Here is a 72,089-nt window from a genome sequence, read left to right as displayed (position 1 = left end):
TTCATCTCATTGGACATCACTTCACTATGATCATGGACAGCTCATCTTTTCCAAAGACTCTGGATTTCAAGAACAAATCCCTTCCTGAACCACAACTGTTAAGGTTAAAGGACTGGTTCGCCAAGTATAAATTCACAGTCCAGCACATAAAGGGAAAACACAATTTGATCCCAGACCTCCTGTCTAGACCCAAAGATCTTCATCTCATTAATTCTCATTTTACATTTTCTTTGATCTTAATGGCTTTTTCCTCCTCTCCAAATATCCCTGGTTTTCTTGTTCCCACACCAGACAGTTTTCCCCCAGGTTGCTCTCCCAATCAACCCATTCCAAAAATAGCCCAATTTGCAAAGGATTATTTATTTCACTACTTGAGTGCTAGAAATACTCTTGAGGGGATTACTCCCTTCTTCCTTCCTCTTCATCCCTGACAATCCCTTTTTAACCTGTTTCAGCATTCACCCTAACAGAGACCTCATTCTCGAGGAACTATGGCTCCTATGGTGTATGATCACTCTGTACTCTACGAGTATAGAGTTTCATCTTTTAACACTTTATCAATATACACTCAATAACACAAACAGGACTCTCCTGTTCAGGTTCCTTGAATGGTTCAAGCCCATCTCTGTATGGCAATACAGTCTCAAACGACTTATAGAGGTCAATGGAATTGAAGAAAGGCCCATCAGGACTCAGCCTACTATGAAAACCCTGTTTGTCATGCACATGCCCTTTTTCAGAAGGTCTGATGGACTCCTTTGGTCTCAAAATTCTGAATATGAATGGAGGACGTATGATGGCTCAATCCTAGTAAAAGATGCTATGGGACCTGTAAGAAGACAGCTGGCTGAACATCTTTATGAGATAAATAATTACCAGCCTCTGACTCTTCCTATGTGAACTGCATGTCCCTTGGACCCATCCAATCCCTTGAAAATGAACCAATAAATTGGTCTAATCCAATCTGGCAGGATTCCCAAGATCCAATGGATATTGAAGCCCGTGAAGCCATCGAGAATGTTGATCCACCTTCTCTCACAAAATATGGACAATGGCACAAGGACTTTTTTGGAATTGATAACTCAGATGATTCTGACTACCAGACTCTCAACCTGTCAACAACTCAATAATTAAAGTTAAAAGTTTGTTGGCCATGTTGTTATAAGTGTGTATGTTTTACTTTAAGAGTGTCGGCAGCAGGTTGCTAGCCGGTTGCCTGTAAGAGTTAGAGTCTCTTAATCTATATAAGGAGACTCACGGTTCAGTTGTAATTAAGCTTTTCTCTAAGAAATAAAAACCTTTCTGTTTTCATCTATGGCATTCTAATTCTTTTTTTCTTCTCCTGAAAATCCTAAAAGGTGTATTATATTTGTGCAGTCAGAGACACATATGCTTTACACTTGCCTCGTCAGAGGATCTTGTGTATCAGAAATGTCTTTATTATGATATTAGATGCGACAGTCCCGTTATCATGCGTATAAGGTTACAAAAGGGCATAGCTAGAGAGTACCTATGGAAAGGGAAAAGGCATAGCATGAGTAATTTATACGTATGATAAGGGCTCCTAGCCTCATCTTGGTATCAAAGTCAGGTAATACTCTAAGGGGATTACTCCCTTCTTCCTCCCTCTTCATCCTTGACAATCCCTTTTTAACCTGTTTCAGCATTCACCCTAACAGAGACCTCATTCTTGAGGAACTGTGGCTCTTATGGTGTATGATCACTCTGTACTCTACAGGTATAAAGTTTCCTCTTTTAGTACTTTATCAATATACACTCTACAACACAAACAGGACTCTCCTGTTCAGGTTCTTTGAATGGTTCAAGCCCATCTTTGCATGGCAATACAGTCTCAAATGGCTCATAGAAGTCCATGAAATTGAAGAAAGGCCCATCAGGACTCAGCCAACTATAAAGACCCTATTTATCATGCAAATGCCCTTTTTCAGAAGGCCTGATGGACTCCTTTGGTCCAAAATTCTAAATATGAACGGAGGACATATGATGGTCAATCCTAGAAAAAGATGCTATGGGACCTCTACGAAGACAACCAGCTGAACATTTTTGTGAGATAAATAATTACCAGCCTCTGACTCTTTCTCATGTGAACTGCACGTCCCTTGGACCCATCTAATCCCTTAAAAATGAACCAATAAATTGGTCTAATCCAATCTGGCAGGATTCCCAAGATCTAATGGATATTGAAGCCCGTGAAGCCATTGAGAATGCTAACCCACCTTCTCCCACATAATATGGACAATGGCCCAATGACTTTTTTGGAATTGATGACTCAGATGATTCTAACTATCAGACTCTCAACCTGTCAATAACTCTATAATTAAAGTTAAAAGTTTATCAGCCATGTTGTTATATCGGCCATGTTGTTATGAGTGTGTATGTTTTACTTTAAGAGTATCGGTAGCAGGTTGCTACCCGATTACTTGTAAAAGTTAGAGTCTCTCAGTCTATATAAGGAGACTCACGGTTCAGTTATAATTAAGCTTTTCTCTAAGAAATAAAAACCTCTCTGTTTTCATCTATGGCATTCTAATTCTTTCTTTCTTCTCCTGAAAATCCTAGAAGGTGTATTATACTTGTGTAGTCAGAGACACATATGCTCTACACTTGTCTCGTCAGAGGATCCTGTGTATCAGAAATGTCTTTGTTATGATATTAGATGTGATGGTCCCGTTATTATGCGTATAAGGTTACAAAAGGGCACAATCAGAGAGTACCTATGGAAAGGAAAAAGGCATAGCATGAGTAATTTATACGTATGATAAGGGCTCCCGGCCTCGTCTTGGCATCAAAGCCTGGTTGCACATGTATTATACATACTTCAAAGGTGAGTGAGGAGACCTTCACTCAAATATGTCTTGCCAAACACATACACCTGCTACTCAAACAGTTCTTCAGCAACCAATTGCTTCTGAAATTGTAAACCTTACCTCTTCTCTTTCTTTCTCTTCTCCCTTAAGAAGAACTCTTTCTTCTCGGATTGATAATTTTGTAGAAATAGCCACCTTACCTGAAGATGCTCAAGTTGGAGAATCTCTTCTCCCTCTTCTAAGTCCCTATAATATTTACAGACATTCTAGTTCTCTTACCAGGACTATTAGATCTCTCATCTCCTACAGGAGATCTCTTTCCAAAGAATGTCCAAGCATCCCAAATGGATCAATGTTCTCTTCAGAGCTCTTCAGCTGAACAATATGTTACTCTGGAAATCTCTCCTCCATTGATTCCCAAGTAGAGACAAGAAGGGAGTAATCTCCTTAGAGTATTTTTGGCACTCAAGTAGTGAAATAAATGATCCTTTGCAAATTGGGCTATTTTTGGAATGGGTTGATTAGGAGAGCAACCTGGGGAAAAACTGTCTAGTGTGGAAACAAGGAAACCATGGGTATTTGGAGAGGAGGAAGAAGCCATTAAAATCAAAGGAAATGTAAAACGGGAATTAATGAGATGAAGTTCTTTGGGTCTAGACAGGAGGTCTAAGATCAAATTGTGTTTTCCCTGTATGTGCTGGACTGTGAATTTATACTTGGCCAACCAGTCCTTTAACCTTAACAGTTGTGGTTGAGGAAGGGATTTGTTCTTGAAATCCAAAATCTTTGGAAAAAATGAGCTGTCTATGATCACAGTGAAGTGATGTCCAATGAGATGAAACTTGAACTTCTTGATACCATTTTTCACAGCTAAGATTTCTTTGTACACAAAGTGATAATGCTTTTGGGATTCTAGGAACTCACCGCTGACATGGCCACAGAAGTATTTTTCTCCTTGGATTTTTTCGATAAGGACAGCACCCTAGTGGGTGTCACTAGCATCAGTTTGGAGTGTGCGATGTCCTGTACTGGGAATCTTTAGAGGTGACGGATTTGAAGCCACTGCTTTAAGGGCCTTAACTATCTCTGTCTGTTCTTTTCCCCAAGGAGGTGGTTGCACATGTATTACACAAACTTCAAAGGTGAGTAAGGAGACCTTCACTCAAATGTGTCTTGCCAAACACCTACACCTGCTACACAAATAGTTCTTCAGCAACCAACTCCTTTTGAGATTGTAAACCTTACCTCTTCTCTTTCTTTCTCTTCTCCCTTAAGAAGAACTCTTTCTTCTCGAATTGATAATCTTGTAGAAATAGCCACCTTACCTAAACATGCTTAGGTTGGAGAATCTCTTCTCCCTCTTCTAAGTCCCTATAATATTTATAGACGTTCTAGTTCTCTTACCAGGAGTATTAGAATCTCTTATCTCTTCCAGGAGATGTCTTTCCAAAGAATGTCCAAGCATCCCGAATGGATCAATGTTCTTTTCAGAGCTCTTTTGCTGAACAATATGTTACTCTAGAAATCCCTCCTCGTTTGATTCCTAAGTAGAGATAAGAAGGGAGTAATCTCCTCAAAGTATTTCTGGCACTCAAGTAGTGAAATAAATGATCCTTTGCAAATTAGGCTATTTTTGGAATGGGTTGATTGGGAGAGCAACCTGGGGGAAAACTGTCTGGTGTGGGAACAAGGAAACCAGGGGCATTTAGAGAGGAGGAAGAAGCCATTAAGATCAAAGGAAATGTAAAACATGAATTAATGAGATGAAGTTCTTTTGGTCTAGACAGGAGGTCTAGGATCAAATTGTGTTTTCCCTTTATGTACTGAACTGTGAATTTATACTTAGCGAACCAGACCTTTAACCTTAATAGTTGTGGTTCAAGAAAGGATTTGTTCTTAAAATCCAGAATCTTTGGGAAAGATGAGCTGTCTATGATCACAATGAAATGATGTCCAATGAGATGAAACTCGAACTTCTTGATATCATTTTTGACAACTAAGATTTCTTTGTACACAGAGTGATAATGATTTTGGGATTCTAAGAACTCACCGCTGACATGGCCACAGATGTATTTTTCTCCTTGGATTTCTTTGATAAGGACAACACTTTAGTGGGTGTCACTGGCATCAATTTGGAGTGTGCGATGTCATGTACTGGGAATCTTTAGAGGTGGCGGATTTGAAGCTACTGCTTTAAGGGCCTTAACTGCCTTTATCTGTTCTTTTCCCTAAGGAGGTGTAGTTTTCTTGAGCATTTTTGAAAGTTTGCAGGTGTGTGTGGTGACATGAGGAATAAACTTTCTAATGTAATTGACAATGCCTAAGAATTGTTGTATTTGCTTTGTTGATAAGTCTCTGTCAGGAAACTTTAGCAATTCTTCTGCAATATGTGGCCCTGGCTAGTACCTTCCATCTTTAAATCGCATTTTAAGGAAATCAATATCAAATTGTACTAAAGAACTCTTCTTTTCAGACAGCATTATGTTATAAGACTCCACTATGGATTGAAAAGTAGTCAAAAGTGCTTTATGAGTCGTGACATCTTTTGAGAATAGTAGGATGTCATCAATGTAAATGAGGGCACTGTGGAGTATGGGCTCAAATATTTTTGTCATGGCTTCTGGAAAATAGAAGGTGATGTCTTTAGGCCAAAAGGGAGGACGGTCCATTGGTATTGGGCAGTGGGAATGCAGAATGCAGTTTTTGGCCTATCCGTGGGTTGGATATCCAATTGCCAAAATCCAGCTTTAAGGTCCAACTTGGAAAATATGTGGGCTTTTTGAAGCTAGGTAAATAGGGCTTTAGGCTTCGGCAGTGGAAATTTGTCATCTTGTAAAAAATTATTAAAAGGCTTATAGTCAATTACGAGCCTCTTTTTGCCCCTTAGCTTTTCAAAATGTTTTTCCACATAAAAAGCTTGACAAGCCTATGGAAAAGATATGGGTTCTATTTGGCCTTGTTAAAGTAACTACTCACATTCTTTTTGAGCTAAAATCAGATCTGCTGGATTCATTCCTGGGTGTGAGGACTTAGTGGGTTTATGTCTTCATTCAATTTGAATGGTAGATGGACAAAAAAACTCTAGATTTTTTCACAGAGGGTGATGGTGTTGAAACTATGCATGAGAGTCTGCATAAGACTTCAAGAGAAGTTCTTTGTGTTCTTGGAACTCCATTGAGGCATCTGCTAATGAATACAGTTTAGGAACAGAGGTGAAAGGTTGGAAGTGTCTTTTGTATTTCAAACCCTTTGTCAGAATCTTTAAATGTTTTTCCTATTGATATAAATCAAACCCAATCAACAAGTCTTTATCAAGAAGGTCAGATCCAATGATTCTGGTCTAGAGGATGCAAGTTGGAAAGAACTGAATATCAATGGGTCGTTTGGTAATCAGGTTGGTTTTAAAAATGTTTCCATCTGCTACTTTGAAATACTCTATGTGTGAGACCCAATATTCTAGAGGGGTAATGGCTAGGTTCATCATACTTTTATGGGCTCTAGTGTCAAGAAACCCAATAACATTTATGGGCCATTCATATTTACTGGGCAGGATATGTAACGGGACCAGAGGAACAGGGATAGTGTTTGGGCTGTAGGTAGGGCGAGAGGACTGGATATTTTGGGCCAGGTAAAATGTATTATGGGCTTCAGAGTTAGATTCTGAACTATCTGAGCATGGAGATTGGGCCTGGTCAAGGTCAGCATCATCTTCTCTAAGGGCGAAGATAGTTTCTGCATTAGGTTCATCTTGTTCTAAAAACAGGAACTCAATGTCATCATATTCCAGGGAGATATGAGAGACTTATTGAATGTGCTGTAGAAGCTTAATAGCTTTGTTTGGATTCTTGGGATAATTTTTTGTATAATGTCCACGATTTCTACAAATGTAATAGCGATCAGATTTCTTCATGCCCGTTCTCCTTTTTTTGAAGTACCGAACTAGTTTCTTGCCCTTTCGAGGCTTGAAAGGAGGCTTTGATCCTGAAGAACTAAAATACTTCTTGTAATGACTTTTCTTTTTGGGCTTACATTCAAAGTTCTTTTCTTTGCATTTGATGGCAAGGTGGAACTTCTGACAGACATTCTTTAATGTTTTACTGTTGTCAACAATGTTTTTGAATAATCTTTGTTGCTCACACATTTTCTCCAAACAAGCTAATGTCATTTGGTGTATTTCTCCAATGGTAATGGCATTCATGGCCCTGTGGGTGGCAGCAATGCTACGGTATAGCTCTGGTTGCAATGCTTCAGGAAGAGAAGTAATATAGGTATGCCGCAGGTTTATATCATTATAGCCATTCAACAAGTAGTTTTTTTTGGACCATACACTGGTAATGCTTTTCTATATCTGCCCTCTTCAAGGAACAACAACGCATGTTAAAGAATTCCTGGCGTAGTTGCTTGTTATACAAAGAGGCTTCTCCAAGGAATTCTGCGAAGATAGCATTAATAGCTTGCATGATGGTTAAGCGGCAGAATTGAGCTTGGTGATATTCTCTAAGTGAGGCGAACCAATCTTGAAGAGTACCAATGGCCCGAGAAATAAATTCCCTGAGGACAACATGGGAATCAGCGCCTTCTTGAAGCATCTGGACATCTAGCCAGGCTTTAAATTTTGCAAGACGGTCTCTCCACTTCGATGGAGGTATGTTATCTAAAGTGAACCATGGGCCCGAACTGGGCTTAGACTGGTGTTGGGTATTTGGAAGTCTAAAATCCAATATTAGGTCGTCTTCTGGTATCTCTACCTGTGATTCTTGTGCTTGAGAAGGCCCTGACACTGTAGGGCTTGTAGTGCCACTAATAGAATCTGTGGTCGGAGAAGGACCAGTTTGGAATGAGGCTGGTTGCTGTGGAGGATCAGCCATGAGTAGAGTTGTGACATCCATTTTTTCAAATTCACTATCATCACTGGAAAAATCATCATCATCATGAGAAGAATTATTTTCTGAGTCAGAGGGCACAAAGATCATGTGCTGAGGCGGCGGTTCAAGATGCATTTTTTCTTTGCCTTTATCAATTTTTCTTTTGGTGGCTTGGGATTCATCAGAAGAGGATAAACTGCTAGGTTCATATCTGGTGGGTATCGGAGGAGGTATTGGTCTATGGAATAGAGGAGATGGGTTGTATGGTGTAGCAGTGGGATCATAAGAATAGTTGAAAGGACCAAAAGGAGAGTAGGTAGGTTCAAGTGCTGCAAGGAAAGGATTCTGTGATCTTGAGGCAGAGAAAGGGCTGTAGGAAGCAGGTGCTTTGGTTGGTCTGTGAAGATCTGCGTCAACCTGAGCCAATTGTTACAATTGTTGTTACATATTTACATATGTAAAATTAGCATACTTATTATATAATAATAATTATTATTTAGATTAATAAGTATTTTACTTAATTGTTTTAATAATTGAAATATGATATATAAAAAATCTAGTGTATTACTAGTGTTGGCTAGTAAAATTAGCGTTAATATTATCTGTTGTAATTATTGCAAGTATTAAAGAGTATTTCCCATAATGAAAATTGCGAAGACTCAATTGCATAATTGAGTGGAATATCAGTTGCTGATATTTGATTGCACATATTGAAAGATGTATTTTATAACATTAATAATGAATTAATCAAGCAATGCTTTCATAAAATGAAAACTCATGGAAAATAATTGTAAATTTAAGATTATAGGGAGAATTTATTATTTTATGAATTTTTTTTACTCAATTGTTGTTACATATTTACATATATTGTTAACAATATTTTTTTTTATCATTAGATAGTTTATTATTATATATAATAGTTTCTTTTCCTCTAAATTAATCAAAATAAAATTCTTTTGACCCCACTGATTTAATTCGCTGGCTCCACCCCTGATTGGTATAATAATGGAATGAAAAATACTAGAATAATTAATGAGGCTAAATTGTATGGAACGAGAAATGAAACTTGCATGTGGAATCTGCTCACGATCTGACAAGGTCTGATCGAAATTCCTTTTGTTTTTCTGAGGACTAATCAAGGCAGTATGTTTCATACTTCAAACCTATGTTAGCTTCTCTACTTTGGTTTCCCTTCTCTCATTTTTGCAGATGGGTATAAATTCTGTATATATAAGAATCTTGTTTGAGTCTCTAACTTACATTTTATTTTGGCATGATAAACTTGTACAGCCTGATGTTCTTAAAGAAGTGAAGCAGAAGCTTGAACTTGGATCTGTGAAGTTTGATCATTTGAGTTATATTTATTTTGATATTTTTGTTTATTTTTTTTTAAAGGGAAGTGGAAGTTATATGAACAGATACATAAACAGGCACGTTAGGGTATTTGAACTATTATTTCATTTTTGTTAAAGGACTATGATTGGCCTAATTATCTAGTATTTTTTTTTTTTCTCCCAATTCTTGTGTGTGTGTCTTTATTTTGCTTCCTAGTGCTAAGTTATAGGAATGAAATTGTTAAAACGGCATGCAAATTTAAAATATACATGCAAGCGCACAATCATAGAGTATATAGGAGAGAAGAAAAACATAAAATTTACGTGGGTGACTGTAAGGTCTATGTTACAGGAGAAAAGGGTCTACTATTTATAATCACTCAAAATTCATATAACCTAACTGTTTCTTGAATATCTCATAAATCTAATGCAAAGGGCAGAAAATATAATATTGTTCATACCGTTATGGACCTCACTTTTTATTCCAATATTCGAAACTTTCAGATTGGATCACAATTTGAGTTCGTAAAAACATATCTAGAATTCCTGTCACATAAAAATAATAGAAATAGTGGCCTTTGTTTTTCAATCAATCATGTGTAATAGATTTTACACAAAAAATGAAAAAGGGAGCGTAAGGGGGGAAATCTAGAGTTAGGATGTTACGATGATCACTCCAGTAGAAGACGTTAGTTGCTAGAACGCTATTGTATTTTTAACCTCTCAAATAAGCCATTTTCTCCTAAACAATTTCCTTTATTCTACAATCTTCTTCTCTTCCTCTCAAACAATAATGTCCCCAGTACCAGGATGGAGTCCTCTGCTCTTTCTTCTTCATTGACAGAAACTAGTTCTTCCTTAAATTTGGTAGCCTCTATTCCTTCCTCATACAGTCTTTGGCATCAATAACATTAAAAACCACATACCCGGAATTCTGTGAAGATGTAGCAGCAGTGACACTAATGCTGTCATATTAAAAATATTTTGTTTAGATATTTGTTGCTATGAATCTGTTGTACCTTTTGATAGAAAAGTATGTTCAAATTTTGAACTAGTGAACCAGCTTGTTTTAGGCATGGTCTTAAGTAACATGTTTGCTTAATTTAAGGGAATTTGGTGTTGACTGTTTGTAAAAGCAAATTTTTTGTATTGTTTATATAAAGCAATGAAAATATAGAGACTTTGATGTCTTCTTCCAAAAATTTTTTTGCTCTGTATTTTTTCTACAGTCCAACAAGTGGGATCAGAGCCTTCTCTGATCTTTGAGAGGCCTGAATAGTGAGTGACAAAAGAGAGAAAACTAGTCAGGTTCCCTCACACAAACCAAAAACCATTTCAACCCCATTTGTTATGGCTGCCAGCAGCTTTGGAACTAGTTCACCACCAGTGTTTGATGGTCAAAATTATCAGCTTTGGGCTGTAAAAATGAAGACCTATCTGAGAGATTTTGATCTCTGGGAAGTAGTGGAGACTGGAAATGGTCCTCCACCATTGAGAGCCAACCCCACTGTGACTCAACTGAAGCACTATGCAGAAGAGAGTGCTAAGAAATACAAGTCCTTGTCCATCATTCATGCTGCAGTGACAGAGACAATTTTCACAAGAATTATGGCTTGTGATACGGGCAAGGAAGCTTGGGATAGATCAAAAGAAGAGTTTCAAGGGAGTGAAAAGACTAAGCAAATGCAAGTTTTAAACCTGAGAAGAGAATATGAGCTATTGAAAATGAAGGAGAGTGAACCAGTAAAGGAGTATGCTGATAGGCTCATGAAAATAGTAAATCAAATTAGGTTGCTTGGGGAAGATTTACCAAAGAAGAGGGTGATTAAAAAGGTGTTAGTGAGCTTGCCAGAAAAATTTGAGTCTAAAATTTCTTCCTTGGAAGACTCAAAAGATTTATCTGAGATATCTTTAGCTGAGTTGGTGAATTCCTTACAAGTTGTAGAGCAGAGGAAGGCTTACAGACTTGAAGATATAAATGAAAGTGCTCTACTTGCTAGTCAAAAGGGCAAAGCTTAGTTAAGTGGAGGAGGAAAGAAGCCTGTTGGTTATAAAAAGGAAAATGAGAAGAAAGATTATCAAGGCAACAAAGGGAAGGGTAGAAAAGGAAAGTACTAGCCTTATACACATTGCAACAAAAAGGGTCATTCTGAAAATTACTATTGGTATAGGCCTGGAGTGCAATGCAGATCATGCAAGCAGTTTGGGCATGTTGAAAAAGTGTGCAAGACCAAATCTGACCAACAAACTCAGCAAGCTCAAGTTGCTGAAACATCTGACATGGAGGAAAGTGGTTTTATGGCCATTAAATGTGAAAGAAAATGTGCAGCAAAAAGTCCAGAATCATGGCTAATTGATAGTGGATGTACACACCACATGACCTCCAACACAAATTCATTCACAACTCTTGACAAAAGCTATTCATCTTTGGTTAAAATTGGAGATGGAAGCTATGTAGAAGTAAAAGGGAAAGGAGATGTTGCTGTTGAGACTTCTTCAGGTACGAAAATTATTTCAGATGTGTTGTTTGTTCCTGAAATAAGTCAAAATCTCCTTAGTGTTGGTCAGTTGCTTGAAAAGCAGTATAATTTGCACTTTTATGATAATAAGTGTGATGATGTATTTGATAAATATGGTGCAAAGTTGCTGTCAGTTGCAATGATTGATAGGAGTTTTCTTATGAATTAGAAAAAAACTGGAAAGCATGCTCTTACCTCTGCCCTAGATGAGACTAATCTCTGGCATAGAAGATTTGGCCACTTTAGTTATGCATCATTAAAGCATATGCACAATAAGAGTTTGGTGAATGGTATGCCTGCTGTGTATGACTCTATTGCTGTGTGTGGGATCTGTCAAAAAGGGAAGCAAAGTAGTCAAGCATTCCAAACAAATCAAGCTTGGAGAGCATTTGATAAACTCCAGCTTGTTCATACTGATGTGTGTGGCCCCATGAGGACACCTTCTCTTAATGGAAGCAAGTATTTCTTGCTATTTATTGATGATTACAGTAGAATGTGCTGGGTGTTCTTTTTAAAATTGAAGTCTGAGGTGTTCTTTAACTTTCAAAGATTTAAGTCTTTGCTGGAGAATTAATGCAATAAGAAAATCAAGGTGGTGAGATCAGATAATGGTGCTGAGTTTACTTCATATGAATTTGAGAAGTTTCTTCAAATGGCTGGTATTCTTCATCAATTAACAGTTCCATATACTCCACAGCAAAATGAAGTATGTGAAAGAAAAAATAGGTTAGTCATGAATATGGCCAGATGTTTGTTATTTGAGAAGCAGCTTCCAAGAAGATTTTGGGCAGAATCAGTCAACACTTCAGTGTACTTGCTTAATAGGCTACCAACTAAAGCTTTAAAAGATAAAACTCCATATGAGATGTGGTTTGGAGTTAAGCCTTCTATTAAGCATCTTAGGATCTCTAGTTGTTTATGCTATATCCAAGTTCCTGAGGTGAAAAGAGATAAATTAGATGAAAGAGCTGAAGTTGGTGTCTTTGTTGGCTATAGCAATCAATCAAAAGGCTATAGAGTATGGAATTTGAAGTCTGAAAAAATAGTTGTGAGAAGAAATATCAAGTTTGCAGAGGAAGCTTCTTGGGATTGGGAGAAGTCTGTTGTTGTCCCTTCCAAACAAATTTCAATTGACAATGTTACTCAAGAACCACAAGCAACTGATGAAGGCGGAGGCTATGATTCAGAAGATGTTGATGATGAAGCTATTAAAGGAACAAGAAGCTTCACTAATATATACAACAGATGCAATCTAGCTATAAGTGAACCAGTCAATTATGAGGAAGCGAAAAAATCTCAAGAATGGAGAGCAGCAATGCAGGAGGAGTTTGATGTGATTTGCAAAAATAATACATGGTGTCACACCTTACCCCTCTGTAAGGCATAACATGATCCCGTAGAATACTTAATGAACTACCGAACTTCACCTACCGATAACTCATTAAGTACCCTACAAGGGATTTTAAAACAATTTTCTTACATTTTGGAAGTGGTGAGCATTTTAGTGAGAATTAAAAACCATTTATTCAAAGTTTAAATACTAGTAAAAATTTTGTCCATTTTAATTTTTTCGCAAATTTTATAAAAATTTTGACAGAGTTCCGTTTGAAATTGGAGAAAACAGTTCTTCAAATACCTAAAAAAAACACTTCCAAAAATATTTCACAACTCCCAACCTTCAATAACTCAATCAACTCAGTTCAACACACTTCAAAATAATTTCATAATGCAATTCAAGACTTATCATCTCAAAATATTTAATATCTCCAATCACAAAGCATAAAGTAAGAAATTCATAAGTACAAATATTAATTTACAGAAGGAAATCCAAAAAATATTATTACAATTTATTTACAACTGCTCAACTTTCATTGATACATACAGCATTTCTATATTTACATCAAAATTATCTACAAGGGTATAAAATAATACCCATACAAAAGATTGGTGTGATCTTCAACTCAGTAGCAGCTCACTCTGCTGCTTTTTCCTTGCTCTTATCTGCGACAGCAAAATAAGCTATCGCTGAGTATAAAAATACTCAGTGGTGCACAATAAAAATTTAAAATGCAATAAATAAATCATTCATTGCCAAACACAATTTAAATGTTTCTCAATCACATTTCACAAATATTAAAGTTCATAATAATATCATTTTGTCAAATAATCTATTAAACACAGTTTAGTCAAACAATTTCATAAACACAGTGTTGCCAAAGTCATACACAACTTAAGCCATGACACAAAATTTCCGATCAATGTCGTGTTGTACACCACGACAAAGCAATCTCAACCCCATTAATCGAAACCAATGAGGGAGGTGGCTAGCTAGCTAATGAGTACTCATCCGATCTACAACCTCAATCGGCAAGCGGAGAGGAGGAAAATAAACGATCTCAACCCCATAAATGGAGGAGGAATAATAATGCTTGTCATGCTAAGTGTGAATCAAAAATCCATTTCAAACATTTCATTCAAATATTGCATACAAAAATCAAATCAATTTCCAAAGTTACAATTTGATCACAAGGTGGCAACACAAAAGTTCATAAATTCATAATGCGTGCTAAATCAATTTTTCAAGGGTAAAATGCTTAAATAGGGTTTATTGTGCACAAACCTCAAGCGAGTCGTCCCTTATCCTCGACTCGGTTCCTCGGGTTCCTTTCCGATATTCTTTTCAACTGAAACACACAATTTTACAATGTTTCAGTACTAGAACTTAACATAAATCCAAAATAAATTTAGCTTCATAATTACCTAGCTCTAACGTGCTAAATTTGACGTTCTTTAAATTTTGTGTTTCGGGTTACTATTCACTGCACTATTCAAGTCAAATAGTTGACTTTCTAAGGCTTAATAGGTATGGGAATTCCAACTTCACCCACATACCACATTTTGGTCATTAAACTTGTTGGTTTTGGTCATTTTCTCAAAGCTTAGGTCATTTTGGCAAAATTGCCAATTTTCGGTTTTGGTGCTCCAAAGTTGCACTATTCCATTGGTCAATCTACTGTTGGAATTTGGCAAAACTTCCTTCATAGAAAATGTTCTTTATTGTCTTAAGTGTATTCTCATTTTTGGATCACCTCAATTGGAGTTTTGTAGCTCAAGTTATGGCCCTTTGAATCAGGGCTGCCGGATGGAAAATAACCCAGATTTTCTGGGCAGTTTTGGTGCTGGCAGATTTGGGTCACCAACTTGGGGTGGCCAAATGGCTTGGTTGCTGGCAGAATTTGGACTTGTTTTCTTCATGAAAGTTTTAGGTCTATATGTGATCTAACCACTGGTAAAATTTCAGGTCAATTTGACCTGCCTAGCTCGCGTTATGACCAAATGAACAAACACTGTTCATTTAGTCAGTTTGTACAGTGGCAGACAGCTCTCAACCAACTTTGGTCAATTGGTTCACTAGGTTGTGGTCAGTTTTTGGGCATGGTTCCTTAATGAAAATTGTGCCATTTTATGTCTATTTTCATCCCCAATTAGTGGCATATCAATTGGACTTGTAAAATTTCTGTTTTGGTCCTTCAAAGTTGGTTTGGTCATGCTGCATTCAACCTCCGAATTTGGCTTCACTTCCAACAATTCAAACACATCTCCTTTGGTCATTATTGACCATTTTTCACCTCACAACAGGTCAAATATGCCATTTACTCATTTCCCCAAAATTTGGTTCACAAACCCTAACATTCAAACCCTAACTCATTTAATTATTTCAATTAACTAAATTCAAAGCTCTCAACATAATCAATAAACTAATGGAGGTCTGTCGACACCATATTTTGACCGATCCCCAGAATTAATAAACTTTGAAACCGATCCCCAGTACTAAGTCTCCCTTTGACAGCTAACCACATTTCCGATCTCTCTTTGCTAGATAACCACATTTCCGATCTCTCCTCACAAGGAATTAAATCAATACTAAGTCCTCACATCAGTCAAAGCCTTACCGGTCTATTAAATCACTCACCGATCTCTCAAACCCATTGTTGAATCTCCTGACCAGTCAAGTATATTCCTGATCTCTGTTGACAAACGAAATTGAACTGACACTAGATCATTGTTACCATTTTTGTTGCCGATCTCCCTTTCAAAAGTTTAAGAATAATCAAAGGTTCCATTCCGGTTTAATGATGATCCCGATCTTAAATGTTCAAGCTAAATTTCTAATTTTAATCAAGTCACGTTTAGCGTTGGTTTCCTACCGATCTCATGCTCATTGTGTTTTCCGATCTCTCACACTTAGGTTAATAATCACTTTCAGTTATTTCAACATACTCAGACAATCAAGTGTTTAAATAATTTAGAAATTTTCCGATCACAACCATTCATCGAATAAAAGAGGTATTCCATTTCATTTCATTTCAAAAATTTGTACAAGTTATTCAGCTGGAGGATCACCCCCAGCCTAATCTACATTTTGTCCGTCTCCCCCCTCACCCTCAGCCTCCTCACTCTCCTCGCCTTCATCCTCGGGAGCCAGGTTGGCCATCCAGGAGAAGTCCTCCTCAGGGTAACGCTTCTTGAGCTCAGCGAGGAGATCTATGTGGGCATTTACATAAGCGCCGGCCACTCCAGTCACCATCTCTTCCTCTTTCGCCTTGAGCTCCTCAGTAAGGTGAGCAAGTTGAGCAGCTTCATAGGCCCGGAGCGCTTGCACTTCTTCAAGAGCATGATCCCGCTCAGCCAGAACATGAGCTTGCTCGGCCAGCTTGTCCTCGTAATACTTTGATCGCCCCTCAAGTTGAGATATGTAGTCCTGAGCGGATGATAGTTGGGATTGGAGGGAAGCTGCTTCACGACCTATCCTCTCGACCTCTTTACCCAACCGATGCGCCTTCTCCCGGATCATGTGCTGATTCACCAAACACTCAACATTCAAGCTCATAGATCTGGTCAAGATATCATCAAGGCTATCTGGAGACAGCCTATCCCGATCTTCTCGAAGGCAGATAGAGGACGCCAGCACCTTGGCGAAACCACGATTCTCCCGAACCGTGCGATTTTTCTCCAGTGAATGGACCAAGACCTGGGCACCGCGAGAAAGGGGCCTCACCTGTTGTTGGGAAGGACCCCCTTCCGCGCCCGGAACAACTGGAGGAGGCGGAGGCGGCTCTTCCCTCCGAGGAGGAGATCGGATCACTTCCACCTCGGAGATCGGCGGTTCTGAAGGTTGAGACTAGCCTTCTCGTATTTCCCCGGGCTCGTGACGAGGTGTATGCATCTCCTCGGCCTGCTTCATCTCCCGTACCTTCTTGGAGATCTCCCTCTTTCGCTTCCGGCTCTCCTTGGAGGCTTCGCCGCTTGCCATACCAACACAAAGAAGAGGTCAGTGAGATCGCTAAGGTCCTGAGATCTAAGATGTAGAAAATACCGATGCCGAGGTCAGAGAGCTGAAGCCCGCGATCTTTGCCGTTGATCAATTCCATAGTCCAATGGTGCAGCTCGGCAGTCACCGCATCTAGGCAAGAGAACTTCTCTCTGCTCGCCTGCGCTTTCAAATCCATCACCATTGCGCTCTCTTCCCTATTCAGGGCAAGGTGCCTCGGAATTAATGGACCCTGGTGCAGCCAATTGCGTGGGAAACCCCTAAAACCGTTTGGGATTTTGCTTCTCAGGATAAAAAAGCGGTTCTTCCAATTCTTAATGGAGGACGGTAGATCGGTAAAAAGCCCGCAGTGGGGTTTCGCCTGGAAAAACCAATACTCGTCGTCCTTTCGATGAGTTAACCTATGAAGGTCGGCGAACACCTTGGCAGTAGGACTAATTCCCTTAGCTCGGCACAGGCCACGAAAGGCCACAAGGATCCGCCACGAGTTCGGGTGAACTTGGGCGATGCATACTTGGTGAAATTTCAGAACTTCTTTGAAGAAGTCGTCTAAAGGAACATGACCCGGCTTTTAACTGCTCTTCGTACACCATGATCATGTCATTCCCCTCAAAGAAGTGATCGGCTCGAAGATCGCCGTGACACTTAATGAGTTCGAATAAGTCAGGGTGAATGTTGTATTCTTGGCTGAACGACTGTAGGTCAGTTTCTTTAAGAATGGACGGTTGCTCGTCCATGGGGAGGTTTTCTCTCCCTGAAGAATGTGTTCGTTTCGAAGATGTCGCTTGCCCCTGAATTGGGGCGGAGGCCCTAATAGGTTCAGTCCGAACGCTCGGTCCGACCACCTCTACCTCATCAGATGACCACGAGACCTGAACGGAAGGGGGGCTTACTGCTCTCTGACCCTCGGCACCGCTCATTTTCAAAGGAAACAGAAAATTTAAACTAAAAGAAAGATCAAAACCCTTACCGGAGCTTAATCGATGTCGGAGGAACTTGAGAAAACGAGAGAATTTGGAGGTTGTTTGCGAGAGACTGAAAATGACATGAAGGAGCAACTGGCTAACCCCACCCCTATTTATACTCGTCCGAGCATTTAATGCTCACGATGTTCCAGGTAATGCATTGGATAGCGGGACACGCCAGCTGTTCTGACACGTCTCACGAATATTCCGGAGATTCCATAAAGAAATCGATTAACTGTAGAGCGGTAGATTAAGGTGTTTTGAATTACAGATCGGATAAGTGTCATTCAAATTAAGAGTCGGATCGGATAAATACTTCGGAGATCGGAAAATAATCAAACAACAGTTGTCAAAATAAATTTTATTTCCGAAAAGATCAAATTACATCATTTGGGCGATCTCGAAAGATCGGATTACATTAAAGGTCTAATCACATCATTTGGGCGATCTCTAGAGATCGAAAAGGGATCACGTTGAAAAGACCGGAAGGGATAGGAGATCGGAATGCAAAGAGAATAAGACAACGTCTGATAACCGTTGTCAGAATCAGAGCCGAGGTAGTTAAAGCGTTGCAGGTAAAATCTCAACCGCACGACCCAGATCACCCGCATTACTGACAGGTGCCAGAATATGTCATGACAGCGCTGTACCTCCCAATCTCCACCGTTGATCCAACTTGTAAAGACAAGCCCAAGGCCATTGGATCAAAGAAGAAGACGACAAAACCAGCGCCTTTCACTCCTAGCCCTTGGATCGCCCCGGACAAGAGAATTTAGGACCGTTAAATTAGAGGAGGAAAAAGACAAATATTCTGAAGTGGATCTCGGCCGTCTATTCTGATTCTCTTTAATTCTTGAGCTTAGGATTATGTCCTTTGAAATCTTGACCCTCCATCTCCCTCAAGATAGATCCTGACCCTTCAAGGGGAACACCCGATCCCTATAAATACCTGCATGAAAAACTGTTTAAAGGACGGACAAAAAAGGATGAAGTTACTATAGCGGAAGAACTCTGAAATTTAATTCAGATCGTTACTCTGCTTTCATAAGAACTTTTGGAACCAGTTTTGAAGTGTTTCCTTAAAAGATTTTGAACACTGAAACTCTCCATTTTTAGCTCGTTCATTATCCCGTAGCATTCACATTTTTCAGTTCCTTGTTATCTTTATTTTTACTTCCATCGCCCATGCTCAATCTCATTTAAACTCGGGTATAATTATGACTCGATTACATTTAGTGAAGCACTCTTTATTCCAAGGCAAACCTTAGTCTCCCGGCTATCAACTTGCAATCTTATTGCGTTTTGTGATTCTCGGTTAGTTCACTAGAATCGACTCCTTACAGGTCAGTATTCATGTTGCCATTTTATTAAGTTTAGTTCTTGTTTTACGCATTTCCATTCTTCTTCCTTTACGTATGTTATTTTGTTTAAGTTCATATCACGCTAGAAAGATATAGAGAAAGGTTGTGCTCTAGTTTATTTTCGTGTCGATACCTTTGTTAATCTTTATTATTTCTGAGCGTAAGTCATCTAGTTCCAAGCGATACATAAGTGGTTGGATGAGATGTGAGTAACGGCAACTTAAGAGTCCTTTTGAAATAATGAAAGGTCTGAATAATAAGCCTGGAAAATGGTAAAGCTGAGTCACTAGAATGACTCAGTAGGTCATAGGGCAAGACGTCATAAGACAGAGTAAAACCAAACCCTGGATAACTAAATGGAATAGATCGGCTAGCAAAAAATGCTGGTGAGGCGACCATATAGGAAGGTCGGAGGATTCGGTTTGGCATCCCCTGCACAGTCCTAAGGTACCAATAAGTTAAAGAAGTCTTGCGCAGACCCCCTGACACCTTTGAACGTCAGAACCCTTAGCCTTAGGCCCTCTCGATAGGTAAAATTTAGAGAGATCGAAAAAATCCTTATCCGACTACCATTTAATTAAAAGAGGTCGGAGGAGCGTTCTTATCCGATTCTCAATCTAAAATTTTAACAAATATTTTAAAGGAGATCGGAGGAGAGTTCTTATCCGGTTCTCAAGTTTAAAATTTTTAATAAATATTAAAAGAGATCGGAGGAGAGTTCTTATCCGATTCTCAATTTAAAATTTTAACAAATATTTTAAAGGAGATCGGAGGAGAGTTCTTATCCGGTTCTCAAGCTTAAAAATTTTAATAAATATTAAAAGAGATCGGAGGAGGGTTCTTATCCGGTTCTCAAGCTTAAAAATTTTTTTAATAAATATTAAAAGAGATCGGAGGAGAGTTCTTATCCGGTTCTCAAGCTTAAAAATTTTAATAAATATTAAAAGAGATCGGAGGAGAGTTCTTATCCGATTCTCAATCTAAAATTTTAACAAATATTTTAAAGGAGATCGGAGGAGAGTTCTTATCCGGTTCTCAAGCTTAAAAATTTTAATAAATATTAAAAGAGATCGGAGGAGAGTTCTTATCCGGTTCTCAAGCTTAAAAAATTTTAATAAATATTAAAAGAGATCGGAGGAGAGTTCTCATCCGATTCTCAATCCAAAAATTTTAATAAATATTAAAAGAGATCAGAGGAGAGTTCTTATCCGGTTCTCAAGCTTAAAAATTTTAATAAATATTAAAAGAGATCAGAGGAGAGTTCTCATCCAATTTTAAAAATTGGATTCTAATAAAATAGCCCTTCAAACAAAACTAACATACAACAGTAACTCACTAAGGTTGTCTCATTTACTTATGTATCTGGGTAATCCGAATTAGTGAAAAATCAAATATTCCTTTTGTCAAAAGGATTAACATTTCCATTCAAGTCCTCCTAACTAATTTATAAAGAGTGCGAAGCTAAATCTACTTACCCTAATTAAGGGACGAGGTGGGGTGCCTAACACCTTCCCCACCCGTTTACGGACCCCGAACTTAGAATCTCTGTTTTGAAGTGGTTTTATTTCAATTTATCTTCACAAATGGTTTTCTTTAGTTTCCCTCAAAACTAAAGTGGTGACTCCTCATTCTTTTCCACTTCGGTGAGGGTTCGTTCAGGCGACCGCAAAACACCTTGCGACAGCTTGGCGACTCCACTGGGGAGTAGTTTCAACTCAACCCCGGTCTAGAGGTCCAAAAGTAGATTTAATTTTTCAATCAAATTATAGTTAGGTGGGCTCACCCGGTAATATTTTATGTGTTAATTTTTGTTTATTCCTACTAACTGTTCCGCTTGTTTTGCTTGTTTTACTCCTTACAGTGCTCTTCGTTTGAAAAAAAAAAAAGAAAAAAATGGGAAAAATAAAATCCCCCTGAATTGGGAAGAGGTAAAGATGTCCCTTCACACACTGAACACTCACACGATGTCCTCACACACTTCAGCCCTATACCCGGGCTTTCTTACCCTTTTAGGAAAGTAGGAGGGGGTCATGTAGCGGTACCCGTGGGTTCTACCCTGTTAGTATCCGTGAAGGCTTCTGCTCAAATTGAAACTCGTTCTATTCACTGTGATATCCGTGGAATTTTCCCGACAATATCATAGGGATAGAATGAGGCTCTCTTGTTCTGATGAGGGGCAATTTGGGAACCTGTGGCTCTTAGAAAACTAGATCCTGAGCTAAACTATCACGATAGCTGGAAGCCGTAGTAAGCTACCTTATAAGATAGAACTATCCAATTAGGTAGCACTCATCCGGTATCAGGAGTCTCCCTATCCTAGGACAAAAGGGGCATACTTACTCTTACCCTATTCTGTTTATTCTATTTTGTTCTTATTTTTAAGGGTAATCTTGAATCATATTGTTAAGAAAACCTACACATTTTCCTACTTTGATAAATGTGTAGGTACCACTCTGCCAACAATATAATACAAGATTACCTGAATTTATCCTGCTAACGAGTTTTTCTGCAGGCATCACCAAACCAAAAGTCTGTAAAAGGATAGGCATCATTTTTATCATGGCATCCTCGAGTCAGTCGGCAGAAGAAGTTCAGAATGCTAAACTTTGGTCCAAATCAGCTCATACTCCAGTACCCCCGCAAAATGATGTTTCCAAGGCACATGCTAGCTTACTACCTTCATTGGATCTGAATAAAATTGAGGTCAGAATGAACAGCCTTGAGGGTCTGTCTAATGGTTGGAGGTCGCTTCCCGATCAGGTCAAGGCACGATTTGAGAAGAAGTACGGGAGGATTGCAACCCTAATGCGAGTCAAGGTCCAAATCCCGGCATTAAAGGCCATGTTGTCGGTCTGGAGTCCTAAGTACAGAGTATTCTCTTTCAATGATATTGATACAGTTCCCACTATGGAAGAATATCAGACATTACTAGAGATTCCTTACCTGACGCAAAATCGGATCTACCTTCATCTCGAGCATAGGCAGGCTTGGAAACGATTGGCACATATGATGGGTACTTCCCCAGAAGAAGTAAAGTCAAAAGAAACTGTCAAAGGAAACACGCATGGTTGGTATTGGACACATCTCAAGAAGTGGTTAGATCAATACATCTAAGAGAAACAGTGGGATCGAGGTTCAGTGACACTCGCCTTGGGAATCTATGGGCTGATTTTGTTCCCGGGACCATCGAGAATCATAACCTGCAGCACGGTGGAAGTATTCTGGGCAGTAGAAAAGCAGGAGGTCAATCCGATATCGGCAATTCTTGCGGAGACCTTATTAACCCTTACCTACTATAGACAACAGGGCAAAGGGTCCATTAAGTGTTGTTCTCAATTGTTGTACCTCTGGATTATCAGTCACATGTGTCCTATGGAGACAAAAGGATTGATTTGGTACCTTGACCAGCCTCCCATCGAGAAGATGACCCGGTTGTGTCGGTCAGAAGAATGAATAGCGATGGCGGGAGCAGTTTTGAGTTTCAATAGCCATGATTACTGTTGGAGGAAACTGTGGGCGTCAGGCCAATCCGTTTTGATCAGCACGGGAGGTAATCAGTCGGTATCCCTAATCGGAGTGACCGGATACATAAGTTACACTCCGGCATTGGTAATGAGGCAGTTTGGCTCAACACAGTCCAGAATTAACATTGGAAAATACCACCAAGGTCATTTCTACCAGGAGCTCAAAGATGAGGAAGGGTTGAAAATGGCTCGCAGATATTGGGAAAACATCTCTCTGATGGAAAGGTCGCCTAAAGGTCCAAGTGCCACACGCGATTATCTTGAATGGAGGGCCGACAGGGACCGAGAACACTCAACTGCAGAATTCGAAGACAGCGACTCTCGCCGAAACATCCTATTAGAAGAAGCTGATAATCGTCTGGCTGACTCACTACAAAAGGCAAATACCGAGAACTCACAATTGCAAGAACAAATAAAACAGTTGGAGGACCAACAGCAGAACCTTAAAAGAAAGGTGAGAAGACTTAGGGAAGAGGCAAGTAGAAAAATAGGGTTCAAGAGCAAGAGGAACGATGGGAAAAGGAAAAGACTCTCTCAAGTGTGGTAAAGAAGTAGAAATACAAAATAGTAAGCTTCAGGAAAAAATGAAATACCAAGAAATACTCGTTGAAGAGTATGAACAAGAAAACAAAAAGAAGAAGCTCGAATTGAAAGAACAGGCACTACTCATCAACGATATCTTGAAAGAATGTGCTAAGGAAAGGAAGGAGAAAGAAAGACAAGCTGCTCTTTATCAAGAGCTGAAAGAGAATGTTGACCAGCTGGAGAGAACGATAGCACAGGGAAAACAAGAACTATTACCTGAATCCGAGTATGCTCTGAAATCATTCGACCTCGCCAAACAAGAAGAAAGTTTATATGAGTATCTCAGAAAATATCATCTCATTATAAAGAACCTCCCAGAGCCTAGGCCGATGTAAAGAATCTGGTGTACAAATTATTCAGTTAATAAAATGATTTTTGGACCATTGTTTAGCAAAATTGTGAATGAATAGTATGACTCCCGTAGGAACTCCCTCGCTAGGGTTATGTGAAAAAATTGAATGCGCTATATGGACAGGTATCATAAATGCGCATTCAATCCAGTCATTCACAGTCAGACTATCGAACGATGCCATGATAAAGTTGATGCAATCATCCTTTCGCAGATTTCATTCTGGCTCACAAATGCTACTGTATCCTTCGTCCGGACCAGGACTTTTAGTTTTTTTTTTACAAAATTCAAAATTCATTAAAAACCTTTTTTTTTTACTCCTTACAGAAAATCAACATTGCTTCAAACAAGGCAAGTCTGACCAAGCACACGGTTCAACCCAAGCGAGTGTACTTAACAAGATCTCGAACAAAGAAGATAATGGAAGATCAGGAACAAGTACAGAACCTACAAGGGCAGGTTTCCGAATTGAAGGATCAGGTCTCAGAACTTATGAGACTAATGAGGGAAATGTCCTAGAATATACCTACTTCAGAACCTAACTTACCACTACCTCCTCCGGCTCCTACAACAATGGATCCTCACCAAGCTTCAACTTCTTTTACCTTTTAGTCGCCTATTCCGGACCCGACAATCACTGTCAATCCGGCTACCATGAATAATGACCTACCTTACTCTCATTACCCAACCGTTTCAAACACCGACCCATACCCTTCAATTCTAATCCCTCCAGTTCACTCCACCCCTCATCTCCCAACTGGGGGAGCATTTCATGCAGTGGGAAGAGAAAATAAGACAAGAGAAAATGAGAAACTATTTGCTCTAGAAGAGAGCTTGAGAGCGATCGAAGGACTGAATATGTATGGTTCAGTCGATGTGGCATCGCTTAGATTGGTTCCTGATGTGGTGGTGCCGCCCAAGTTCAAAGTCCCTGATTTCGATAAGTACACTGGGAATTCAGACCCTCGCATTCACTTGGCCACCTATATCGCCAAGATGTCCACTCTGACAGATGATGACAGACTGCTAGTCCACTTCTTTCATGAGAGCCTCTCCGGGGCAGCCCTGAGGTGGTGCATTCAGTTGGACAGGAGCAAACTGCGCTCCTGGAAGGATTTAGCTGATGCCTTCTTAAGACAATACAAATTTAATATCATGTGGCCCCTACAAGGAGGGACCTCCAGAACCTGGTGCAGAAAGACAGGAAAAGCTTCAAGGAGTATGCCCAGAGATGGAGAGAAAAGGTGGCAGAAGTACACCCCCCGGTGACCGACAATGAGCTATGCTCTCTGTTCATCGAGACTTTGAAAGCTCCGCTGAGGAGTCGTTGGAAAGCTCCTTCCAGGCCGTTGAGTTACAAGAAACTAGAAATGAAGGGGCTATGGCTATGGTAGCCAAGATAATATTGAGGAGTGGGTACAAAGAAGGCAAAGGCCTAGGTGCCACATTATAGGGAATCGTGGAACCCATACCGGCTATCCAGAAGGTAGGCCATTGTGGTTTGGGATATGAGAAAGATGCCCTTATGGATGGGCGATTCTGGATGAGGAAAATGCTTCGGGATCAAAGATTTGACCAGAAAATGGGAAAAAGGAAGGTAGTCCCGAGAATCGCAGAGATCTTCACTAAACCGGTCATTGAAAATCCGGTAGATGTGGAAGAATCACCTGATGAACCATCCATTAATGTCGTCCACCTGGATTCCTTGTATGAGGCTCTGGTCTCGCCAATAGCTGAGGGGTAAGAGCTAGACAACTGGACAGCAGAGGACATCCCTGTACTCAATCTCGAGTAAAGTACCTTTGGTTATCTACACTTGATCATTTTGTCCATGGTGGCAAGTGTAACTCTGTAAATGGACCTTTTTCTTATGGCATAAATATTAATGAATTAATAGCGCATTTTAAATCCAATTCTCTCTTTCTTTCCTTTTGAATTCCATCCTTATAATATGTTCTATTTTCATTCATTCAGGACCATTCATCAATTAACACCTAATAATTCAATAGACTCAGAAATTCCTCTGGTTAATTTTGAAATCCCCATGACTGCCATTACTTCAAGTGAATCTGAGGAAGATCTTACAGAAGAAAGAGGTGAAAAGGATGAACCTTCCCTAGTGCCTTGTGGAGACAAAACACGCACCATAAACTTAGGCACTGAAGAAGTAAAAAGGGAGCTTAAGATAGTGGAGAGTGAAGAATCGGGAGACATGATCAGTTTGCTTAGAGAATTCCTGGACGTATTTTCCTGGAGCTATGATGATATGGTTGGTTTAGACCCCCAGATAGTGACGCACAAAATTCCCCTTATTCCGGGGACAATCCCTGTGAAGCAGAAACTAAGAAGAATGAATCCTGACACACTGCTCAAAGTTCAGGATGAAGTCAAGAAACAGTATGATGCTGGGTTCCTGGAAGTAGTCAAATATCCCCAATGGATAGCTAACGTTGTCCCGGTAATGAAGAAGGACGGGAGAGTTAGGGTGTGCATTGATTACAGGGATCTTAATAGAGCAAGCTTGAAGGATGATTTCCCTCTCCCCCACATTGATGTGTTAGTAGACAATGCTGCGGGATTGGGCAGGTGTTCATGCATTGATGGGGCATCTGGGTACAATCAAATCCCAATGGATGAGGAAGACAAAGAGAAAACTGCTTTTGTCACTCAATGGGGAGTATTTTGCTATCGGGTCATGCCTTTCGGGTTGAAGAATGCCGGTGCTACCTATCAACGCGCTATGGTCATATTATTCCACGATATGATGCATAAAGAAGTAGAGGTGTACGTGGATGATATGATCATCAAATCTAGGGGAGAAGAGAGCCACGTGCAGGTGATGAGGAAAGTATTTGAGAGACTCAGGAAATATCAGTTGAAACTGAACCTTGCCAAATGCATATTCGGAGCTAGGTCAGGGAAATTGTTGGGATTCATAGTGAGTGAGAAGGGAATAGAGGTAGATCCAGACAAGGTTCGAGTTATTCAAGAAATGCCATCCCCAAGAACAGAAAGGGAGGTGCGCAGTTTCCTGGGAAAATTGAACTACATATCAAGGTTTATTTCCAATCTCACTGCTAAGGCCGAGCCTATTTTTAGACTGCTCCGAAAGAACAACACCACTCAATGGGATTCAGTTTGTCAAGAGGCTTTTGAGACAATCAAGCAGTATCTGTCAAGCCCACCCGTATTGGTTCCACCCGTGGCGAGGAGGCCTCTGATCCTGTATATGGCAGTCCAACAGAACTCGATGGGATGTGTTTTGGGACAACATGATGATACTGGCTGAAAAGAGAGGGCTATTTATTATCTGAGCAAAAAGTTCAATGATTGCGAGTCGAGGTACTCTTTCCTAGAGAAAACTTGCTGCGCGTTAGCCTGGACGGCAAATCGCCTCAAACACTACATGTTGAATCACAAGACATGGCTCATCTCCAGGATGGATCCTATCAAATATGTATTCGAAAGCTCATTCGTGCCAGGCAGGATAGCCAAGTGGCAGGTCATACTCTCCCAATATGACATAGTTTATATGACCCGAAAGGCGGTGAAAGGTAGCGTGATCGCCGACCTCCTAGCAAAAAATCCTATCCAGGATTATGAAGCTCTGGATTTTGAGTTCCCTGATGAGCATATTAATGAAGTAAACTGCGAAGAAGAGGGGCCAGCCGATGTATGGGAAATGTATTTACGTGAGTCACAATTTGTCCGGCAATGGAGTTGGAGCAGTATTGATATCCCCGGATGGAAAACACTTTCCGATAGCTGTCAAGTTGAGATTTGACTGCACCAACAACATCGCGGAATACAAAGCTTGTGTGATGGGTCTACATGCTGACATCGAAATGAAAATCAGGAAGTTGGAAGTATACGGAGACTCAGCCCTGATTATTTATCAGGTCAAGGGAGAATGGCAAACTAAGGATCCGAAGCTGATCCCTTATCAGAAATACTTACTGGAGCTGAATAAGAAATTCGAAGAAATCTCTTTCACTCATCTCAGCAGAGACAAGAATCAATTTGCTGATGCCTTAGCTACTCTAGCTGTTATGGCTCAAATCGAAGAAGGGCAGATGACTCAGATATTAAAGATTAAGACAAGGAATGAGCCAGCTTATTGCTTCATGATTGAAGAAGAACCTGATGGTAAACCTTGATATCATGACATCCTATTTTACTGCAAAACCAGAGGATTCCTTTCAGGGGCGAGCAAAAACGAAAGGAGGATGATTCGGAGATTAGCATTGGAATACTTCCCCAGTGGAGAAACCCTATACAAGAGGAGCCCCAACGGCGAATTGTTCAGATGTGTGGATGCAGAAGAGGCGAAGAAGATCCTTTTTGAGACTCATGAGGGAAATTGTGCAACCCATGCCAATGGGCACAGGATGGCTAAGCAAATCATGCGACGTGGGTATTTTTGGACTACAATGGAAAAGGATTGCATCGAGTATTTCCGAAAGTGCCATAAGTGTCAGATTTATGCAGATCCGATAAATGTGCCACCTCACAAGTTGTTCAACCTTGTCTCACCATGGCCCTTCGTAAAGTGGGGCATCGATGTGATTGGTCCCATCAACCCTAAGGCCTCTAATGGGCACAGGTTTATCCTGGTAGCAATCGACTATTTTTCTAAATGGGTCGAAGCCAGGTCATACGCCCATATTACACAGAACACGTTTCTCAAATTCCTCAGAAACAATATCATCTGCCGGCATAGTCTCCCCAATGAAATCGTCACTGACAACGCCAAGAATCTCAATGGTCCAAAGATTCAAAGATTGTGTGATCAATACAAAATCTGACATCTCAATTCCTCCCCATACCGTCCCCAGATGAATGGAGTGGTGGAAGCCGCAAACAAAAATCTCAAGAGGATAATCCGGAAAATGATGGTCACATATAGGGATTGGCATGATATGCTTCCCTATGCTCTTCACGCATACCGGACTTCTATAAGAACCTCAACCGGGGCAACTCCATACTCACTGGTTTACGGGATGGAAGCAGTATTACCTATTGAAGTTAAAATTCCTTCCCTAGGGATTCTGAAGGAATCAGGGATTGATGAGTCAGAATGGATCCAGTCAAGGTTGGATCAGTTAAACTTGCTGGATGAGAAAAGGTTAACAGCAGCATGTCATGGGCAATTATACCAGAGGAGAATGGCTAGGGCATTTAACAAAGCGTTCGCCCACGCGAATTCCAACCCGGGGACCTGATTCTGAAGAAAGTGCTGTCGAATCAAAACGATCCCCGGGGCAAATGGTCACCAACTTACGAGGGACCCTATGTGGTTAAAAAGGCATTTTCTGGAGGAGCCTTGATCTTGACCCACATGGATGGTGAAGAATTGCCAAGACCTGTGAATGCTGACACCGTCAAGAGATACTATGCCTAAAAAAAAAGGGGGGGGGGGGGGGGCTAGGAGTGAAAACCCGAAAGGGCGCTCCCAGCAAAATGTGTGAAAGAAGGCGAAAACCCCGTAGGGGCGCTTTCTATAAAATGAGTGAAGGATGAAAACCCGAAAGGGCGTCCTGAAAGAGCGAGCCTAAAAAATAAAAAAAAATTAAAAAAAAGGGGGCTAGGGGTGAAAACCCGAAAGGGAGTCCCAAGAACCAAAATGGAGAAATAAGGAATGGGGCATGAAACTGAGGATGGAGAAGAAACCGTCACGACATGAGGCTTCAGAGAACTTGAAATAATGGCAGTTAAGGGATTTCAAAGCCAGCCACAAGGAATATGTGAGATCTATCCTTGTGCCCTTTTCCTTTGAAACTTTATCTTTGTTTTTATTAAAGCTATAATAAAGTCATACTTCGTTCTCTATGCTTTTATCTTCCCTTTATACTCACTCTTTAACATTATCTTTCTGCAATCTCGTTATTTAATGCGCTATTAATCTGTTAAAATTTTTTGCCATAAGATTAAGATTTGACAATTGATAACCTCACGTACTTTACTATGAGATTTGCAGGAAATGACCTGGAAGAAAAAGGGGGGGTAGGAGTGAAAACCCGAAAGGGCGCTCCTAGCAAAATGTGTGAAAGAAGGCGAAAACCCCAAAGGGGCGCTTTCTGTAAAATGAGTGAAGGATGAAAACCCGGAAGGGCATCCTGAAAAGAGCGAGCAAAAAAAAAAAAAAAAGGAGAAAACTAGAGGTGAAAACCCGGAAGGGCGCTTCTAGTCATATAGACGAAGGGGAAGTGAAAACCCGCAAGGGCGCTTTTCGGGAGAAAGTCAAAAAACAGAAATGGGGCATTTGAAGAAATGAGGCCATAGGTCAAGTCTTGCAACTCGTCCTCCATTCATCATTGGCCTTCGGATTACATTAAGTACACTTCATTGGGGAAGAACTTCTTGTGTCCGGATTAGGCTTGCTTTGTAAGTGCAATTTACATTTCCTGTTATCAACCTCTGGTTCCTTGATCTAAGTTGATTTTAATTTCCTGCAATTTACATTTCTTGTTATCAACCTCTGGTTCCTTGATCTAAGTTGATTTTAATTTCCTGCAATTTACATTTACTGTTATCAACCTCTGGTTCCTTGATCTAAGTTGATTTTAATTTCCTGCAATTTACATTTCCCGTTATCAACCTCTGGTTCCTTGATCTAAGTTGATTTTAATTTCCTGCAATTTACATTTCCCGTTATCAACCTCTGGTTCCTTGATCTAAGTTGATATTAATTTCATGCATTTACATTTCTTGTTATCAACCTCTGGTTCCTTGATCAAAGTTGATTTTAATCTTGATCTAAGTTGATTTTAATTTCATGCAATTTACATTTCCTGTTATCAACCTCTGGTTCCTTGATTTAAGTTGATTTTATTTCCTGCAATTTACATTTCCTGTTATCAACCTCTGGTTCCTTGATCTAAGTTGATTTTAATTTCCTGCAATTTACATTTCCTGTTATCAACCTCTGGTTCCTTGATCTAAGTTGATTTTAATTTCCTGCAATTTACATTTCCTGTTATCAACCTCTGGTTCCTTGATCTAAGTTGATTTTAATTTCATGCATTTACATTTCATGTTATCAACCTCTGGTTCCTTGATCTAAGTTGATTTTAATTTCCTGCAATTTACATTTCCTGTTATCAACCTCTGGTTCCTTGATCTAAGTTGATTTTAATTTCTTGCAATTTACATTTCCTGTTATCAACCTCTGGTTCCTCGATCTAAGTTGATTTTAATTTCCTGCAATTTACATTTCCTGTTATCAACCTCTGGTTCCTTGATCTAAGTTGATTTTAATTTCATGCAATTTAAATTTTCTGTTATCAACCTCTGGTTCCTTGATCTAAGTTGATTTTAATTTCCTGCAATTTACATTTCCTGTTATCAACCTCTAGTTCCTTGATCTAAGTTGATTTTAATTTCCTGCAATTTACATTTCCTGTTATCCACCTCTGGTTCCTAGATCTAAGTTGATTTTAATTTCCTGCAATTTACATTTCCTGTTATCAACCTCTGGTTCCTTGATCTAAGTTGATTTTAATTTCCTGCAATTTACATTTCTTGTTATCAACCTCTGGTTCCTTGATCTAAGTTGATTTTAATTTCCTGCAATTTACACTTCCTGTTATTAACCTCTGGGTCTTTGATCTAAGTTGATTTTAATTTCCTGCAATTTACATTTCCTGTTATCAACCTCTGGTTCCTTGATCTAAGTTGATTTTAATTTCCTGCAATTTACATTTCCTGTTATCAACCTCTGGTTCCTTGATCTAAGTTGATTTTAATTTCATGCATTTACATTTCCTGTTATCAACCTCTGGTTCCTTGATCTAAGTTGATTTTAATTTCCTGCAATTTACATTTCCTGTTATCAACCTCTGGTTCCTTGATCTAAGTTGATTTTAATTTCCTGCATTTACATTTCCTGTTATCAACCTCTGGTTCCTTGATCTAAGTTGATTTTAATTTCATGCATTTACATTTCCCGTTATCAACCTCTGGTTCCTTGATCCAAGTTGATTTTAATTTAACTTATGTTACCGATCTCTAGGTCACTAACTTAGGTATGCTTTAGTTCCCTAACTTCGAACACCTAATCGTCCAAAATATGGGTCTAAATCTTTACATAATTCCTACACGGGAAAATTTTTCCCTTTAATAGAAATTATGTAAAGAGGGGCAGCTGTCGACACCATATTTTGGCCGATCCCCAGAATTAATAAACTTTGAAACCGATCCCCAGTACTAAGTCTCCCTTTGACAGCTAACCACATTTCCGATCTCTCTTTGCTAGATAACCACATTTCCGATCTCTCCTCATAAGGAATTGAATCAATACGAAGTCCTCACATCAGTCAAAGCCTTACCGGTCTATTAAATCACTCATCGATCTCTCAAATCCATTGTCGAATCTCCTGACCAGTCAAGTATATTCCTGATCTCTGTTGACAAACGAAATTGAACTGACACTAGATCTTTGTTACCATTTTTGTTGCCGATCTCCCTTTCAAAAGTTTAAGAATAATCAAAGGTTCTGTTCCGGTTTAATGATGATCCCGATCTTAAATGTTTAAGCCAAATTTCTAATTTTAATCAAGTCCCGTTTAGCATTGGTTCCCTACCGATCTCATGCTCATTGTGTTTTCCGATCTCTCACACTTAGGTTAATAATCACTTTCAGTTATTTCAACATACTCAGACAATCAAGTGTTTAAATAATTTAGAAATTTTTCGATCACAACCATTCATCGAATAAAAGAGGTATTCCATTTTATTTCATTTCAAAAATTTGTACAAGTTATTCAGCTGGAGGATCACCCCCAGCCTGATCTACATTTTGTCCGTCTCCCCCCTCACCCTCAGCCTCCTCACTCTCCTCGCCTTCATCCTCGGGAGCCAGGTTGGCCATCCAGGAGAAGTCCTCCTCAGGGTAACGCTTCTTGAGCTCAGCCAGGAGATCTCTGTGGGCATTTACATAAGCGCCGGCCACTCCAGTCACCATCTCTTCCTCTTTCGCCTTGAGCTCCTCAGCGAGGTGAGCAAGTTGAGCAGCTTCATCGGCCCGGAGTGCTTGCACTTCTTCAAGAGCATGATCCCGCTCAGCCAGAACATGAGCTTGCTCGGCCAGCTTGTCCTCGTAATACTTCGATCGCCCCTTAGGTTGAGATATGTAGTCCCGAGCGGATGATAGTTGGGATTGGAGGGAAGCTGCTTCATGACCTATCCTCTCGACCTCTTTACCCAGCCGATGCGCCTTCTCCCGGATCATGTGCTGATTCACCAAACACTCAACGTTCAAGCTCATAGATCTGGTCAAGATATCATCAAGGCTATCCGGAGACAGCCTATCCCGATTTTCTCTAAGGCAGATAGAGGACGCCAGCACCTTGGCGAAACCACGATTCTCCCGAACCGTGCGATTTTTCTCCAGTGAATGGACCAAGACCTGGGCACCGCGAGAAAGGGGCCTCACCTGTTGTTGGGAAGGACCCCCTTCCGCGCCCGGAACAACTGGAGGAGGCAGAGGCAGCTCTTCCCTTCGAGGAGGAGATCGGATCACTTCCACCTCGGAGATCGGCGGTCCCGAAGGTTGAGACGAGCCTTCTCGTATTTCCCCGGGCTCGTGACGAGTTGTCTGCATCTCCTCGGCCCGCTTCATCTCCCGTACCTTCCGGGAGATCTCCCTCTTTCGCTTCCGGCTCTCCTTGGAGGCTTCGCCGCTTGCCATACCTGAACAAAGAAGAGGTCAGTGAGATCTCTAAGGTCCTGAGATCTGAGATGTAGAAAATACCGATGCTGAGGTCAGAGAGCTGAAGCCCGCGATCTTTGCCGTTGATCAATTCCATAGTCCAATGGTGCAGCTCGGCAGTGACCGCATCCAGACAAGAGAACTTCTCTCTGCTCGCCTGCTCTTTCAAATCCATCACCATTGCGCTCTCTTCCCTATTCAGGGCAAGGTGCCTCGGAATTAATGGACCCTGGCGCAACCAACTGTGTGGGAAACCCTCAAAACCATTTGGGATTTTGCTTCTCAGGATAAAAAAGCGGTTCTTCCAATTCTTAAGGGAGGACAGCAGATCGGTAAAAAGCCCGCAGTGGGGTTTCGCCTGGAAAAACCAATACTCGTCGTCCTTTCGACGAGTTAACCTATGAAGGTCGGCAAACACCTTGTCAGTAGGACTAATTCCCTTAGCTCGGCACAGGCCACGGAAGGCCACAAGGATTCGCCACGAGTTCAGGTGAACTTGGGCGATGCATACTTGGTGAAATTTCAGAACTTCTTTGAAGAAGTCGTCTAAAGGGAACCGCAGCCCGGCTTTTAACTGCTCTTCGTACACCATGATCATGTCATTCCCCTCAAAGAAGTGATCGGCTCGAAGATCGCCGTGACACTTAATGAGTTCGAATAAGTCAGGGTGAATGTTGTATTCTTGGTTGAACGACTGTAGGTGAGTTTCTTTAAGAATGGATGGTAGCTCGTCCATGGGGAGGTTTTCTCTCCCTGAAGAATGTGTTCGTTTCGAAGATGTCGCCTGCCCCTGAATTGGGGCGGAGGCCCTAACAGGTTCAGTCCGAACGCTCGGTCCGACCACCTCTATCTCATCGGATGACCACGAGACCTGAACGGAAGGGGGGTTTACTGCTCTCTAACCCTCGACACCGCTCATTTTCAAAGGAAACAGAAAATTTAAACTAAAAGAAAGATCAAAACCCTTACCGGAGCTTGATCGGTGTCAGAGGAACTTGAGAAAACGAGAGAATTTGGAGGTTGTTTGCGAGAGACTGAAAATGACATAAAGGAGCAACTGGCTAACCCCACCCCTATTTATACTCGTCCGAGCATTTAATGCTCACGATGTTCCAGGTAATGCATTGGATAGCGGGACTCGCCAGCTGTTCTGACACGTCTCACGAATATTCCGGAGATTCCATAAAGAAATCGGTTAACTGTAGAGCGGTAGATTAAGGTGTTTTGAATTACAGATCGGATAAGTGTCATTCAAATTAAGAGTCGGATCAGATAAATACTTCAGATATTGGAAAATAATCAAACAACAGTTGTCAAAATAAATTTTATTTTCGAAAAGAGCTGATTACATCGTTTAGGCGATCTCGGGAGATCGGATTACGTTAAAGGTCTAATCACATCATTTGGGCGATCTCTAGAGATCGAAAAGGGATCACGTTGAAAAGACCGGAAGGGATAGGAGATCGGAATGCAAAGAGAATAAGACAACGTCTGATAACCGTTGTCAGAATCAGAGCCGAGGTAGTTAAAGCGTTGCAGGTAAAATCTCAACCGCACGCCCCAGAATCGCCCGCATTACTGACAGGTGCCAGAATATGTCATGACAGCGCTGTACCTCCCAATCTCCACCGTTGATCCAACTTGTAAGGACGAGCCCAAGGCCCTTGGATCAAAGAAGAAGACGACAAAACCAGCGCCTTTCACTCCTAGCCCTTGGATCGCCCCGGACAAGAGAATTTGGGACCGTCAGATTAGAGGAGGAAAAAGACAAATATTCTGAAGTGGATCTCGGCCGTCTATTCTGATTCTCTTTAATTCTTGAGCTTAGGATTATGTCCTTTGAAATCTTGACCCTCCATCTCCCTCAAGATAGATCCTGACCCTTTAAGGGGAACACCCGGTCCCTATAAATACCTGCATGAAAAACTGTTTAAAGGACGGACAAAAAAGGAGGAAGTTACTATAGCGGAAGAACTCTGAAATTTAATTCAGATCGTTACTCTGCTTTCATAAGAAGAACTTTTGGAACCAGTTTTCTGAAGTGTTTCCTTAAAAGATTTTGAACACTGAAACTCTCCATTTTCAGCTCGTTCATTATCCCGTAGCATTCACATTTTTCAGTTCCTTGTTATCTTTATTTTCACTTCCATCGCCCATGCTCAATCTCATTTAAACTTGGGTATAATTCTGACTCGATTGCATTTAGTGAAGCACTCTTTGTTCCAAGGCGAACCTTAGTCTCCCGGCTATCAACTTGCAATCTTATTGCATTTTGTGATTCTCGGTTAGTTCACTAGAATCGACTCCTTACAGGTCAGTATTCATGTTGCCATTTTATTAAGTTTAGTTCTTGTTTTACGCATTTCCATTCTTCTTCCTTTACGTATGTTATTTTGTTTAAGTTCATATCACGCTAGAAAGATACAGAGAAAGGTTGTGCTCTAGTTTATTTCTGTGTCGATACCTTTGTTAATCTTTATTATTTCTGAGCGTAAGTCATCTAGTTCCAAGCGATACATAAGTGGTTGGATGAGATGTGGGCAACGGCAACTTAAGAGTCCTTTTGAAATAATGAAAGGTCTGAATAATAAGCCTGGAAAATGGTAAAGCTGAGTCACTAGAATGACTCAGTAGGTCATAGGGCAAGACATCATAAGACAGAGTAAAACCAAACCCCGGATAACTAGATGGAATAGATCGGCTACCAAAAAATGCTGGTGAGGCGACCATATAGGAAGGTCGGAGGATTCAGTTTGGCATCCCCTGCACAGTCCTAAGGTACCAATAAGTTAAAGAAGTCTTGCGCAGACCCCCTGACACCTTTGAACGTCAGAACCCTTAGCCTTAGGCCCTCTCGATAGGTAAAATTTAGAGAGATCGAAAAAATTCTTATCCGACTACCATTTAATTAAAAGAGGTCGGAGGAGGGTTCTTATCCGATTCTCAATCTAAAATTTTAACAAATATTTTAAAGGAGATTGGAGGAGAGTTCTTATCCGGTTCTCAAGCTTAAAAATTTTAATAAATATTAAAAGAGATCGGAAGAGAGTTCTTATCCGATTCTCAATCTAAAATTTTAACAAATATTTTAAAGGAGATCGGAGGAGAGTTCTTATCCGGTTCTCAAGCTTAAAAATTTTAATAAATATTAAAAGAGATCGGAGGAGGGTTCTTATCCGGTTCTCAAGCTTAAAAAAAATTTTAATAAATATTAAAAGAGATCGGAGGAGAGTTCTTATTCGGTTCTCAAGCTTAAAATTTTTAATAAATATTAAAAGAGATCGGAGGAGAGTTCTTATCCGATTCTCAATCTAAAATTTTAACAAATATTTTAAAGGAGATCGGAGGAGAGTTCTTATCCGGTTCTCAAGCTTAAAAATTTTAATAAATATTAAAAGAGATCGAAGGAGGGTTCTTATCCGGTTCTCAAGCTTAAAAAAAATTTTAATAAATATTAAAAGAGATCGGAGGAGAGTTCTCATCCGATTCTCAATCCAAAAATTTTAATAAATATTAAAAGAGATCGGAGGAGAGTTCTTATCCGGTTCTCAAGCTTAAAAATTTTAATAAATATTAAAAGAGATCGGAGGAGAGTTCTCATCCAATTTCAAAAATTGGATTCTAATAAAATAGCCCTTCAAACAAAACTAACATACAACAGTAACTCACTAAGGTTGTCTCATTTACTTATGTATCTGGGTAATCCGAATTAGTGAAAAATCAAATATTCCTTTTGTCAAAAGGATTAACATTTCCATTCAAGTCCTCCTAACTAATTTATAAAGAGTGCGAAGTTAAATCTACTTACCCTAATTAAGGGACGAGGTGGGGTGCCTAACACCTTCCCCACCCGTTTACGGACCCCGAACTTAGAATCTCTGTTTTGAAGTGGTTTTATTTCAATTTATCTTCACAAATGGTTTTCTTTAGTTTCCCTCAAAACTAAAGTGGCGACTCCTCATTCTTTTCCACTTCGGTGAGGGTTCGTTCAGGTGACCGCAAAACACCTTGCGACAAGGTCCATAAACTCATTCAAACTCATTAAATTCATGGAATTCATACTCCCTTCAACCAGGCCGAAATTTCAGCAATGGTCCTTCCCCCATATTTGTTTCATTTAATCAAGTTCTAAGCTCACGTTCACAACTAATTATGCATTTAAAGAAGTAAAATAGTAAGTTAGTACACTAACCTTTCTTAAATCCTTCAAACCCTATCTTTAACTCTTCTTTCTTCTTGTTATCATCTTCTCAAGTTGTAATAACAAGCTTTAGTGAAGTTTTTTTTTGGGATTTATGAAGATTGAGTGGAAGAATTAAAGCTTGAGTGTAAGCTTTAATGGTGGATTTTCATGGAGGGACTTGGGAGAAGATGGGGCGGCAACTTGATGGGAGAAGAAGACAACTTTAATTTTTTTTTTTCTTTTGTTTTCTTTTCTCTAATTTAACTTATGGAAGACCACAAAAATTCCAATTAATTAATTAAATTAATTAGTTTAGTTATGGCATCATGCATGAGATCCTGCATGATGTCATCACCTTTGACTTTTCCATCTTCTTTTTCTTTTTTTTTCTATTTATTTTTCTATTAGTTCTTTAATTTAATTTTCGATTCAAAAATTTTCTTTTCTCTGATTTTATTTGACAGTTAGGTCAGGAGTCAGCTCTCGGGGTCAATTGACCAAATTGTCCCTCACCGGTTCATCCCGGTTTGCAAATAATCCAATATTTCTTCCGCTCACGACCTAATTATTTGGTAGCTTATGATTCTTTTCGTGATTTTCTCTTTTCCACTGTGTTCATAAGGGTCCTAAGGACCGCAGCGTCACATTTTACGATTCAAAATTTGAGTTTAAACGACTTCGCAGTCATTCCCGAGGAGGTCACCCATCGCTGTGACTCTTGGCTCGTTTAACCTCTTACGTTCTGTTTTTCTTATTTATACTTAACTAATTGAACATTATTAATTATTTGTGTTTATGGCTTCTCTAATTGACTTAAGTGTGGTTTTAATCCCCTTAATTGTCCGGACCGACACCGGTCACCGGAATAGTGAAATATACCAGGCTATACAAATAGGGGTGTTACAATTCTCCCCTCCTTAAATAAATTTCGTCTTGAAATTTTACCTGGTATCAATCTCTGAACAGCTGTGGGTGTTGTCTCCTCATGTCCTCCTCTTGTTCCCAAGTAGCCTCCTGGCCCGAATGATGGTTCCACAGCACTTTTACCAATGGTATCTGCTTGTTCCGTAGCTGCTTCACCTTATAAGCCAGAATCTTTATGGGTTCTTCTTCATATGTGAGGTTTGGATTCACTTCAATTTCTTCTACTGGTAGTACATGAGATGGGTCTGATCGATACCTCCTTAACATAGACACATGGAAGACGTATGTATCTTCTCCAACTCTAGAGGTAGTGCCAAACGATAAGCCAAAGGACCCACTCTTTCCAATACCTCATATGGCCCGATAAAACGAGGACTTAGTTTCCCCTTCCTGTCGAATCTCATAATCCTCTTCCAAGGAAAAACTTTGAGGAAAACTTTCTCACCCACTGCATACTGAATATCCCTTCTTTTCAAATCAATATAGGACTTCTGACGGTCTGATGCAGCTTTAAGTCGACCTCTGATCACCCTGATTTTCTCTTCAGTCTGTTGAACAATTTTGGGTCCAATCATTTTTCTTTCACCCACGTCATCCCAACATAACGGGGTTCTACATTTTCTGCCATACAAAGCTTCATATGGAGGCATCCCAATGCTTGATTGGTAGCTGTTGTTGTAAGCAAACTCAATCAAAGGCAAGTGTGTATCCCAACTACCCTCAAACTCAATCACACAAGCCCGTAGCATGTCCTCCAAGATCTGAATTACCCTTTCGGTGGCCATGCATGCGTGGGTGGAATGCGATCGAAGTTCAATCTAGTTCCTAGGGCTCTCTGAAGACTACCCCAGAATCTAGAAGTGAACCTAGGATCTCTATCTGATACAATGGATACTGGCATTCCATGAAGTCTCACAATCTCATCAATGTACAATCTGGCCAATCTGTCTAAACTGTAGTCTATTCAGACTAGCAGAAAATGAGCAGACTTAGTCAATCTGTCAACAATGACCCATACTGCATCATGAACTTCTGTGTCCTCGGAAGTCCCATTACAAAATCCATTGTTATTCTCTCCCATTTCCATTCTGGCACTAGTAGTGGATGTAACAACCCAGTGGGTACTTGATGCTCTGCCTTTACTTGCTGACAAGTTAGGCATTTAGATACAAACTCTGCCACGTCTCTTTTTAAACCCATCCACCAGTAATGCTCCTTTAGCCCTCTATACATTTTTGTACCACCAGGGTGCATAGCAAAAGGAGACTCATGTGTTTCCTTCAAAATGATTTGCCTCAAATCAACATCATTAGGAACACATATTCTGCCCTGGTGTAGCAGTAAACCATTATCTCTGATTGAGAACTCTGGTTTCTTGCCCTGCCGAACTTCTTCCAACAGCTTCTGATACTTTTCATCATTCTGAGCAGCCATTCTAATCTGATCAATCAACACTAGCTATACATGCCATGCAACTGCTACCTGCTTCTCATCATTAATCTCTAAACTGGCATGTAATGATCTCAACTCATGTACTAAAGACAAAGGAGTAACCCGTAGACTTGCCATAGTCTTGCGACTTAGGGCGTCAGCCACAACATTAGCTTTTCCTGGCTAATAGTCTATCAGACAATCATAGTCTTTTATCAACTCTAACCATCTCCTCTGTCTCAAATTCAACTCTTTTTGGGTGCCCAAATACTTCAAACTCTTATGATCTGTGTAGATGTAGCATTTCTTCCCATACAAATAATGTCTCCAGATCTTAAGAGCAAACATGATAGCTGCAAGCTCCAAATCATGTGTCGGATAATTCCTCTCATGCGGTTTTAGCTGGCGTGATGCATAGGCAATGACATTTCGATCTTGCATCAACACACAACCTAACCCATTGTGAGAAGCATCGCTGTAAACTGTATATTCTTTACCCGGTGTAGGTAAAGTCAAGACTGGAGCCTCTGTCAAACATCTCTTCAATTCATCAAAACTTTGCTGGCACTTGTCCGTCCACTGAAATTTCACATCCTTTCTAAGTAGCTTGGTCAATGGAGATGCCAACATGGAGAATCCCTTCACAAATCGACGGTAGTATCCAGCTAACCCCAGGAAACTGCGAATCTCTGTGACATTTCTGGGTGGCTTCCAATTAAGGACAGCTTCAATCTTGCTAGGATCTACCTTAATACCCTCTGCTGATACTATGTGCCCCAAAAAGGATATCTCCTTCAGCCAAAATTCACATTTCGATAATTTGGCGTATAGCTGTTTCTCCCTCAAAGTCTGCAGTACAATCCGCAGATGTCTATCATGCTCTTCTGCATTCCTCGAATAGACTAATATATCATCGATAAATACCACAACAAACTGATCGAGGTATGGTCTGAAGATAGTGTTCATCAGATCCATAAAAACAGCCGGAGCATTAGTTAACCCGAATGGCATGACCAAGAACTCATAATGGCCATAGCGGGTTCTAAAAGCAGTTTTAGAAATACTCTGCTATTGTACTTTCAGCTGATAATAGCCTGACCTCAGGTCAATTTTGGAGAATACAGCTACACCTCTCAACTGATCAAATAAGTCGTCAATGCGGGGCAATGGGTATCTGTTCTTTATTGTCACCTTATTCAACTGCCGATAGTCAATGCATAACCGGAGAGTGCCATCCTTCTTCTTTACAAACAACACCGGCACTCCCCAAGGTGATACACTAGGGCGGATGAAGCCCTTGTCAAGCAACTCTTGCAACTGCACTTTCAATTCCTTTAGTTCTGCTGGTGCCATTCTGTATGGTGTTATGGAGATTGGGTCCACACCAGGCATAACATCAATTTCAAACTGCACTTCTCTTTCTGGAGGTAATCCTGACAATTCATCAGGAAATACATCCGAAAAGTCACATACAGTAGGAATGTCCCTCAGTGCTGGACTCCCCACTTGAGTATCTATCACATGTGCCAAGTACGCCCCACACCCTTTTCTAATCATTTTCCTAGCCAGTGCAGCTGAAATGATGTTTGAAGGTAATAACTATCTCTCCCCATGTATTACTACATCACCATACTGAGGAAGATCAAAAGTGACTGTCTTCAGTCTACAGTCAATCATGGCGTGATGCCTGGCTAACCAATCCATGCCCAAGATAATGTCATAATCTCTGAAGGGCATTTCAATTAAATCAGACGAAAAAGTGTGTCCTTGGATCACCAAAGGACAATCCCTATATAACCTATTTACCCTGACCTCCTGGCCTAATGGACTAGTTACTAGCCCATCATAGTCCATTGGTACACACTTAATAGCAGTAGAACACATCACCCTCGCACTAACATACGAATGTGTAGAGCCAGGATCAAATAACACATACACATCTTGGTCAAGGATGGAGAAAATACTAGCTACAACGTCTGATGTTTCAGCTTCCTCCCTCTGACGCATAGTTACACTCTGACTGGTGTGCCATCGATCTTGGTGGTTAACGGTGCTCGACTACCGAGGCGCTACGGGACCCCTACATCTGCCTCTACCTCTAGCAGCTGACGGTGACCCTCTACGAGCAGAGACTTGGTGATCCTTGGATGTGGCGAAGATCCGGTCGACGGACCAGTGCAATCCTTAGCGAAATGTCCGCTTCCTCCACAGTTAAAACATGCACCAGTAGCCTTGAAACAAACCCCACCATGAGTTCTACCACATGTTTCACACTGTCGGACCGATAGAGATCCTCGAGAAGCTTGTTGGGCTGGCTGACCAAACCGAGGTGGTCTTTGGCCAGAAAATCTGCCTCTGCCTCTACGGGAGCTAGATCCCCCAAACTGTTTCCTCTTGCCAGAACCACTTTCAAATGCTTGTCCAGTAGTCTTTTCAGCCTTCTCTTTCTCTTGTGAACCCTTCTTCACTGCCCCTTCAGATTTTATCCTTTCTAATTCTAGGGCCTGTGAGATCAATTCAACGAAATTCTGATGTCTGAAACCCACAACTTGCATCCTCAGACTTAGCCTTAGCCCGAACTCAAACCTCTAGCATCTGTCTCTGGGGGTGGAGACTAAGCTTCCAGCATAGTGGCTTAGCCTTGAGAAATCTCTTTCATATTCTGCTACAGTTCAGTTCCCTTGTTTTAAACTCAAGAATTCTTGCAACTTCATGTCCACATATGCATTGGGAACCCATTTCTGTCGGAACTCCCTCAAAAAGTCTGTCCATGTCAGCACAGGTGGCTCAACCAGGCTGTGGGGGATGGTCTTCCACCATTCAAACGCATCCCCTTGTAACAAGGAAACAGAATACTCGAACTTCATCTCTTCCGTGCACTGCAGTTTTCTGAAAACTCGTTCCATTCTTTCCAACCACTATTCTGTCTCCAGTGGATCCACAGTGCCTTTAAACTCGGTGGCCCCAAATTTCATCAATTTTTCATATTGCCGAGCTGAGGGCTGTGGTTGTGCTACAGGTACTGGCATTTGAGCTTGGGGTGGCACATTACTCGCCATTTGCTGAAAGAAGGCAGCCATCTACTGCATAAATTGAGCAGGAAACTGCGGTGCTGGAACAGGAGCTGGAGTGGCTGACCCACTCACGTTCTGGAGTGCTGGGGCTTCCCCTTGAACCTCAGCCTCAACAGATTGTTCTTCGGAATGATCTCCTCCTTCCATTCCGTTTTCTCAAATTTTCTACTTCCTGTGATCAAACACAAGGAGGTTGACCTCCGTTAGTACATATTCATGATGTAAATATGTCTTATGTATCAATTAAAGACACTTGAGCAGTTGTACTTATCAATAAAATGTTCATACACATAGTCAAAATTTATTGAAAAAACCATGCTCTGATACCACTAAAACATGTCACACCTTACCCCTCTGTAAGGCATAACATGATCCCGTAGAATACTTAATGAACTACCGAACCTCACCTACCGATAACTCATTAAGTACCCTACAAGGGATTTTAAAATAATTTTCTTACATTTTGGAAGTGGTGAGCATTTTAGTGAGAATTAATAACCATTTATTCAAAGTTTAAATACTAGTAAAAAATTTTATCCATTTTAATTTTGCCGCAAATTTTATAAAAATTTTGACAGAGTTTCGTTTGAAATTGGAGAAAACAGTTCTTCAAATACCTAAAAAAAACACTTCCAAAAATATTTCAGAACTCCCAACCTTCAATAACTCAATCAACTCAGTTCAACACACTTCAAAATAATTTCACAATGCAATTCAAGACTTATCATCTCAAAATATTTAATATCTCCAATCACAAAGCATAAAGTAAGAAATTCATAAGTACAAATATTAATTTACAGAAGGAAATCCAAAAAATATTATTACAATTTATTTACAACTGCTCAACTTTCATTGATACATACAGCATTTCTATATTTACATCAAAATTATCTACAAGGGTATAAAATAATACCCGTACAAAAGATTGGTGTGATCTTCAACTCGATGTGACTCACACTCATCGCTTTTCCTTGCTCTTATCTGCAACAGCAAAATAAGCTATCGCTGAGTATAAAAATACTTAGTGATGCACAATAAAAATTTAAAATGCAATAAATAAATCATTCATTGCCAAACACAATTTAAATGTTTCTCAATCACATTTCACAAATATTAAAGTTCATAATAACATCATTTTGTCAAATAATCTATTAAACACAGTTTAGTCAAACAATTTCATAAACACAGTGTTGCCAAAGTCATACACAACTTAAGCCATGACACAAAATTTCCGATCAATGCCGTGTTGTTCACCACGACAAAGCAATCTCAACCCCATTAATCGAAACCAATGAGGGAGGTGGCTAGCTAGCTAATGAGTACTCATCCGATCTACAACATCAACTGGCAAGCCAGAGAGGGAGGAAAATAAACGATCTCAACCCCATAAATGGAGGAGGAATAATAAGTAACTGTTATGTTAAGTGTGAATCAAAAATCCATTTCAAACATTTCATTCAAATATTGCATACAAAAATCAAATCAATTTCCAAAGTTACAATTTGATCACAAGGTGGCAACACAAAAGTTCATAAATTCATAATGAGTGCTAAATCAATTTTTCAAGGGTAAAATACTTAAATAGGGTTTATTGTGCACAAACCTCAAGCGAGTCGTCCCTTATCCTCGACTCGGTTCCTCGGGTTCCTTCCCGATATTCTTTTCAACTGAAACACACAATTTTACAATGTTTCAGTACTAGAACTTAACATAAATCCAAAATAAATTTAGCTTCACAATTACCTAACTCTAACGTGCTAAATTTGACGTTCTTTAAATTTTGTGTTTCGGGTTACTATTCACTGCACTATTCAAGTCAAATAGTTGACTTTCTAAGGCTTAATAGGTATGGGAATTCCAACTTCACCCACATACCACATTTTGGTCATTAAACTTGTTGGTTTTGGTCATTTTCTCAAAGCTTAGGTCATTTTGACAAAATTGCCAATTTTCGATTTTGGTGCTCCGAAGTTGCACTGTTCCATTGGTCAATCTACTGTTGGAATTTGGCAAAACTTCCTTCATAGAAAATGTTATTTATTGTCTTAAGTGTATTCTCATTTTTGGATCACCTCAATTGGAGTTTTATAACTCAAGTTATGGCCCTTTGAATCAGGGCTGCCGGATGGAAAATAACCCAGATTTTCTGGGCAGTTTTGGTGCTGGCAGATTTGGGTCACCAACTTGGGGTGGCCAAATGGCTTGGTTGCTGGCAGAATTTGGACTTGTTTTCTTCATGAAAGTTTTAGGTCTATATGTGATCTAACCACTGGTAAAATTTCAGGTCAATTTGACCTGCCTAGCTCGAGTTATGACCAAATGAACAAACACTATTCATTTAGTCAATTTGTACAGTGGTAGACTGCTCTCAATCACTAGGTTGTGGTCAGTTTTTGGGCATAGTTCCTTAATGAAAATTGTGCCATTTTATGTCTATTTTCATCCCCAATTGGTGGTATATCAATTGGACTTGTAAAATTTCCATTTTGGTCCTTCAAATTTGGTTTGGTCATGCTGCATTCAACCTCCGAATTTGGCTTCACGTCCAACAATTCAAACGCATCTCCTTTGGTCATTATTAACCATTTTTCACCTCACAACAGGTCAAACATGCCATTTACTCATTTCTCCAAATTTTGGTTCACAAACCCTAACTCATTTAATTATTTCAATTAACTAAATTCAAAGCTCTCAACATAATCAATCAACTAATGGAGGTCCATAAACTCATTCAAACTCATTAAATTCATGCAATTCATACTCCCTTCAACCGGGCCGAAATTTCAGCAATGGTCCTTCCCCCATATTTATTTCATTTAATCAAGTTCTAAGCTCACGTTCACAACTAATTATGCATTTAAAGAAGTAAAATAGTAAGTTAGCACACTAACCTTTCTTAAATCCTTCAAACCCTATCTTTAACTCTTCTTTCTTCTTGTTATCATCTTCTCAAGTTGTAATAACAAGCTTTAGTGAAGTTTTTTTTTGGGATTTATGAAGATTGAGTGGAAGAATTAAAGCTTGAGTGTAAGCTTTAATGGTGGATTTTCATGGAGGGACTTGGGAGAAGATGGGGCGGCAACTTGATGGGAGAAGAAGACAACTTTAATTTTTTTTTATTTTGTTTTCTTTTCTCTAATTTAACTTATGAAAGACCACAAAAATTTCAATTAATTAATTAAATTAATTAGTTTAGTTATGGCATCATGCATGAGGTCATGCATGATGTCATCACCTTTGACTTTTTCATCTTCTTTTTTTTTCTATTTATTTTTCTATTAGTTCTTTAATTTAATTTTCGATTCGAAAATTTTCTTTTCTCCGATTTTATTTGACAGTTAGGTCAGGAGTCAGCTCTCGGTGTCAATTGACCAAATTGCCCCTCGCCGGTTCATCCCGGTTTGCAAATAATCTAATATTTTCTTCCGGCTCCCTGACCTAATTATTTGACTGGCTTAACAATTCTTTTTCTTGATTTTCTCTTTTCCACTGTGTTCATAAGGGTCCTAAGGACCGCAGCATCACATTTTACGGTTCGAAATTTGAGTTTAAAACGACTTCGCAGTCGTTCCCGAGGAGGTCACCCATCGCTGTGACTCTCGGCTCGTTTAACCTCTTATGTTCTGTTTTTCTTATTTATACTTAACTAATTGAACATTATTAATTATTTGTGTTTATGGCTTCTCTAATTGACTTAAGTGTGGTTCTAATCCCCTTAATTGTCCGGACCGACACCGGTCACTGGAACAGTGAAATATACCAGGCTATACAAATAGGGGTGTTACACATGGTGCGTTGTTGATAAACTAGCTGGAAAAAAGGTCATTGGTGTTAAATGGGTTTATAGGCTGAAGTTAAATCCTAATGGTACCATTAATAAGTATAAAGCTAGGCTTGTTGTAAATGGTTACTCTCAGCAATATGGATGGGATTTTGTAGAAACATTTGCACTAGTGGCCAGATTTGACACTATCAGATTGCTTATTGCTCTTGCAGCTCATAAGTGTTGGGATGTTTTTCAACTGGATGTAAAATCTGCCTTTTTGAATGGTCACTTGTAGGAAGAGATTTTTATTGAGCAACCTGAAGGCTTCATATAAAAGGGGAGTGAGGATAAGGTTTATTTGTTGAAGAAGGCCTTATATGGCCTAAAACAGGCACCAAGAGCCTGTTATTGCATAATTGATGAGCATCTAAAGAAGTTGGGGTTCATCAAGAGCTGCAATGAGGCTACATTGTTTGTAAAGGAGAATAATAGGGATTTATTGATTGTTTCCATTTATGTTGATGATTTGCTGATCACTGGAAGCAATTATGAGATGGTGAATCAATTTAAAGAGGAAATGAAGAGTGCTTTTGAAATGAATGATTTGGGAAAATTTTTATACTTTTTAGGAATTGAAATTTCTCAGTCAACGTAAGGTTTTTTCTTGTGTCAAAAGAAGTATTTGATGGAAGTCTTGGTGAAGTTTGGGATGCAAAATTGTAAAGAAGTTAACTCTCCTTTAGTTCCTTATAAGAAATTAAGCATCATGGATACAGGGAAGAAGGTTGATGCAAGTGTGTATAGAAGTTTTACTGGCTGCCTTCTTTATTTGTCAGTGACCAGACCTGATGCTATGTATGCAATTAGCATGCTTTCAAGATTTATGCAAGCTCCAAGTGAGTGTCATTTCAGAGCTGCAAAGAGGGTTTTAAGATACTTGAAGGGCACAGCAGATTATGGAATCCTTTATAGAAGGAATTGTGAAGTGAAGTTAAAAGGATTTACAAATAGTGATTGGGCTGGTTCTATTGATGACATGAAGAGTACATCAGGTTCCTGTTTTACTCTTGGATCTGGAATGGTGAGCTGGAGTTCCAAGAAGCAAGAAACAGTTGCTCAATCCACTATGACGAGTACATTGCTACTCTTGCATCGTGATGAATCAAGCCATATGGTTGAGGAAAATTCTAGTGGATTTGAAGTGTTATGAGTTGCATGCTACTAAAATCTTATCTGATAGCAAAGCTGCTGTGGCCATGGTGAAAAATCATGTTTTTCATAGAAAGACAAAGCATATAGAAATCAAGTATCATTTTTTGAGGGAAGTTGAAAGAGAAGGTGAAGTTCAGCTCATCCATTGCAGCTCTAAAGATCAAGTTGCTGATATACTGACCAAAGGTTTGCAGAAGTCCAGATTTGAAGATTTGAGAGAAAGGCTTAGAGTTCAAAGCAGCATCAATGTTAAGGAGGAGTGAAGATGCAGCAGCAGTGACACTAATGTTGTCACATTAAAAATATTTTGTTTAGATTTTTGTTGCTATAAATCTGTTGTACCTTTTGATAGAAAAGTATGTTCAAATTTTGAACTAGTGAACCAGCTTGTTTTAGGTATGGTCTTAAGTAACATGTTTGCTTAATTTAAGGGAAGTTGGTGTTGACTGTTTCTAAAAGCAAAATTTTTTTTTTCTATATAAAGCAATGAAAATATAGACACTTTGATCTCTTCTTCCAAAAATTTTTCTGCTCTGTATTTTTTCTACAATCCAACATTCTGTACTTCTCTAATTTCCTACCCCAACGGACCCTTTTTTTAAAAATATCCTTATTGTCATAAGTTCTGTAAACTTACTGATGGTATGCAACCCAGTCCCTGCCATTTTTCAATTCTGATGGTCAAGGTAGTACCAACTGTACTATTTGGAAACTAGTTGAAGCACATACTTCAACCTGGCTGTTATCTGTTGAAACTTGATTTCTATCAAACCTCGAAAGGCACTTGTTCCATGGCAGATTATCTTCAATATGTCAAATCTCTTGCCAATTCACTGCTTGCTATTATATTTGGATGTGATCACTGTCATGTCCCATCCTTCATAGAACTGCTATCCATCTTGTTATCACATGAATCAAGATGGCTGCAAATCCAAACATGCAATAGTTAATAATGAGTCCTCTCAAGCTCTTATTACTTGAAGAACTCGAGTTGTTAATATGGACTGTGTCAAAGAGGTAGCTTCTCCTATTATGGACATGGAAATCCATTTTTAGAACTTCCTATTTGTTTGTTAGAAGATCAAGGGGGGATTATTATCAGGTTATAATACAGGTTTAGCTGATGTGCTTGTGAAGAAGAGGTGCAAGGTTTATACCTTTTTATGCTTCAAAGGTATAGTTGTCTATTGAACTGTTTGACACTGGTCTATCTGAAAATTAATAAATGGAAATATTTTGGCAAGTGTTAAATTTGGAGAAAATACTGGTCAAATTACATTTTAATTCATTTTTAATATAGGCTCCAATGTTACAATCTAACTATTTATATTCACCCTTTCAATCTTATATTTTTCCAATGTGGGATAACATTACAACTTTTTCCTCTCAAGTGAACCACATGATCATATTTTAACCTAATACAGATCCAATTATACAGTCTTATGGTAGCTGAAATCCACAACCCATGTTCCCCTCAAGTGAACCACATGATCATATTTTAACCTAATACATATCCAATTATACAGTCTTATAGTAGCTGAAATCCACAACCCATGTTCCCCTCAAGTGAACCACATGATCATATTTTAACCTAATACAGATCCAATTATACAGTCTTATGGTAGCTGAAATCCACAACCCAAACCAGGCTCTAATAGCATGTTATATGTAGAGAGAGCACAAGTTAAATTATATTTTAATTCATTTTTAATATAGGCTTATATGAGTGATTAAGTTGCTTTACACATCAATGATCAAACTGATTAGCCAATCCAATATTGTAATCTAACCATTGCTTTACACATCAAACTGATTAGCCACTCCAATATTGTAATCTAATCATTCATATTCGCTGTTTCAATCTTATATTTTTCCAATGTGGGATATCAATCCGAGAGCAAGACTTAACATGCTTGGAATTTATAGTGTGTGAGAGCGAGGGAGCTGCTTGACTGAGTTGACATGACAGCTTATCAATAATGTTTCTTGTAAGACTTGCTGAATTTTTGCATGAGTGTGTCAGTATTTATACACCAGAGAGAGAGAGAAGGTTCTGGATGAGTCTCAGGATCCAGATGCATGTCAGTTTTTACACCAGATAGAAATCTCGTAAGTGCATTCTAAATTGCTAGTGTCGCTAAGAAGAAGAAGATGAAATCAATGGGCATGGTTATTATTAAAGATGAAGTGCATCCAAGTGACTGGTAGTTGTTGGCTACTTTATGGGTATTGGGACTTTTCTTATGGACAGTGGATAGTGCATGTGCATAAAATATTTGTATGTTTTAACTATTTCTTTTTTATTCAATACTTTTCTCCCTATAATGTGAGATTGTCTTTTTTTTTTTTGACAAACAAGTTAGAGTTTTTTAACAATGACTTTGTAAACAGGCATTATGTAGCAAGGATCATTCTCCCTGGGGGTGAGCATTCGGTTCGAACCGAACTGAACCGAATCGAATTAAATTATAAAAATCGAATTACATATTTTAGAAATTGAACCGGACTGAAATTAATGAAAACTGAATCGAACCGAACTGTTCCATTTCAGTTCGATTCTGTTCAAACCGATCGATTTTATTTTTTATTGATTTTTTAATTTAGACTTGAATTTCAAATTATTTGATCTAATTTTGACTTTGGTTTGAACCTATTAACCATTAATCAATGAAATTAAACAATTTATATATATATAATTAAATATAATTCATAAATTTTTCATAAAAATAAATCAATTTAAAAATCGATTCTATTCGATTTTGTTCGATTGAAATATATAAAATTACTATTCAGTTCAGTTCGGTTTAACCGATTTTTTTCTCTTCAAAATCGAACCGAACCGAAATAAACAAAATTTTTATAATATAAAATCGAATCGAACCGATTAAATTTTAAAACCGAACCAATTGAACTGAATTAGTTCGGTTTGGTTTGAACCGAAATTTACTCACCCCTAATTCTTCCAAAAAGGTTGCCTCTCTCTCCACATTTGCAATTTTATATGTTTAATTTTTGGAATGTTAGCTAGAGGATATAGCTTGTCATTGTTATTGTCAATTTGAAGGTTCCAGGAGAGGGGAATCTTGAAAGAAGAATTCTAGAAGTTAATAGGAAAAGGATCAAGGTAGCAAAGCTGGGTTCTAAGACTTCTTTTCCTACCACTGAAATTCGTGGAAGTCATGCTCCTCCCTTTCACGTAAGTTTCTGACTGAACTTTGATAGTTTTATTTAATCCTGTTTGTTAATTGGGGTTAAGAGTTTTTCAGGTTCACTAAATATGTTTCTGATAACCTTGCAAAAAGTTCTTCACAATCATGACGATTGAAGCATCATGCTTCTTATTTTGTTTTTCCTATGCTCCTAATGTACAGAAAATCTGATTGTCAACATTGTGCTAGGTTGAGCTTTTCCAGAACTACCAACGTCGGCTTAGGATTGTCGTGGACAGTGAAAATGAAGTAGATCTAATGGTCCACTCCAGGCATCAGCGGGATGTTGTTGTCCTTGTGATTCGAGGCTTTGCTCAACGATTCAGTAATACATCTCTCAATTCTCTCCTCAAAATAGGGACATAGCTATGGTAAAGTAATGTAAAGTGAACTGTTTAGCAAAATATATACATTTGTAGGTTCTTAGTTCAATTAGTCAACTCTTACTCCTACATTTAGCTCCTCTATTTTGCTTGTCATTATTTTTGGTGATTTTAATTGTTTGCAATATATGTTGTGCAGTGCTGGAAAGGCTGGAGGTGTCAAAAATCTGTATATTAGTATATCAATGATGATACTGAGTTGTCTGAGAAATGTTTGGCCTCCAACCTTTATTCATGTTTCGTTAGTTGCTTAAACCTTTCCAATTTGTTCAATTGGGGGAGGAGGGTGGCAGAAAAGGTCTAATCTTTGTATACAGAACACTAAAGAAAACCAAAGAAAATAAAAAAGTTTTCACAGTAGTTTCTCATTCAGAAGTTTTCTTGTGTGATAATCTCTGCTTCAAGGTTATTTGTTGCATTAGCTTTTCTTTGCATCTCCTTGGCTGCATCATATGAAGCATGTAATGCCACAAACAGATAATAGACAAGCAATATTGCTGTCCAGGCTGCAAATCTAATGAATGATTCCCTATCAATGGATCCCATAATAAACATGTTCATAGCAATGGAGGCAGATGGCAACCAAGGTACCAATGGCATTCCCCATAGTTTAGGCTTCCTTGCTTGCTTCAATGTCAGTTGTAGCCCAAGTGTGGATAAAAACCAGATTGGTACGGTTACTGCATAACCAATCCACCCATCTTTGGCAACTGCCCAGTAAACAGCTAAACCGATTGAAGATCCTACGATCAGCACCAATAATGCGGTGAGCTTCTTTCTATCGGAATCCAATGTCTCTCCGGTAACATAGTATCGTCTCACTAACAGTGCAAGGGCTACAAGGGAAAAGATGAAAAGGGTGGCTATCGAGAGAAGGTTTGACAGAATATCAAGGCTTGTGAAGAAAGCAACAATGGAGTTTGCAACAGTCATGACAACTGTTGCATTCACTGGTGTGCCGGTTTTTTCATTGATGGCGGAAAGTATGGGAGGTGCCATGTGGGTTCGGCCGATGTGAGTAAAGTATCGAGCTTGGCCAATGATGTTACCTAGTAAAACTGTTGTCATCCCTTTTAAAGCACCAAAAGCAACAATATATTTTGCCCAATTCATTCCCGCAGCTTGAAATGCCAGGGTGAATGGTGCATTAACATCAATTTGGGTGTAAGGCTGCATAAGTATCAGGGTTGCTGAAAGAAGACAGTAAAATACTACAACAATCGACATGGAACCAATGAGTCCTATTGGGATATCTCTGCCAGGGTTTTTAACCTCCTCACCTAAAGTTGCTACTCCATCAAATCCTACATAAGCAAAGAAGAGCATGGCTGAACCTTTCAGAATTCCACGGATACCAAATGGAGCAAAGTTTGCAAAATTGGCAGGGTTGGCCTTCGTAAGACCCATGATAAAAATGAAAACCAAGACTACAATGTGGATCACTGCAGCTATTGAATTGAATCTTGATGATCCTTTTGTACTCCGGCATGAAAAAACGCAAACAATAATCGACACCACAACAGCAATTGGATCTAAGTAGTTGAAGTTTTCAGCAAGAGATGAGGCATGTATGCGAAATCTGTTGGGGTCATGATTGCAAAGGGTGGCAAAATAGGAAGTCCAAGACCTTGCCACACCAGCACCAGAAACAATGTACTCGAACAAAATATTTCCTGCAGCTATATAAGCTACAAAGTCACCAAGCTCCACTCTAAGATAGGAAAATGATCCGCCTGCTACCGGTAATTCGACAGCAAATTCACTGTAACATAAGACTGATAGCATTGCAGATATACCTGAAATTAAGTATGAAACTACGACTGCAGGACCAGCATCATTTCTAGCAGCTTCACCTGTAAGGACAAAAATTCCTGCGCCCAAAACTGTTCCTACACCAAACCAAATCATATCCCACCAATTCAGGGTCGTCTTCATCTCATGCCCACTACAACCACGCAATTCCTGCAGCTCAAAACTATCCATAGATCGCGCCAGAAAGCGATCCTTGAGCCTTGTTTTTATGTTGGACAATGCCTGAACATAGTTTTTCCAGCTCTGGAATGACTCTTCTGGCAAGAAATCTTCTTTTCTGCACATACATCCTCTCTTCTTGAGCCCATTAGTATCACTAATCACCATAGTTGCCCTGCAGAATATAAAAATGACGGAAAATAATGGAATTATTCAGCTACAGAACAGATTTTGGGATCAGAATCAGGCTCATGTGAAATGTGCCTTAACTTTTTAAGTGATCAATAGAAGAATATTAGTGTAACAGATGTTTAAAGAAGATTGATTATAGTTTATAGTATTGACCCTTGAATCTTATATGAGTTTGAGCTCATCCAAACAAGTCTCTGAAATTTGTTACACATACAGACAAGGTATCTGCTTGTTGATTCACTGACGCATTCCAACTGCAGAGAGTATTTAGGATAAAAAGCGGATCAAGTCCCGATCCAATGCCAATATTTTGCTACTTTAAGTGTTAATTGATGAATGTGAATCACTCCATTTAAAAATTATCACTAATATAATCTAACATCATGATCCATAAGCAAACTTTACTTGCAAGGTTAAGAATTCAAACTTTAGAGTTATAAGAAAGATAATAATTTTTTTTTTTATGGGATTTTTTTTTGTACAATTTCACTTTTTTTTTTCTTTTTCTAACATGCCCTAAAAGTAAAACATTGAAACAGATTCTTAATAATTAACTCTTTGAAATATTATTTATGAAATATTTATAAATATATTTTTTAATTATTTTAATTTTAAAAATATTTTTATTTTTATTTAGCGAACCAACTACACTTAAATTAGATTTTTTAAATTTAGGGCAATTGGATAAAAAAAAAAACACTAAATCTTTTTGCTATTTTGCAATTTTATCTTAGTTTCAATTTTAATTTTAATATCCTAAAATTTGACATTAAGTGTAATTATACACAAAATTTAAAAGAAAATTTACAATTGGATGTAAAAGGCTAAATGTAATTTGCAATTATAGTAAAATCTTTCAATTTTGAATAAAATTAATTACAATCTTTCAATTACAGTCAAAGCCTAAAATTAATTTAGGAAAGTTTAAATATTATCCATAAAATTTATAATTATAATAACCAAATGTCCTAAAAAGAATTTGTAATTTGGTAATTAAACTAATTAATTGTTTTAAAAATTATGACAATGTCAATCAAAATAATAAAATCAACTCAATTAAAATATATATGGATTGATTTTTATGAATTTAGATAATAAAGTTTAAAATTTAGTCAGTAAAATTTAAATTTTTCTGAATCAATTTTAAGTTTTGATTATAATTTTAAATTTGTAATTCAAAATTAAAATATTTAATTATAATGCAAATTACTCCAAATATTCAATTTTTGTATCTAATTGTAAATTTAATTTTAAATTTTGGTTATAATCACATCAAATGGTCTAACATTATCATACCAAAACCAAAATTAAAATTTTAGAATAAAATTATAAAATAATTAAACAGTTTGATTTTTCTATATGGCTCAAATATGATTTTGGCTTAACGCAAGCGTTATCTAGTCAGCTATTACAAATAAAAATATAATGTATACGCTCAAATACTGGGAAATTAATTTTTAAAATATTTTATCTCACATTAATAAAATATTTTCATTAATTAACTTTTTGAATATTAAAAAATATATTCCTCTAAAATGAACCGAGGGTAAAAAATACCCATACTGGGCCCTGTGTGCAGCGGAAATTCAAATTAAAGCTCAAATAAGGCAATCTACGTGGCTGGTTCAAGTTTAAAACCAGAACCCCATCTCTCCCAATGATCATATGCGTTTCCACTTCTGTCTCTGATTCTTGATCCAAAACAGCCTTCAATTTCTCCTCTTCACTTTTCTTCTAACTTCTAGATTCCAAATTTTCACTGCATATCTCTCAATTGAAAGCTTCTCTTTCAATGGAAATCCAAAGAGGTTCCCTGAACACACGAAGATCTCACAAAACTTGCACTCTCGTAAGAGTGATTGTAAGGGTACGCCCATTTCTCCCGCACGAAATTGCAGCAAAAAATGGCAACCGGAGCTCCTGTATTTCTGTTATTGGTAGAGATTGTGATCCAAGAGAGGAAGTGACTGTTCGTCTTAAAGATCCTGACTCAGGTGCGTAGTTCTCGACGTTTCTTTCTTTTGGGTTCCAAATAACTTCTACTATAATTTGCCTGCTTTTCTTTTTGTAGTCTTTCTACAAAAGAGATAACAAGTCATGATTTTTTAATGCAGATAAACATTAATCCTGCTTAATTATATCATTTAGGATCTTATATAGAGTGTGATAACAAGTCAAAAGCAGGATTAGTGGTGGTAAAACCTCCATCTAAAGCTAAATTATGCCCATTCATGTACTTGGATTCATCACTGATGGCTAGATAAATTGCAGCTTCAGCCACATCTTCATGTTTAAGTTTCTCCCATTTGAGTATACACCATTATTAGACCCTCCATCCTCATCCATCTTGAAAAAAGCTCATCCGCAATATATGGCATTTGAATGTATAAATTATTTCATTAATGAAATTAAATTACAAAAAACTAATTAATATATATTTTTATAATAAAAATTAATGACTAATAATAATATAAAATTATGTTTCTATTGCTCAATTAAGTGATTCTTAATTCCTTATTTATATAAAAAAAAAAATAAAATAATGACTGAATCTGTAAGAACTTAAAACAAATTGTGGAACATCTATTAGAAATATTATAACATACTTTCAACATACAATAATTGAGAATGTATCATTATGTCATTGGAAAATTCGTTGATTATTTGATTCTTTAGCATGTATCGTTTGCTCTTACTTTTATCTTTATTTTTACTTGTTATTTCGTATTAATAAAAAAAAAAAAAAGAAAAATCCTATCATCATCTATCAATTATAAATGCTCGACATCATCATCATTGTCAACTTCACAATATTGTGAGTAATGCTACTTGACCCAATAATAACATGCCTCAATTAATCCTAAAATTTTAATTTCTAAAACTCTAAACTTAAAATTCTAAAAATTTAAATTTTAAACTCTAAAAACCTAAAATTCTAAAATCTGAACTATATAAACTCTAAATTTTAAACCTTAAATTATAAACCTTAAACCTTAAAAATCTAAATTCTAAAATTTAAACCCTAAAAATCTAAATTCTAAAAATCTAAACTTAATTTTAGAATTTTAGAATTTAAACTTTAGGGTTTAGAGTTTAGAATTTTAAGATTTATATTTTTAAAATTTTGATTTTTATGGTTTAGAATTTAAATTTTTAGGATTTGGATTTAAAATTTTAAGATTTAAATTTTTAGGGTATATATATATAAAAGATCAATATCAAATCTATACAAGTTAGCCACTTTATTATTATCATCTTTTTTAATACGATAATATACATCGTTATCTTCGTCTTGAATAATTTCATTTTCCAATTCATAAATTAAGCAAATATAATCATTTACTATAATAGACATATTGAATTCATTTAACTTGTGGAAGATATATGCCTATAATTTTTTTTTTCTGAGAGTAAAAAGTATACGCATTCTGTATTTAATATATATTTTTATTATTTTAAAGTTCTTAATCAGAATAAAATTATTAAAATTTAAATTCTTGATCTGCTCTTATATTAAGAGATATGTTTGTTAATGTGTTTTATATGGATTGGTTTATAATGTTAGTTAAGTTGTTTATCGTTGAAATCTTGTGTATAACTAATAAGAAATAAATCAATAGATAATCCAATCATGAGAACTTATTTTCACCGATTTAAAATTATTGGATTGAATTTAGATTTTGAGAAATCAAAATTAGTGTAAATATATTTGTAAATTTTTATTTTTTTTAAAAGTTAAATCATTTTTTTTTGTCAATATCAAAATTTGAGTAACCAAATCCAAAATAAATCAAATTGTAGTATGATGGAAATGAAAAAATAAAGGAAAGTTTAGGAGAATCAAAATTGTGAAAAATTAAAAAAAAAAAGTAAATTATTGTCAGGTTATTGCGTGTTGTTAAAATTAGTTAGCTATTTAGTGTCTATTTTTTTAAAACTCAATTAAAATATTTCTGTATTTTCTAAAAGCATACTCTTCAATTATGTTATTAAATTTGTCAAAGAAAATGTCACGACCCAACCTATGGGCCGGACCGGCACTAGGACCTGGGCCAGCCTAAAGCCCCCGAGGCCCGTAGTAAGCCTAACTGTTCATTAACCCAACTCTAAGGCCCATTTGGGCCCAGTATCAAGAAAACAAACGGACAGAGTCCGGCCATAAAATGGACTTTCCAACGGGGAGTTTTCGACTCACTCGACCTGTAAACACAATAAATACTCAATTGGGGAGCTCAGCTCACCCTCCACATACTCATATCCTCATAATAATAAATGGGAGCTCAGCTCCCTCATCCAATCCATCAAACATGCATATCATTATACGTTCTGTGTCCATCATGATAATAATATTACTGTCCATAATCAATAAATACTTCTAACACATGCTGAAATTCTTGTAGTAAATTAAATTACACAATTATTGATAAACAACTGCAGTAGAAAAGCGAGTTAACCTGAATAAAATATCCTCCGTGGCTGTAAAAATTTTTGAACAGGAGTGAGCGTTCGACTCAGAGAGTAAAATATCAATTTTAACCATAATCTCTATAACTATCTAAAACTAATGTACCATGTAGAGTGAAATGCAACATCAACAACATTTTCACATCATAACATCAAAAAGGTAAATTTGGAGCACTCACGCACCCTGTAACATCAATCATAATATATGGGAGCTGATCCTATCTGACTCTCTTAAATCCAACTGGTGCCGTGAAGAACTCATTTCGGACTTCCACTTAATAACCAAATCGAGGGTCCCAAAGAAAGAACTCAAGCCGTGACTACCCCTCGAAGGATCGGGTCCCAATAAGAACTCAAGCCGTGACTACCCGTCCTATCCATAGTCCACACCACATCACACGCACGCCAACGCACGCTGCGCTCCAAATTACCGCAACATCATTCCTGGCACTTTTACAGTTATCAATGCAAGATACATCGTGCATAGAGTTTAACTACATAATTATATGCATATAAGTGATGCATGGGCATGCTTACTTATAATAATATCGAAATTACAATTAAAATTAATATTTTACTCACGACTTGACTTGGCAATCACTGTGGCGGTGGGCGGAGGAAGAAGGTCATCCACTCACGACAATTATATTACAATTATTTAATACAAATGACTCAATACAAATCAAGAAAAGACCCAATATGTCCTAAGTGCAGAAAATCCGTGAGTCTCCCTATACCTAGGACCTACCCAACCTGCAAAATGGCTCAAAACACACTTCTATATCCACAAACCATATATCCACAACTCAATCACATCACACAGCCCCTCCCGCCCATCAAAGCAATCATTCGTCCCAATATGTAAAAGTTCAAATACGTCCTTATAATTGATCATTTATGCACAATCTGCTCAAATAAGCTCTAAAAATTATAAAACTCTGCCCCGCGGTCCTTAGAAATATTACTAAGCTATTGCAAAAAGAATCGTAATTTTCTAAGCTACCACGAATATTTTATGGATTTTTAATCCTATTTAAGCACTAGAAAATTATGAAAAAGCAAGGTTCGGGTTTACCTTTGCCGATTCCGACTTCGGGAACGCGCTCGGGATGCCTGACAATGGTGGGGTAGCCAAAACCTCGATCCAATTCGGAGACTTTTTCGGTAACGGGTCTGTCTGGCCGGAAATTCACAGATCCGGACAACTGTCGAATTTCCGCGAATTGAGGATACCTACACGAAGCCCAATAATAATATATAAAAAATCAGGGGTGTTACATTCTTCCCCCCTTACAGAAAATTCGTCCTCGAATTTTACACAAGGCAGAATAAAGCACATGATTATACATTGAACAAATAGGGGTACTTTCTACGCATGTCCGTTCTAACTCCAGTGCACTCTTCCACCATCGACTCCTCCACAAAACCTTAACCATAGGGATCTGTTTTGATCTCAGCTGTCTCACTTGGTAGTCCACTATGGCTACAGGCTGCTCCTCAAATGTCAAGTTCTCTTTTAGCTCTATCACATCATTTGCGGTACATGAGAAGGATCGGGAATGTATTTCTGAGTATGGAGATGTGAAACACGGGATGAGCGTGAGAGAGGTTGGGTGGTAGCTCAACCGGTAGGCAACTGCTCCAACTCTATCAGTAACCTCAAAGGTCCAATATACCGAGGTGCCAACTTGCCCTTCTTTCAAAATCTGATCACTCCATTCTTTGGAGAAACGTTCATGAATACATAGTCTCCCACTGCAAACTACACATCCCTACGTCGGGATCTCGCATAACTCTTACGCCTCTTGAAAATTTGTTTTGATCGTTCTCGATTAAAGGAACTATCTCAAGTATCTTGCACTAGGTTTACATCATGCACCTTCGCTTCCCCATTTCTGTCCAACACAGAGAGACCTACACTTTCTTCCATATAGTGCCTCATAGGGTGCCATTCCTATCTTTGGAGTGATAAGCTGTTGTTGTAGGCAAACTCCACCAAAGCTAGTGATCATCCCATTGACCTCCAAAATCCAAAACACTCATGCGAAGCATGTCTTCCCGTGTTTGGATTGTCCTTTCGGACTGTCCGTCTGTCTGAGGTTGGAAAGCAGTACTAAAGTTCAACTGCGTGCCAAGTGCCTCTGCAACTTTCTCCAAAATCGAGAAGTGAACTTGGGCCCTCATCGGATATTATGGGCGGAACTCCATGCAATCGACTATTTCTCGAATGTAGAGCCGGGCATCTTGTGCCACGTAGTATGTAGTCTTTCTGAGTAAGTGGTGATTTGGTCAAGCGGTCTACAACTACCCATATCGAATCATATCCTCGCGTGATGCGAGGCAACCTTGATCACAAAATCCATAGTGATCATTTCCCACTTCCATTACGGGATAAGGAGCTCTTGCGGCTTCCACTGACGGTCTCTAGTGTTCAAACTTCACCTTCGACAAGTCAAGCACTTGGACACAAAGTCTGCTATGTCTCTCTTCATGCCATTCCACCAATAGCTATCTTTCACATCATGGTACATCTTGGTGGAACCTGGGTGGACACTGTACAGTGTGTAGTGTGCCTCTCGCATGATTTCATTCCTGAGGTTGTCCACATCGGGCACACATATCCTAGAACCTTGCACTAGGGCGCGATCAGTGGCAAATCCGAACTCACCACCTTCACCTTCTTTGTACTCTTTCTATAATCTTCATCAATTGTTGGTCTCTGTCTTTGGGAAACTCTAACTCTGTCCCTCAAGTCCGGCCTCAGAAAAGTGAGCCAACAATACCTTATCTGAAAGATCTAGGATTAAACCTTGATCCATCAACTCATGTACCTCTGAATCAACGATCTCTTCTCTGCTGAAATGTGCGCCAAAGCGCGGAAGATTTTACGCTTAAAGCATCTGCTACTACATTGGCCTTCCAGGTGGTACTGGATGGGGCAATTATAGTCTTCCAGAAGCTCCATCCATCTCCTCTGTCTCAAGTTTAAATCCCTCTGTTGGAAGATGTACTTCAAACTCTTATGGTCGGTGTATATCTCACACACTTCACCATACAGGTAGTGTCTCCAGATTTTTAATGCAAAGACTACACCGCCATTTCCAAATCATGGGTGGGATAGTTACGCTCATGCCTCTTCAGTGCCTTGAAGCATAAGCCACTACTTTTCCATTCCGCATCAAAACACACCCTAGGCCAACTCGAGGCGTCACAAGACAGTGTATCCTTCACCGCTCATAGGTAGTGTTAACACAGGGCGGTGGTTAGACACTCCTTATCCTCATCATTATAAGCGACTCTATCGAGCTCTCTTCTGTCCTTTGCATCTTATCCACTTCCCTTTTCCTATTTTTGGTATTGTTGGTATCATTTCAACTCTTTGTACTTATTCCTTAATTTTAGTCCTATCTCATCCTTACACCTTTTCCTTCAAAGATGTCTATCCCATCATCAACTTTAACTTTCTTTTTATTTCTTAGTCTTATCTTGAATACTAGTTTCATTACTTCAAGAATTCTAACCCTATGATTTACTCCTACCAAAGACATTCTTCACCTTATGTAACACTTATAATTACCCATAGAAAAATTTTTTTTCTTGTATCTCCTTTTTCCAACTTAACTATCGTAACATTATCATTCCCTATCACCTTAGTAGGAAATTGCTTATCTGGATGAATATGAGCCCCATAAACTATAAGTTCCATCTGAACTAACACTATTTGTAGGAAATATGTGTCATGCCTTAATTCCAAACAAGATACTTCACGTGTTCATTCTCCTTAATATAATCATATATACTGCCCATAGCTTTCTAAACTCAACCTCAAATTACCCATCAGCAACAATTTCATCTATTGAATCTCAACCATAAATAGTACTTCCTCCAACTCATAGTTTAAAATAGTTGCAAGCCTTAGTAGCTAACTCAATTTAACTCCTGTCATTACTCTATTCGTCCTTTCATACTTAATACTAGGTATGCACTTATTGTCATTCTCATATCAGGAAATTATGTATGAATTTGTGCCTACTAAACTCTCAATAACTAGGTCTCCTTGACTCAGTTTCTGTTCCTTATATAACCTTCTAGAACCAAAAGCACAAGCTAAACTTGAAAAGAAAGAAAATATCCTCTTATATTCAACTACACCCGATTGTCATATTATAACGTTTCACCTAAGTTTCTTGGTCTTTCTCTCCAAATTTCATCATCTCCTAGCACAATTATGCTCTACCTATAAGGTATCATCTGCATGAACCCTTTACCGTACCATTTTCCTTCTTGACATAATATTTTATAATTTATTAACTTTACTTATACTCGACCTATGATTCATATCTATCATCGTTTTTATTGTGACCTTAACTTTTGTTGATTCCTGAAAGATTTCTCTCACTAATAAATCCTTCCAACACTAATTCCACCCTTATCTAGGGTCATTAATTTGATCCTTGAACTTTCTAGTGATTTATAACCATCCAGACTTGTCACTTTTCGTTCTACCCCTACTATTGTCCTGTCGTTATTGCTTCACTACAAAGTGATTACATTGATCACACTAAAAATGTTTGCACGACATTCATAACGAACCTCTAACTACCTTCTCACTATCTCAAAAGTCTAACCTAAAACCTATGTGTCATTATCTATCATTCTTTTCCTCTCATCATACCTATTTGATCCCTTAGGTGACTTTTATTCAACTTACGCTTACTAACTTCTCTTTCTCTACCTATTTAGGTAGTCCGCAATACCATCGCACACCTTCTAACATTTACTCATTATTATTGTATTCCATACCTCCATCACTTTTCTCACTAATGTGGTCCCATTTTGGGTTTTCCATCCTTGTCATTCTCCTTGCCAAGAATAACACTTAGCCTATCCTATATCTTAACTTTGTTCCTTTTATTATGCGCTCTTTAGGTTGTCCTTTCATTTATTTCTTTTGTCTTACCCAAAATAGAACTTGACTATTCTATCCCTGGTTCCATTCTTCTTCCTAACATAATAGCTGTACTTGCTAACTATATCTTCGAGTCTCTATCGCGTTATCATATGTCCATGCTACTCAGATTTGGTCCTTTGACCACTCTAGCTAGTACTTCCACTAGCATTTAGATTATATTGCATCTGCAATCAATTGCCCAAACTTTCATTCTGCACTTTCTTTATCCATTGGCATTCTGTGATTTATCTTCGCTAATTTATTACTCTTAACACTATTATAATTAGATTATACTATTGTTTTGAATAATTTTAAATTAGAAAGGAACTCAAAGAAATTACATTCATACTTTTATTGTATGATCTCTATTCTTATCCTTTAGCTTACATAATACCCTTACTACCTCGAGAACTGATTCTGCAGTAATTTTATTTATTATTATTATTATTATTATTATTATTATTATTATTATTATTATTATTATTATTATTATTATTATTATTATTTTCCATGTTTACTCAATTCCAAAACTTAAGATTTCTTTCACCCAAACCCGTCATCCAATTCAAAGGATTTACATCCATCGTGATCTGATTATATATGATTCCTATAATGAAACTTGTATCCTCTCCAGGATACCCGAGCCAACTACTCTCTACCACACTCTACAGTCCCATCTGGGACACTATTCCATAAGTCATCATTATCAGTAATAACCTTCGATCCATTCTGAAAAGATAGGACTATATCCTAACTTGCTGCAACAAAGGTACTACATCTACCACCTTGCCAGAACCATGTCAAGTTAATGACTCTTTTATCATATCATAGCTCTATAAATCATCAATTCATAGTTTCGACCTTCTCTAGGTAGTAGAGTTGTACTTTATTCCATACTGATACACACAAGGTATACTATTCTCACTCTATAAGTGTCACCTTTACTTTGCAACTAGTCCAAACCTGCAGTGATGGCAACTCTTGATGTAACTCTAGCTCATCTTTGGGGTAATCGAGTCACCGACTCTAGTTATCACCCAACCGTGACCTTCGATATCCTAGCTCTAGATCCTAACCAGAGTTCCCAACTCCTTTGCGGATATAGAACTGCGTTGCGGCATTCTTGTACCAAAGCAGATCGCTGCAACATCCTCATCATAAGCACTCTGAAAGTCGCGACTCTACACAATAATCTCATGTCGGATCAGTGTCTGCGACTACAGAGCGGACATCGAGAACATTGTATAGTTACTACGATACGTCTGACGGACTAGGTCTCTAATTTCTTATCTCTCCTAAATCTTCTATTATCACAAACTTATTACATTGGGTCATCTCACGTGTTGCGCCAGATGGTATCCTCATCCTTATCTAGGGCAACTGTACTTTTAAGACTCACTTTTATGTACTCGTGTCTTACGAAATGGGCACACCATTTAAACCCATCTTGTGAAAATATAGTATTTATTGGAGTGCGTGTTTCCAACGTAGACCTCAATAAGTTTGCTAAATCTATTTCATGTTTCTATGTACTCCACGAAAATCAAGACACTAAGCGAGGTAATATTATATTTCCGAGGTATAACGTAGAATCTAGAAACAAAGAATTACAGGAAAAGACAAGCAGAATCCTATACTCGCATGTGACTCCTAGTAGACTCTTCCCAACACTTAGATAATTTTTCCCTATGAATCGGAGCCTAAGCTCGATACCACATTTGTCACGACCCAACCTATGGGCGGACCAGCACTAGGACTGGACCACCTAAAGCCCCGAGGCCCGTAGTAAGCCTAACTGTTCATTAACCCAACTCTAAGGCCCATTTGGGACCAGTATCAAGAAAACAAACGGACAGAGTCCGGCCATAAAATGGACTTTCCAACGGGGAGTTTTCGACTCACCCGACCTGTAAACACAATAAATACTCAATTGGGGAGCTCAGCTCACCCTCCACATACTCATATCCTCATAATAATAAATGGGAGCTCAGCTCCCTCATCCAATCCATCAAACATGCATATCATTATACGTTTACAGGTCCAACATGATAATAATATTACAGACCATAATCAATAAATACTTCTAACACATGCGGAAATTCTAGGAGTAAATAAAATTACACAAATATTGATAAACAACCTGCGAAGTAGAAAAGCAGGTTAACTCAGAATAAAATATCCTCCTGTGGCCTGTAAAAATTTTTGAACAGGAGTGAGCGTTCGACTCAGAGAGTAAAATATCAATTTTAACCATAATCTCTATAACTATCTAAAATTAATGCACCCTGTAGAGTGAAATACAACATCAACAACATTTTCACATCATAACATCAAAAAGGTAAATTTGGAGCACTCACGCACCCTGTAACATCAATCATAATATATGGGAGCTGATCCCCTATACAGCTCTCTTAAATCCAACCTGGTGCCAGCGAAGAACTCAGCTCGGACTTCCACTTAATAACCAAATCGAGGGTCCCAGCGAAGAACTCAAGCCGTGACTACCCCTCGAAGGATCGGGTCCCAGCGAAGAACTCAAGCCATGACTACCCGTCCTATCCATAGTCTACACCACATCACAAGCACGCCAACGCACGCACACTGCTCCAAATTACCGCAACAACATTCGTGGCACTTTAACAGTTATCAATGCAACATAAATCGTGCCTAGAGTTTAACTACATAATTATATGCATATAAGTGATGCATGGGCATGCTGACATATAATAATATCGAAATTATAATTAAAATTAATATTTTACTCATAGACTTGACGGCAATCACTGTGGCGGCTGGACGGAGGAAGAAGGCTGTTCCGGCTCACCTGACAATTATATTACAATTATTTAATACAAATGACTCAATACAAATCAAGAAAAGACCCAATACGTCCTAAGTCGTGCCGAAAATCCGGCAGAGTCTCCCCTATACCTAGGATCTACCCAACCTGCAAAAGGGCTCAAAACACACTTCTATATCCACAATCCATATATCCACAACTCAATCACATCACACAGCCCCTCCTGGGCCCATCAAATCAATCATTCATCACAATATGTAAAATTTCAATTTAGTCCTTATAATTGATCATTTTTGCAAAAATTGCTCAAATAAGCTCTAAAAATTATAAAACTTTGCCCCGCGGTCCTTAGAAATATTACTAAGCTATTGCAAAAAGAATCGTAATTTTCTAAGCTACCACGAATATTTTATAGATTTTTAATCCTATTTAAGCACTAGAAAATTACTAAAAAGCAAGGTTCGGGTTTACCTTTGCCGATTCCGACTTGAGGCAGCTGGGATGCGACAATGGTGGGGTAGCCAAAACCTCGATCCAATTTGGACACTTTTCCGGTGGTAGTGCATGCAGCGGAAATTCACAGATCCGGACAACTGTCGAATTTCCGCGAATTGAGGATACCTACACGAAGCCCAATAATAATATATAAAAAATCAGGGGTGTTACAGAAAATATTAGTAAACTTATTTTAGACTTGATCAAAGAGAATAAAATACTAAATTAATATAAAAAAATTATGGAAGCTTGCTAAGGGAATTACACTAACTTTTTTAATTAAAAATTAAACCGGCTAAAATTTTATATAGCAAGTTTGTTTATTGACGCAAACAGCGATAACATCAAACTTTAATCCTCTATAAACTCATTTTCACCCTTCAATTTTATTTATTAATGAAGACAAACATTAATCCTGCTTAATTATATTATTGAGGATCTTATATGGAGCATGAGAACAAGCCAAAAGCAGGATTAATAGTGGTAAAACCTCCATCTAAAAGCTAAATTATGCCCACTCATGTACTTGGATTCATCACTCCCTAAATAAATTGCAGCTTCAGCTACATCTTCTTTTTCAAGTTTCACCCCTTCAAGATTTGAGCATACACCATTAGACCCTCCGTCCTCCTCCATCTTGAAGAAGTTCATTGTCAATGGTGTTTCAGTGAAGTAAGGTGACAAACAATTCACTTGAATCCTAAACCGCCCAAGCTCTGCTGCGGCGTTCTTTGCTAGACCCACAATAGCATGTTTTGTGCCAGTGTATGCATGAGATGCAACCCCACCAACGCTAGAACAAACACTTCATAGCGTAATTATGCTACCTTGACGATTAGGAATCATCACTCGAGCAAGAAAACTCCTATCAGGTTAACCCTCACCACTCGCTCAAAATCAGCTAACTCGTTGTCGATGATGCTGGGTTTGCGTGGATCGCCTACGACTGCATTGTTCACCATTATGTCGAGCTTTCCAAAGGTGGAGATTGCAATATCAACAGCCTTTTCGATGTCGGATTCTATGGTTACATCACAATGCACAAACGCAGCCATATTGGCTCCAAGGTCTTTAGACACTAACTGGCCTAATTCGTCTTGGATATCAGCAATTATTACTTTAGCCCCGTGTTTGCAAAAGCTTCTGGCTATGCACTCACCAATGCTTGTAGCCCCTCCGGTGATTAGTGCTACCTTACCTTCCAACCTACGAAATTTTTAAGTTGATATCAATTAATTTGTTAATTAATTAGTTAAAAATAAATTAATTAAAAATTAATAAATAAATGTACAAATTAAATAAGATTAAAAGTTAATTTTATATTTCTAAGATTTTTTATTAAAAAGTTTAAAATCCATGTTAAATAACGAATTTTTCTTATTTAGACCCAATTCATTATGGACTTAAGATATAATATTAATATGTATAGTGGGATGACTTATTTATTGTAACACCCCTGATTTTTTTTATATATTATTATTGGGCTTCGTGTAGGTATCCTCAATTCACGGAAATTCGACAGTTGTCCGGATCTGTGAATTTCCGGCCAGACAGACCAGCTACCGAAAAAGTCTCCGAATTGGATCGAGGTTTTGGCTACCCCACCATTGTCATGCATCCCGAGCGCGTTCCCGAAGTCGGAATCGGCAAAGGTAAACCCGAACCTTGCTTTTTCGTAATTTTCTAGTGCTTAAATCCATAAAATATTCGTGGTAGCTTAGAAAATTACGATTCTTTTTGCAATAGCTTAGTAATATTTCTAAGGACCGCGGGGCAGAGTTTTATAATTTTTAGAGCTTATTTGAGCAGTTTTTGCAAAAATGATCAATTATAAGGACTAAATTGAAATTTTACATATTGTGATGGATGATTGATTTGGTGGGCCCAGGAGGGGCTGTGTGATGTGATTGAGTTGTGGACATATGGATTGTAAATATAGAAGTGTGTTTTGAGCCATTTTGCAGGTTGGGTAGGTCCTAGGTATAGGGGAGACTCTGCCGGATTTTCGGCACGACTTAGGACGTATTGGTCTTTTTCTTTGTTTGTATTGAGTCAGATTTATTAAATGATTGTAATAAAATTGTCAGGTGAGCGATGACCTTCTTCCTCCGCCCAGCCGCCACAGTGATTGTCGTCAAGTCTGTGAGTAAAATATTACTTTTAATTGTAATGTCGATATTATTATATGTTCAACATGCCCATGCATCACTTATATGCATATATTTATGTAGTAACTCTAGGCACGATTTATGATGCATTGATAAATGTTAAAGTGCCATGATGTTGTTATGGTAATTTGGAGCAGTGTGCGTGCATTGGCGTGCGTGTGATGTGGTGTGGACTATGGATAGGACGGGTAGTCACGGCTTGAGTTCTTCAGGGACGATCCTTCGAGGGTAGTCACGGCTTGAGTTCTTCATTTGGGACCCTCGATTTGGTTTATTAAGCGAAAGTCGGCTTGAGTTCTTCACGCACGGGTTGGATTTAAGAGAGCTGTATAGGGGATCAGCTCCCATATGTTATGATTGATGCTACAGGGTGCGTGAGTGCTCCAAATTACCTTTTTGATGTTATGATGTGAAAATGTTGTTGATGTTGCATTTCACTCTACAGGGTGCATTAGTTTTAGATAGTTATAGAGATTATGGTTAAAATTAATATTTTACTCTCTGAGTCGAACGCTCACTCCTGTTCAATATTTTTTCTCAGGCTACAGGAGGATTTTATTGTGGTTAACCTGCTTTTCTCCTTCGCAGGTTGTTTATCAATAGTTTTGTAATTTTATTTACTCCTAGAATTTTCGCATGTGTTAGAAATATTTAAATGATTCGGGTCTGTAATATAAATTGTCATGTGGACCTGTAAAATTATATGCATGTTTGATGGATTGGATGAGGGAGCTGAGCTCCCATTTATTTTATGCCGATATGAGTATGTGGAGGGTGAGCTGAGCTCCCCAATTGATGATATATTTTGTTTACAGGTCGGGTGAGTCAAAAACTCCCCGTTGAAAGGTCCACTTTATGGCCGGATTCTGTCCGGTTGGTTTCTTGAAATTGGGCCCAAATGGGCCTTAGAGTTGGGTTAATGAACAGTTAGGCTTACTACGGGCCTCGGGGGCTTTAGGCTGGCCCAGGTCCTAGTGCCGGTCCGGCCCATAGGTTGGGTCGTGACAAATGTGGTATCAGAGCTTAGGCTCCAGATTCATAGGGAAAAATTATCTAAGTGTTGGGAAGAGTCTACTATGAGTCACATGCGGAGTATAGGATTCTGTTTCGTCTTTTCCTGTAATTCTTTGTTTCTAGATTCCACGTTATACCTCGGGAAATATAAGATTACCTCAGTTAGTGTCTTGATTTTCGTGGAGTACATAGAAACATGAAATAGATTTAGCAAACTTATTGAGGTCTACGTTGGAAACACGTACTCCAATAAATACTATATTTTCGTCAGTATGGGTTTAAATGGTGTGCCCATTTCGTGCAAGGCACGAGTACATAAAAGTGAGTCTTAAAAGTACAGTTGCCCTAGATAAGGATGAGGATACCATTGCTGGCAGTCATCAGTGGATGACCCAGACAGAATAAGTTTATGATAATAGAAGATTCAAGAGAGATAAGAGATTAAGAGACCTAGTCTGCCAGGACGTATCGTAGTAACTATACAATATTCTCGATGTCTGTTCTGTAAGCTGCAGATTACAGTACCGACATGAGATTATTGTGTAGAGTCGCACTTCACTGTAGTGCTTATGATGAGGATGTTGCGAGCGATCTGCTTTGGTACAAGAATGTCGAGCAGTTCTATATCTGCAAAGGAGTTGGGAACTCCTGGTTAGGGATCTAGAGCTAGAATATCGAAGGTCACAGTTGGGTGGTAACTAGAGTCAGTGACCCAGTTACCCTAGCATGAGCTAGAGTTACAGTAAGAGTTGCAAAGTAAAGGTGACACCTATAGAGTGAGACCATCTAGTCTTCGGTATGGAATTTTGGATGGTTTTTTGCAGTATGACAAACATTTGGTTAGAACTTAGTGAGAATAGTATACCTTGTGTGTATCAGTATGAAATAAAGTACAACCCTACTACCTAGGGAAAGTCGGAACTATGAATTGATGATTCACAGAGCTATAATATGATAGGAGAGTCATTAATTTGACATGGTTTTGGGCAAGGTGGTAAATGTAGTATCTTTGTTGCAGCAAGTTAGGGTATAGTCCTATCTTTTCAGAAGGGATCGAAAGTTATTACTAATAATGGTGACCAACAAAATAGTACCGGATGGGACTGTAGAGTGTGGTAGAGAGAAGTTGGCTCAGGTATCCTGCGGAGGATGCAAGTTCTATTATAAGAATCATATATAATCAGATCACGATGGATGTAAATCCTTTGAATTGGATGCCGTCAGTTTGAGTGCCCGGAACCTTAAGTTTTGGCTAATTGAGTAAACATGGATAATAATAATAATAACAAATAAATAAAATTACTACAGAATCAGTTCTCGAGGTGGTAAGGGTATTATGTAAGCTAAAGGATAAGAATAGAGATTAGACAATAAAAGTATGATGTAATTTCTTGAGTTCCTTTCTAATTTCAAATTATTCAAAACAATAGTATAATCTAATTATAATAGTGTTAAGAGTAATAAATTAGCGAAGATAAATCACGTAAGGCCAATGGATAAAAAAGTGCGAGAATGAAAGTTTGGACAATTGATTGCGGATGCAATATAATCTAAATGCTAGTGGAAGTACTAGCTAGAGTGGTCAAAGGACCAAATCTGAGTATACAGACATATGATAACGCGATAGAGACTACGAAGATATAGTTAGCAAATGCGGCTATTATGTTAGGAAGAAGAATGGAACCGAGGATAGAATAGTCAAGTTATATTTTGGGTAAGACAAAGGAAATAAATGAAAGGACAACCTAAAGAGCGCATAATAAAAGGAACAAAGTTAAGATATAGGATAGGCTAAGTGTTATTCTTGGCAAGGAGAATGACAAGGATGGAAAACCCAAAATGGGACCACATTAGTGAGAAAAGTGATGGAGGTATGGAATACAATAATAATGAGTAAATGTTAGAAGGTGTGCGATGGTATTGCGGACTACCTAAATAGGTAGAGAAAGAGAAGTTAGTAAGCAGTAAGTTGAATAAAAGTCAGTCTAAGGGATAAAATAGGTAAGAATATAGTAAAATAATGATAGATAATGACACATAGGTTTTAGGTTAGACTTTTGAGATAGTGAGAAGGTAGTTAGAGGTTCGTTATGAATGTCAGGCAAATATTTTTAGTGTGATCAACAGAATCACTTTGCAGTGACGCAATAACGATAGAGCAACAGTAGGGGTAGAATAAAAAGTGACAAGTATGGATGGTAATAAATCACTAGAAAGTTTAAGGATCAAATTAATGACCATAGATAAGGGTGGAATTAGTGTTTGAAGAATCTATTAGCGAGAGAAATCTTTCAGGATTCAATAAGGGTTAAGGGCACAATATAAACGATGATAGATATGAATCATAGGTCGAGTATAAGTAAAGTTAATAAATTATAAAATATTATGTCATGAAGGACGATGGTATAGTAAAGGGTTCATGCAGATGATACCTTATAGGTAGAGCACAATTGTGCTAGGAGATGATGAAATTTGAAGAGA

The 72,089-nt window shown here is 38.5% G+C and overlaps 3 protein-coding genes and 2 long non-coding RNA genes across 5 annotated transcripts in view; 3 read left to right on the top strand and 2 right to left on the bottom strand.

Annotated features, from left to right (window-relative positions):
* Positions 1 to 10,377: 10,377 nt before the first annotated feature.
* LOC131175255 (uncharacterized) lies at positions 10,378 to 11,046 on the top strand. Its single transcript, XM_058138961.1, has one exon. The coding sequence runs from the start codon at positions 10,378 to 10,380 to the stop codon at positions 11,044 to 11,046; it is 669 nt and encodes a 222-aa protein (XP_057994944.1).
* A 39,949-nt stretch (positions 11,047 to 50,995) lies between these two features.
* On the top strand, positions 50,996 to 51,764 carry LOC131175591 (uncharacterized). Its single transcript, XR_009145797.1, has 2 exons — positions 50,996 to 51,157; positions 51,360 to 51,764. It is a non-coding gene; the product is annotated as an uncharacterized LOC131175591 (long non-coding RNA).
* A 40-nt stretch (positions 51,765 to 51,804) lies between these two features.
* Positions 51,805 to 53,749, bottom strand: LOC110642246 (cationic amino acid transporter 1-like). Its single transcript, XM_058140240.1, has one exon. It carries the CDS (start codon positions 53,690 to 53,692, stop codon positions 51,923 to 51,925), a length of 1,770 nt encoding a protein of 589 aa, XP_057996223.1. The 5' UTR covers positions 53,693 to 53,749; the 3' UTR covers positions 51,805 to 51,922.
* A 1,913-nt stretch (positions 53,750 to 55,662) lies between these two features.
* Positions 55,663 to 56,011, top strand: LOC131175518 (uncharacterized). Its single transcript, XR_009145707.1, has 2 exons — positions 55,663 to 55,710; positions 55,831 to 56,011. It is a non-coding gene; the product is annotated as an uncharacterized LOC131175518 (long non-coding RNA).
* Positions 56,012 to 66,866: 10,855 nt separating this feature from the next.
* The window catches only part of LOC110642240 (secoisolariciresinol dehydrogenase), a 13,188-nt gene continuing 7,965 nt past the window's right edge, over positions 66,867 to 72,089 (bottom strand). The window contains 3 exon segments of the mRNA XM_058138960.1: positions 66,867 to 66,926; positions 66,928 to 67,283; positions 67,286 to 67,632. Of these exon segments, the coding sequence (XP_057994943.1) occupies positions 66,867 to 66,926; positions 66,928 to 67,283; positions 67,286 to 67,632 (763 nt within the window).

This window comes from Hevea brasiliensis, chromosome 17 (assembly GCF_030052815.1).
Source record: "Hevea brasiliensis isolate MT/VB/25A 57/8 chromosome 17, ASM3005281v1, whole genome shotgun sequence".
Taxonomy (NCBI): Eukaryota; Viridiplantae; Streptophyta; class Magnoliopsida; order Malpighiales; family Euphorbiaceae; genus Hevea; species Hevea brasiliensis.
The sequence above is the reverse complement of the archived record's forward strand: the minus strand, read 5'-3'. Positions and strand labels throughout refer to the sequence as shown.

Bases quoted from the DNA above. Each gene is read 5' to 3' on its own strand.
- LOC110642246 (XM_058140240.1), bottom strand. From the start codon at position 53,692: ATGGTGATTAGTGATACTAATGGGCTCAAGAAGAGAGGATGTATGTGC.
- LOC131175255 (XM_058138961.1), top strand. From the start codon at position 10,378: ATGGCTGCCAGCAGCTTTGGAACTAGTTCACCACCAGTGTTTGATGGT.